The 72089-nt window shown below is 31.3% G+C and overlaps 2 protein-coding genes and 1 pseudogene across 2 annotated transcripts; 2 read left to right on the forward strand and 1 right to left on the reverse strand.

Moving 5' to 3' along the window:
- The first annotated feature begins 5072 nt into the window (after positions 1-5072).
- Positions 5073-10533, forward strand: LOC130936282 (kinesin-like protein KIN-1). The gene is made up of 15 exons (XM_057866329.1): positions 5073-5377; positions 5511-5613; positions 5950-5993; positions 6390-6419; positions 6507-6629; positions 6733-6758; positions 6907-6988; positions 7721-7762; positions 7849-7882; positions 8012-8087; positions 8162-8381; positions 8467-8558; positions 8876-8990; positions 9071-9247; positions 9843-10533. The coding sequence occupies exons 1-15, from the start codon at positions 5261-5263 to the stop codon at positions 9993-9995; spliced, it is 1434 nt and encodes a 477-aa protein (XP_057722312.1). The 5' UTR covers positions 5073-5260; the 3' UTR covers positions 9996-10533.
- Positions 10534-10997: 464 nt separating this feature from the next.
- On the forward strand, positions 10998-23314 carry LOC130935485 (branched-chain-amino-acid aminotransferase-like protein 2). Its single transcript, XM_057865251.1, has 30 exons — positions 10998-11295; positions 11386-11455; positions 11533-11658; positions 11742-11805; positions 11901-11988; positions 12110-12194; positions 12408-12464; positions 12672-12785; positions 13160-13230; positions 13346-13472; positions 13524-13696; positions 18836-18938; positions 19078-19176; positions 19550-19621; positions 19735-19827; positions 19926-20063; positions 20168-20226; positions 20396-20498; positions 20600-20791; positions 20890-20990; positions 21102-21156; positions 21245-21331; positions 21405-21456; positions 21910-21995; positions 22085-22138; positions 22225-22308; positions 22407-22478; positions 22857-22937; positions 23057-23092; positions 23186-23314. The coding sequence occupies exons 1-30, from the start codon at positions 11180-11182 to the stop codon at positions 23312-23314; spliced, it is 2787 nt and encodes a 928-aa protein (XP_057721234.1). The 5' UTR covers positions 10998-11179.
- A 5658-nt stretch (positions 23315-28972) lies between these two features.
- Positions 28973-30289, reverse strand: LOC130935486 (transcription factor bHLH96-like; annotated as a pseudogene).
- Positions 30290-72089: the final 41800 nt, after the last annotated feature.

Consider the following 72089-nt stretch of genomic DNA (forward strand, 5'->3'; position numbering starts at 1 on the left):
GTTTGATTATAAAAAATTTTGTTTCGGTTAACAAGTCAAATTAATTTTAAATAAAAAATCACTTTTAAAAAAGAATCCATTTTTATATGAAAAAAAATAATTTTTGCACATAAAAATCTATTTTTATTTAAAAAACTAATTTTTTTATCTAAAAACTGATTTTTCTTTAAATTATATAAAATTAATTATAACTTATAAATTATTTTTTAACATTTTAAAAGATCACTTTTATCTTTAATAATATTTATTTTTTAAAAATTTTAAGACTAATTATAAAAAAATAAAAAAATAATAATGAAATAATAAAAAATATCTATGGACAAAAAGAAAAACAAAATTTATAAAAAAGTGTCCTTCATAAAAAAATAGACACAAAAATATAAAAAACTGTTTTGGAGACAATGTATTCTGTGTACATATTTCTGTTTCCAAACACATTTTTCTGTCTCCAAAAACAAAAACAAACGCTACCTAAATAAATTTGTGGACAGTGGACTAGACCATCTCTATTGGTCTTTATGCTATTGGGTAAGTGTTAGGAAGTCCAATCTCAAATAAAATATATATATATATATATATATATATATATATATATATATATATATATATATATATATATATATATATATGTGGATAATTTATTTATATAAAATAAATTGAAACTAAAATTACTCAATTGTCTTAATTATAAACAGGTTATATTTTTTATATATTTTATTATAAAACAAAAAAAATTTATTTTTTGAAAAAAACTTATTAAAACTTTAATTTTTATAATATAATTTTTTTTACATTTAGGACAAATTCGTGGAACCTTATTATTTTTAAGAAGTTTGTCTTACTGTACAATAAATTTTTATACTCTTTTATGTATTGTTTATTTGTTGTTTTTCTTTTTTTTAATATTTATAGAAAATTTGACTTAAAGTTCGCTGTGGAATAAGACAAACCTCTTATAAAAAATGAAATTTCGGTGTAGTAAAACGATCTTCTTAAAAATAACGAAGTACTGTTGGAAAACTTATCTAAAATATCAAAAAAATATTCCAAAAATTAAAGTCTATTCTTTTTGAGAAATAATAATTTTTTTAATTTATAATAAAAAATTCTATATTTCTATCTTCTGATTAATTTATATAATTTGCCGGATTTTAAAATGAAGTACGGACTACGAAGAACATGTAGTTCACTAGAGTAAAAAACAAATTAGAATGACACTTGTTTAAGCGGACTAGTGAGCTAACCACTAGACCAACCTAACCTGGGTAACTAAGATATAATGTTACCAATTAAGAAAGTCACCTTGGTTAAACACAAAATAAATAGCCCAACCCAAAAATGGAAACCAGAAAAAGAGGGATTACCAAGAAACACCAATTAATTGAAAAAAAAAATAAAAATAAAGAGGAGAATCCCTCCCTTCCCGTTTTGGGTTTTGTTTTTGTTCTCGGCCTCCTTTTTGGGTGGATAGCATCTTTCACCTTTATTATTTTTTTTTAATTTTTTGATGGGTCTAAAGTCTAAACTCTAGACATACAGCATCTTTGTTTTTGTGAGTTGGCATTTATCGATTGCTGTCCCACAAAGGCCACAATTGGAATCAAGTCCGTGGGTCTAATATCCTATTTTCTCACTTTTTAAATTCAAATTTCATAAAAAAAAAATGGAGCTGTTTTTTGTTTGGTGATTGCTATGGTGTCTAAAAATATTTGCCTAACTGAATAAAAAAGGTTAAAAATTAATATTTAATTTTAAAAGTATAAAAGTAAATAATTATTAAATATTCAAAAGTTGCCATAAAAAGTAAATTAGGCAAAAGTTAGGCATCAAGTTATAGACACCATAAAATTCATCTTTTTGTTTTTAAAACATAAACATCGTATTTCATGTCTGGTAAACAAAAAAAGCTTAGTAAATATTTTTTTCTATACCTAACCACCAATTAGAAAGACAAAGTATCATTCTATAATTTAAATTTTTTTTAACTAATCTCTAATTACTTTAAATCATATGTATTTTAATATTATGTATTTGAATTTGAAAATTGGTGTCAAGTATTGAATAAGAACTTTTTACAGTTGTGTGGGTGAATATATATAATATAGGTGTATTGTAAATTTGTAGTGTTATAATAACTTAAAATTAGAAGATGTCCAATTTATATGACAAAAAAAAAAAAGGCGAGTTGAGCATATGAATGGCCTTAAAAAATTAAAAACAAAAGAATCTTCCCTCCAGCAATGGAATTCGCAATTGAACCAGAAGCAGTTATTGACAAGATCAAACAGAGACATATGAGGGGAAGTGGCTAAAGAGAAAATTTTTTTTTCTTTTGAAAATGATCAGAACACTAAAGAAGTTATTTATAAAAAAATTTATTATGCTTGAAAAAAATATCCAAACGCTAAAATTTAGTTAATGTTGTTAAAAAATTATCCAAAAGGGGGAAAAGATAAATAAATAGCCAACCTTCACTGAATCCCCATATGAAAGCAATAATAAGTGATTACATCTGTATTGCTATAATTGAATTAACATGTTACAAACGGAATTACCAACTTGAACACAATTTATCATTGAAATTATCATTACTACCAACTTTCAGAACTGATCGCAGAGGCTTGCGGTGGTCTTCTTATTCTTCGTTTATAATAACCATTTTCTTTGGCGCTTGAGGCAAACTTGCAATCCTGTTATTATTCTCGTGCACCACCCCATCAATAATGTTCCTTTTGAATGGCTTATTCTTCTCCACAGCATGTTCTCTTGTTGAGGTTGCACCGTAGTGTAAATTAGGCCTCCCTAACGTTACTGTCTTTAAGGCTTGTGATGCCAGAGTCTTGATGATGAAGTTATAGAGCTTATAGCATATGCCAAGAGGTTGAAGATGGAGTTCTCTTTGGTCCATCAATCTCTTGCTAATAAGCTTTTTGGTTTTAGGAGTGGTTTAATTTGGTGCGTCAATTAATGGGTATACTTATGGAGATGATATTATGTCACCGCATGCTAGGAATGCACAAGTTCAAACTTGGAAGTAAGTGTAACATTTAAAGCGTTATTGCAAAGAGAGATATATACTTTGCTTTTCTTAGAAGGGATGTCACTTGAAATAATTCAAGCCTCTAATGAATAAAGTTGGGTGTGTTGTGAAATAAATAAAGAAGATGTAATAAATAAAGTATAAATAAAAAAATACTATTATTAGTATTTATTAATATTATTATACTACTAATATAAAGATAATATATTAATATTATATTAGTAGTATGTGAAGAGAGAAAGTAAAAGTATTTTATATTGTAGTACATATAAAAAAGAAAAAAAGAGAAAGTATTTGTTTTTATTATTATCGTGTGTAAGTTATGTGAGGATTTACCTTTTATTTATACATACAAAATCCAAACATTCAACTTTTATTAATTTTCAATTTGTATTGAGAAGTTAAGCTTTGAAAAGTTCAGCCACCCAATTAATAAATGGGTATTCATTTCATTCTTATCACAACATGGTAATAATTTTAGAATTGAGCTTAGATGAGTTCTTAGCATATAGTAAAAGTTTTATTTTTTTAAAAATTTTAATAAATATATATAGTAATGTATTAAAAATTTAAATATTATATATTTATAAAAATTTTATTAATTAGTAACTTTAGCATGTATTTTTAAGATGTGTTAATTAAGATAAATACTAATACACTCTAAGAAAAATAAGGATAAAGTATATTTTTTGTCTTTGAAGTTTGCTAAAAGTTTTAAAAATATCCATAAATTTTATTTTATTTCAATTTTATTCTTGAAATTTTCGATTTTCATAAAATTTACTCTTAACAACTAATTTTTCAAAAAAAAATTATGACCTATTTAAGAATAACTCCACAAGAACAACCTTTAACATAAGCAAATCAAACATATTGTCATGCATTACTGTTAGATTAGTCTTAAATTTTTTTAAAATTTAGTTGTTAAGAAAATATTTGATACAAATAACTTTTTTGGGACAAAATTAAAACAAATAAAATTTAGGACCTTAAGTGTATTTTTAAAATTTTTAGCAAATTTCAGAGATAAAAAATATATTTTACCCAAAAAATAAAGAATACATTTCTTCTTAAAAATTAACTTGTTAATAATTAAAACATAAAAAAATAAAATATTCTAAAAATTAAAATTTTAAATTCTAAATCATTAACTCTTAGATTTAAATCATTAATATAAAATATAATAAATAAAAAAATTTAATATTTATTTAATTAATAAAAGTATAATATTTTTTACTTAATAAAAAATATTTAAATATAAGTTTAACTAAATCTATTATTTTATTTTATTATATAAAACTTCATCACAACAAAGCTTGTTGAGAATTGAGAATAACTCGAAATTGATAACATTATTTATTTAAGAGACATTCTTATGATTTATGGCAGCCGAGGTTTTAATTCAAGTGGTAAACCATATACCTTCTAGTATGCTGCATCTTGATCTGAAAAAAAAAAAAAAGACAGTCTTACCAATTATTTTTATTTAATTTAAACCGTTACAAAGTATTTTTTTATTTAATTTTTTATGTAAACAACACTCAACCAAGTATTGGGCTTTCATAACCTTAATGTTGGCCTATACATCGGCCCACTGATTGCTAATCACTCGCGGATTTATAGTCTATCATTCTCAACCCGCCAAAGCCCAACCAATTACCTCGTTATAAATAACTGCAACTTTTATTTTGGTTCCCGCGATCTAAGAAGCTTCATTTCACTGTGAGCTTTCGGTACGTCCTTTCTTGAATGGACTGTTCATTTTTTTCTTTTTATGGTTTGGTTGCTGAGAAAATGTAGAATCATCTGAAAATAACTGTATCTGTTAATGCATCTTCAAGTAAATTTTTGAATCATCTGAAAAATCCACGTAGAAACGAGGAAACTTCGAGATAATCTACTGTTATATCTTGATGCAGTAAAAATGAATCGAAAATATGAGAGTGGATACTCTTGTTATTGAATAACCTCATAGAGTCATAGTTCCGATTTCCGAACTTGTATTTTTTTTTTCTCTCTCGGATTTTCTGTTTTTCTTTTTCCATAGCTTTCCGAGAAACCTAAATTTGGATTCCTATCGAGGAAAACAACGTAGATCTGTTTCAAAATTTCCAGCTAGCTTCGAAATCTTTCTCTCCTCCTTGATTTCCTGTAAATTTCTTCTGCTGCCAGGTTTTGTAAACAGCAGTTGCTGGAAAGTACTATTTGCGGTGAAGCATCATGTCAAGTATTACTGTTTGTGCTCGCTTCAGGCCTTTAACTTCAAAAGAGAAGCTAAATGGCGATGCTGATTCTGTCTGCATTCGGTGCATAGACTCCGAAACTTTCGTTTTCAAGGTTTTGATATGTTATATTAAACACCTTATTTTTTATCATTCACTTTTATAGCTCTGAAATTAATCACTAAGAAACATGGAGAGTATTACAAATTACGATGGATTGCTCATTAATTTGAATCAATTTTGATCAGGATGATAAGGATGAAGAATTAACGTTTAGCTTTGATAGAGTGTTCTACGAGGAATCCAAGCAAGATGATGTCTATCAATTCCTAGCTCTTCCCATAGTTAGAGGTACAAGTTCAGAAATCTCATTACAAATTTATGTCAGCGCAATGGTAAATTCAAATCTTCAGTAGTTTCAATGTTTGCTTCCTTATAATCGAAACTACAACTTTATCTGATCAAATATCATCAACATTAACTTCGACTGGTGAAATTTGTTAGCCTCTTGTCTTGTTTAATGGAAATATATATATCTATATCTATATGATCGTACATTTTTCAATAAAAATTTCTGAAACGTTTCTTAATCAGAGTTTGGGAAAATGACACTTGCGCTAATTATAGATCTAGTCTTTACTTGATATCGTGCTTTGAATTTTATATGTATTCCCATCAACAAAACAGATTCTGTCAACGCAATTAATGGGACAATTATCACTTATGGCCAGGTGAGATATCATATCGCATCTCTATATACATGATGCCACCATATGTTGGTTTTTCTCCCAAGAAATTCATCTTTTGATGAACTACTACATGATCCCTAGCTGGCACGACACAGTGAACTGTTATAATGGTGTATTCATGTAGAATTTCATGCTGCCTAATCTGGAACTAAACAGAGGACACACTACGCAAAAACTAAGCATTCTCCTTTCTAAATGCTCATTGATTTATTCCGATGTTGTTGAACTTACAGTTCTAGATATGTTTTTCCCATTGAGAGGGGCAGCCACTATTTATTAGTTACATTCAAAAGAACGCATAAGGAGTCAAGGAAAGTTCATGAGTTTTTTCTTCCTGTGGTTCTAATGGAGATTTTGTTTTTTGGTCAATACTTGCAGACTGGAGCTGGGAAGACATATAGTATGGAGGTGGTGGTTATCGCGGTTTAGGTGTCTTAAAATGAACTTATAGAACCTAAAATGCAGCAATTATAAAATGATGATTTTCTGAAGCAGGGACCTGGTATACTTGAATGTGACGAACAGAAGAAAGGACTTCTTCCAAGGGTTGTAAAAGGACTATTTGATTCCTTGAGTCCTTCAGATGAAGAATTGACATTTTCAATCAAGTTGTCAATGGTATATCATGACATTTACAAATTAGCTACCCATTGTGATTGATAATTGGTAATTAAGCGGTTATGATGAGTTGTTTTTCTAATTTTGACTGTAACTTGTTCAGGTTGAAATTTACATGGAAAAAATAAGGTAAGCACAGCTTTTTTTGGTCAACTCTACAAGTACTTAGGTGTATTCTTTTTAAGTCGGCAAATTTTTTTCTCAGATTTGATCATAAAATTAGTTCTGACGTGAAACGGGATCTAATTTAACAGTCAAACTATGTCTTCTTGTGTAGGGACCTTTTCGATTTATCAAAAGACAATATACAAATTAAGGAAAGTAAATCTCGAGGAATAATTTTACACGGCGTAACAGAGGTTAGATGTTTTTTCTGGGAAACTTTATAAGTTTATATCTCGTTTCTCTCTAAGTCATTCATTTCGTTCTAAAGTTACATTGTTCTCCAAAATTTATGAAACTTAAATTCTAATAAGCTATTTGTGTCCAAATAAGATATATGTTCTGATATATAATTTGCTAAATTAGTCCTGTCTTCTACGAAGGCTCTGGTAAGAAAACAGGATATACTCCTCGACTTATAGAGAAAAGGAGACCTAGGAAAACCACACAACAAGCTATTAAAGAGATTTAAATATTGATGATTTAAATGCAGATATCATTTACGTTGGAACACTATGAAATTAGCTGATCCATTATCCATACAACCAACCCTACTAAGCGAGACAAGACTAGTTGGATATAATTTGCAAAATTCCGTTTGGAAACCTGAATCCTACATGTCCTCAGTAAAAGATTTGTCTACATAAGTTTTGAACAAGCATCAAGCAGTTGTGTACGTCAGTAGGTGTGCATACATGGTTTATTTTTTCTTCATGTAGTAGCATTTAAGCATAAGGCGACACCATGTACGAGTTGATTCATCAGATAGAATAGTTTGAAATTATTTTGTATTCTTCTATGCAATATAAATATTTTCTTCCTAGTTTATACAAGATAATTAGTTTGAGAACAAATAAAAGCTTATTCTTACTCAATATTTCTGTTGATGTTGTATAGAACTTACAGACCCTTTTAATTTCTTCCTTCAGATCACTGTACTGGACCCAGCTGAAGCTTTGCAAAGCCTCTCCGTAAGAAACCAACAACATGTGCATCATTTTTTCTTTTCTAAATGCAGTTTATGTTTGCTTTTCTAATTCTGATCTGAAATATGTAGAGGGGGATAGCTAACCGAGCAGTAGGAGAGACCCGTATCCTGCTTTGACTCCTTTGGTCTTTATGCATTTTTTCTAATACATGATAGATTAGATGTAAGATATCTCTGTTAAGGGAAAATAGAGGTGGAGTCAGAAAAGGCACCCTAAACATATAACTTGCAGAAATGAACTTGGCCAGCAGCAGAAGTCATTGTGTTTATATATTCACAATCCAGCAAGAATTTTCGAGAGAGAAAAGGTATTGATTCTGCAGATATCATTGTGTTTTAGTTTTACTTACAAATCATTCTTAAACACTTAGACTGTGAACAGGATGAGGTCTGGAAAATTAATTCTTGTGGACTTGGCGGGGTCTGAGAAAGTGGAGAAAACTGGTGCTGAAGGAAGAGTTCTAGAAGAAGCTAAAACCATAAACAAATCGTTGTCTGCTCTTGGGAATGTAATAAATTCTCTTACATGTGGCTTGCAAGGAAAAACAAGCCATATCCCGTATCGTGATTCCAAGCTCACCCGAATGCTTCAGGATGCACTTGTTAGTTTCTTCACCACTCTAATCTGTCAAAATCATACCAATTATTCAGCAAATCAGTGTTCCTCATAAGGTATTTCTTACAAAGGGAGGAACCGCTAGGACTGCATTACTCTGTTGTTGCTCCCCCAGTGCTTCTAATGTATCAGAGTCTCTGTCCACTCTCCGTTTCGGTGCAAGGTATGTAATTCATGCATGCATAATTTGAAGGCTGGTGTCCTGGCTATTTTTCTTTGATGATTTCTTAACTAAAATACAGAGTAAATTCATTAGATTAACTTAGGTGGTAAAAAGAATTAAAAAATTGCCCATGAGGCCATGAATGAATAGACTCTCGATTTTACTGAGATTAAATACAGTAAATGGTATAACATTTTGAGTTTATTTTTTTTCTAGTGAATTACAATTAAAGGTTAATTTTCAAGTAAGGGAGAATACGGATCCGTTCTAACGATGACCCTTGATCCATTTTGGGATGTGGTGCTGGGTGGGAGCAGGGCGAAACACATAAAGTCCTCACCTCGAGTTCATTGCATTGAAGAAAAGAGCAACACAGGCTCCACTGCTTCTTCTCCACCGGGTGATGAGTTTTCTTCAAGAATTATGAACGAGGTTAGAATATTTTCATGCAGTTTTATTTTGTTTATACGTCTTTGTTATTAGGATTGATAATAAGAATTCTGTTGATACAGTTGGGGAAACGATTGAACGTGGAAGATGTGAAGTTATTGGAGGAATTGTTCATTCAAGAGGGCATTCTTTATGATCTACAATCAGTTGAAGAAGATCAAGAAATAGAAAATCTTAATTTTCAGACTATATCCTTACTACAAGAAGCCTTGGAGAAGCTCACATCTGCCATTGATGAGGTAAGAGTACGATAAAAATGTGCTACAATCTTTCTCCTTCTCACGTTTTGAAGTCTTAATTGGACAAGTGTTTATTCAGTTATTCAACAGATCTTTTGTGATAGACAGTGGATGTGATAATAAGATAACAGGTAGTAGAGCACCTTCAATCTCTAGTCTCAATTTGAATCCCATGCTGTCTGGTGGAGGTCGATGGTGATGATCCGAATAACAATAATAACACAATAGTAAGAAATGATTGGCCTAAAGATACATATAGAACTCAATGATATATGTAATATGCGGGTTCCAATAATAAATATAGAAAAGGGCATTTTTAGCGAAAGTCGAGCCCTTTTAAGTAATGAGAGATAATTACTTCTATGATACTAATATTTGGATAATATTAGTTCTACATCTAGAATTTAAGAAACATCAATAACTCTTGTGAAAAGGTTAAAAGTGTTATCGTCTATTCCTTCATATTCTTGGAAGTGAAGTCATTTTCAACATTTTCACAAAAGTTATCGGTTATTTAATTCCTCGTAACATTTATCCAGTTAAGAATAAATGATCGAAAATTCTTATGTTATTGTTTGCACATACAATTTTGCAGCTTAAAAGGGAGAACAGCATTCTCAAGGCAAAAGTTGATGCCTCTGTGGAGTTTTCCTTCTGCAAGGAAGATAAGAAAAGATTGATTCATAATATGATTTTTGGTGGGGTTATCTTTGTTTCTCTTTGGGGTCTTTTGGTGTGGGTTATTTGAGTGTTCTGTATATTTGGTTAGGATAGTCTGTAGTCGGTGATCTTTAGGTGCTGGCTGTGCGAGCTCTTGCCATATTCCATGGTGTGTTGCCTTTTGTTTTCTCTCCTTAAGCATCCTTCTCTGTTGTTTCTAGTACTCATTAAAGAAACAAAAGTGATGGTGGGAATCCTGAGTTTCTTCTCAGGTCTTAGCTGACTGGGTCGCAGTTCTTCAATACCATGGAATAGCTCTTCATCCAACATGCCTTGCCTGCTTCTTTTTTTAACTAGTAGCTAGCAGCAAAATTATTATCGTGGTCTATGACTATAAGGATGGCTTCATTTTAGCACAATCAATTTTGTAGTTCAGCTTTTGTATAGCGCTGTTGCAGTATGATATGACTATGATCTACCATACTGATACACCCTATCCAAAAGGTGGGTAGGATTGGCATAATTTTAGGGCGATATATACACATTGAGATGCAGGAGTTTATAATTATTGTTGGACTGCTGCGTTCTAATGGTAGTAATACAACGGGACGGGTCTGTTATATCACAAGAAAAATATTTCACACTCGCAATCTGCACATATGTTATAAGTAAACTTATTAGAAATGTCAATCATAATATCCAAGTTGAGTTGGTTTAGTGGTTAGTTCACTAGTCCGCTTAAACAAATGTCGAGAGGTTCGAATTTCGCTTTGTACATGCAGCAACCTATTGGCTAACGACAAATTCTTAAATAGTGCTTGATAAATTTAAAGAGGATAACAATATATATACCACAGATTCTAATCTAATCTTGTATAAAAACTAACGATATCAACACTATCACAATCATTCTACAACTAATCAGTACATAACCTACTTTTAATCATTCTAAAACAATAATAAACGCTGAATGGTACGTGGTAATATTAAGCACCCTAAAATGCTGGAGCAAGTACAATAGTAGAGTTTCTTTTGGGCTGGTATAATAGTAAGGTTTGTTTTGTTTTTGAGTCACAATAGTAAGCTATGTTTGATGCTCCTATACGGCGCCCAATTCTAATTCTCAGAGCCCAAATCCCAATATATTAATAGTCTATGTCCAATAAGCTCAGAAGGCCCAAACAATTGCTGTTGGGCTTTGTGTTTCACTGATAATTGCAGTTCTCAGAGACGGTGGTCGGTAGAGGAGGCCGGAAGGTGAAGGGGGAAAGCATGGCGACGGCGGCGGTGGAGGAGCAAGAGCTGGATCCATCGCTGCCGGCTTGCGTGAACCTGATTTCAGCGATTCTGGCGATGGAGCCTTCCGATTTGGTGATCTCACATGCCAGGTCCCTTCTTCCTTCCTTCAATACTATCATTCACTGTGTTACGTTACGTGAATTAAATGTTGAAGTTGAAATTGAAAATTTTCATTTCAGGGCGTGTGGTGGAGGCTCAATTACAGAGTCAGTTCAGAAGTTCATCTGGGACCATTGCCTTTCCACTCCTGTAATTTCTCCACTCTCGTTCATATTCGTATCATATCATGTTATTGCTTTGAAACGTGAATTTTTAGCCAAATACAGGGTGATTTTTATGCTCCTTACTTGAAGATTTTTCTCAAGAAACTTATAAGTGAAGTTGAGTTTGATCATGGCTATGTTTTGGACTACTTGTACGAGCTTTATGCTCAGTACATGACATCTTTCAAGGTTTATTACACTCACAGAACCTTTTTAGTTGGATATGATTTGTTATAGGTTTGAGAATTTCCTTTCATTATCTTTTTTGATAGGATGACAGTTTTGGCAAAAGAGATACAAGAGTCTGCAAAAGAATTTCGTATATTTTTCCTGATGGTAAGTCATAATTAAGGTCATGTTTCTCCATTGATTCTTATATGATGTTATTTAATTCAGCTTATATTTGTTTGGCTACTGGTATCTATCTATAGGTTGTTCTGAACTACAAAGCAAGCAGCACTCAAGAGCGTTGGTGTTTACCTTACAGTGTTCTCTTAATATGCTTGAAGGTGATACAGGGTAAGCTCATACTTGTGGTAAAAGACCTTTGATATCAATTGCAACATTTCATGGATGATCATGGTCTGTTTATATAACTGCCATTAACTCTGTAAAGTTTGGTGCTGGTTTGGTTGTGCAGGTGTTCCATATGGCCATCAAGTCTGTTTCTATCCGAGTTAATACTTTCTCATCCAAAGTTGTTTTCTAATAAATCTTGCTTTGAGGTCAGTTATATTATATATATATACTACGATTTTGTTGAATTTAGAAACAATTTTGATGTTTTCTGATCATGTATAGTCCTTTGCATTGTTGGAATTTTCACCTTCTGTTTATAAATTTTGATAATTTCATTTCTTTCCTTAAGATAGCTATATAGGCTTTCAAATGTTATCATTGTCTTGCACCGAGTCTTACTTCCTCAAAATTTGAAACAGATTGGCTCAGGAGTTGGCTTAGTTGGATTATGTCTTGCACATGTGAAAGCTTCCAAGGTATACCAAAAACCAATCTTTAATTGATGACTCATCCATGAATACTGAATACAAATGCTTGCGTTTTTGCTTCGAACAATGTTTTCTTTCATTCTTAACAGAGTTTAATTTTAACAAGCAATATGTGATAGATTTTTACATTGGTAATCTTAGGTTGTGATTTACCAGTCAAATTTAGTCAACATAAGACATGTTTTTGGTCAACAGGTGATATTAAGTGACGGGGACTTATCAACTCTAGCTAACATGAAGTTTAATTTGGAGTTGAACCACCTCAATATCGAAACTGACATGCCACAAGGAAGTGAAGATCCAAGCATGGTAAGTCTGAATCTGCATGGACTCTTTCAGATTCTGATTTTATACATATATATGCAATCCTGACACCATTCATCTCTCAGTATTCTATAGACCATTAATATGTGCTTCAACTTATTACCTTATCTCCTTATTCATGTTTTTAGTGGCTTCAAGTGTGTAGTTCCAAATTAAGACCATGAATATGAGATTAGTCTTTAAATCATATCTTTCAAAATTTTGTTGTCCTTTTGTCACAGTCTAGTGTGCTTTAATAAAAGTTAGTTCACACTCTTTAATGGGGTGTGCGTTTACTTCTATAGATAAGGTAAATGATAATCTTTATTATGTGTCAAGCTTCAGTGGTTGAATGATCTTCATCGATTCATGAATCTCAGGTAAAATGTATGCATCTGCCATGGGAATCTACATCAGAGAGTCAACTCCAGGATATTGTGCCAGATGTTGTGTGAGAGTTGAACTTTAAATTTTTATTTATCCTCATGAAATGAAGTTTATTTCCTATACTACACCTTATAGTTTCGTTATACTCATAAGCAATTCTTATTATGATATTATTTCAGCTTGGGTGCAGATGTGATATATGATCCTGTTTGCCTTCCACATCTTGTTCGAGTACTAGCCATTCTTCTGAATAGAACGAAATCAGATTCTTGCAAACCTGAAAATGGAGATGCTTGTGATGAATCCGTTGGTAGATGCAAAGTAGTCTATAATGGGGTTGCTGATGGCAAGTCAAAGGAAGCACCAGTGGCCTACATTGCATATGTTATCCGGAATATTGAGACATTCGATTATTTTCTTTCGCTGGCGAAGCAGGCTAACCTTGATATTATGGACCTATCAGATTCGCTGAAACCTCTAAATCTCCTCCGGTACATGCAGCCATACAATCAAACTCATGTAAAACTGTTGTCTATCACTTGCAGCAACAGAATCATGGGCGCATAAGGTGATCTTCACGTGTAATTTTTTCCCCCCTGGTGCTTGGAAGATCATAATACAAGCTGAAGAGATGGGGGCATATAAATATAAGCTTAGGCGTAATATTTAGTCAGATGATTTCTAAGGAAATGAATTAATGGTTTTTTATTTTTGTTTTCTCTTGGTGTTTTTGTATGTGTGAGATAGATATGAATCTAGACTCTATATTGTAGGCTGGTCCCTTCGCTCTTATTATTTTTATTGTAAATGATGTTTTTATTTTTCACAATATTCACGACAGGCCAATGACTTCATTTAAAGGTCTGTTATCGTTGGCAAATGATTGTTGCAAACACAAGATAAGTTTTGAATCCTCTAATACTTGCCTTAGTATACAAAAAAGCTAACAACTTGAATAACCCAAATTTGTTATCATGCTATGTATTTATAAAACGAGTAATTTAGATATAATATAATTTGAAAGGTCAATAGAGGCAAAATTTGTATTTATTTTCTTTTTTTTTTACTCCTGTAGTTGTCTAGTGGCTTTTAATAAATAAGTATTATTTAAATTTTTTTATTTTAAAATTATTTTTTTAAAATAAAAAGCTCAACACATTAAGATGGAGTATCAATAAAAAAATACTAGACATATAAAATAAACTAATTTCTAATTATTTTTAGTAATGTCAACAACAACCCAAAAAGTAAAATATCACTCTACTCTTTGTAACATTCCTAATCGACTTGTTGACTACTTATTATTCTTGAAGATTTCGTCATTCCTTTCCAACCAAGTGATCCAAAAGATAACAATAAAACAAAACTCACTAACATCGTGAACCACGTAAATTTACGGTCATTCAATTCTATATCCACCAGTTCTATATCCTGTATCCATGTTTTAAAGTTTTCTGCTGTTGTTGTTAACACACTAGCGCCTTTCCTTTCTTTTATCCAACTACACAACCTCATTGAAGTCACCCGTGTAGCAAAGAAGAACTTGACATATTTCAGATTAAAAACTCAACTCTTTCCGCACAGCAAGCTTCTCCTCCTTTGTATGCGCACCATACACCAAGCAAACCGCACAATGAAAATTATTGTTTGTCAATTCCCTTTCTATACAGAACTATCTCTCCCATTTGTAACAATTACTCAACCTAAATATCATATCATCCCACATTATTAATAAACCTCTGAAAACACCTTCCGATCCCACAAATTCTCAACCCACCACATCGTTATCCCAAAATTGCACTACACCAAACTTAGTAAATACCTCCTTCTTTATCTTTATCAATTCTAACATATTCACATTATTTTTACGCTTAAATTTTTTACCATTCTCCACTTTCCAACACCCCATAAACCCCTCACATTCCACAAACTAAAATCATTTAAAAACTTTATTACACACCTTATTCCGGTTTTTGGGGCGGCTCCTTCTTGCTTTCTCTTTCTATTTTGCTTGCCTTCTTTTTTGTGTCAATACTTCATTCTGAGCTTGGAGAATAGCCATAATGTCCTCAGCCTCGTTATATAAAACAACTACTGATTCAACCGCTAGATCCCAAGCAGTCCTGTTTTCAGCCATATCTTTATCTCTTCCGTGCAAATCTTGATTAGTTTCACCATATGCCTGCTCTGAGTCCCCCGAATCTTCCAAGTTCCTTATTGTCTCTTCATCCTCCAATCCAGTTTCTTCCACCACTGTATTCTCATACTCTAAATCTGAATCTGAATCATGCACTGCATCACCCCTCATCAGATATATGTCAACATTCTGCCTACCAGCCACTCCCATCCAAACTAGCGTGGCTAGCATGGATCTCATTAACTGCACTTGGTGAAATATTTTTTTTCATTGTGCTGTTCGGACAATTCTCCGCACCTCCGTCAATCACCTTCCCAACTTGATTCTGCTCGTCGGGTGCATCAAGGGCTTCACGCTCGTCCCTGCCCTCCATACCATCAAGCTCAATACGCGGACATTATCACCTCCGCCACCAGCAACTAACTTCACCGCTGCTCTCAGATCCGCCTTGACAGCGCTATTTACCGTGGCATTCGCCCCTTCGCGAACTCCATGACCAATCACGCCCTTCTTTTCACCGTCACCCACAGCAGCCTTCAAGGAGGCTCTTTTAAAACGCACAATGACGTACTCTTTGTCGCATTACACAATCACTTCACCACCCCACTAACATATTGGTCCTTATATGCTTCAACCTACTTAGCCCCAACTGAACTTTTATTCAACACCAACCCAACCCATTCTTTTCCTTTATCCCTATATTCCCAAGTCTCCGTTCATTTAGAGATTGCTTTTTTATTGATTGTTTGAGATTTCATAGATTCCGCACTCACCATAACTGTTGGATACACCAAAGAATTATCAGTTCGCATTTTCAAAAAATCTTCATGCCACTTGTCTAAATCCTCAACGGCAATTACCTTTCTATCATTGTCATACTCTATCTCTCGTAGCCCCTGTGGCATTATTACCGCTGTATCTCATCTTAACTCCAACGGTTCTCTCTGAGCTTCTAGTTCTTCACTTTCGTGGTGTTCTACGACAACTCTCACTTTCTCATTCACCTCAATATCATGGTGTTTTTCACTAATAGACTCCCTAGCATCTTTGTCGTGCGTAGTGATTTTTTCAGACATTAATCCTCCTCCTATACTTAACCTCACTCACAAAGACCTCTTTACTCTTTAATCGTATTCCATTCATCTCTTTGATGGTCTTTAATGCCCCTCATTCTGTAGTATACCTAATGAAAGCAACCAGATGGATACAGTTAGGACTAGAAGTGAGCCAAGCTTAGTCGAGTTAGACTAAGCTCAAGCTCGGCTCACGAAAATTAAGCTTGACTCACGACTCGACTCATTAACAATCGAGCCTATTTCGTAAGCTCAAACTTGGCTCAACAAAAGCTCACGAGCTGGCTCGAGCTCAAGAGTTAGCTCAAATAATAGGAACAAAATTTATAATTCTATATCAATAAATAATAACTTATATATATTAAAAAATACTAAAAGAATAAATTTAATATATGGTCTATCTATCAACTATAAATTTTTTATTTATGTCCTATATCAAAATTTTATATAAAAAATGACTATAAAATTTTGAACAATTAAGAACATTAATATATATATATATATATATATATGTATGTATGTGTGTGTGAAAGTATTAATATGCATATTCTATATGCATTTAATCTATACTTTTAATATTATATATAATCGAGCCCGCTTACAAACTAATGAGCCGAACTTATCCAAGTTCAAGCTCGGCTTACTAGCTCACAAGTTCAGCTTATCGAGCTATTAATGAATCGAGCTCGACCTGGCTCATGAGCTGGTTTGACTCGCTTTAGATCTGATCATACCTCTTCTTACTACGAAATAAATGTCATTTATTCTTCTTGTCCATTTAAACATATGAAACAATTTATTCTTATTTATAAAAATTGTGAATGATTCACTCTCCTATCAGAGACACACTTTTCAATTTCAAATCCGTAAATCTTTTTTAATATGGGTTACTTAACTTTATCCTACTTTGCATTAGACATATATGAATAATAGAGTACAAGGAGTACGTGCTCTCATACTATGAAATAAGAGTCTTAAAAAAAAGTTAGATAATCTCGCAAAATAAAAAAATAAGAATACTATCTCCCAGTTAAAAGATTCTTAGAAAAACACATAGTAATTAATGAACATTTGAGACTGTTGTAACACTAGAACAACAATTGCTACCATGATCTTGTAGAGTAGTATAATTTTGTCAAACCATTGGCATTTTGAAAATTACCTTTATTTCAAAGAAAAAAAGAAGATGTATATTATATGATATCATTTATATGGTATCAATTTGGATTTATTTTTTAATTAAATTGAAGAAAATCTCATGTCTTAAATTGTTCAAGTTGTGATATTGATGGTTTGATGAACCAGAAGGGATTAAAAAAAAGAGAGAAAAATGAGTTTTTCTTATTGTTAAAGAGAATGAAAAATCTTCTAAAAAATATTTGTTGAATTATTATACGTACTTTTTATGTACTCTTGCTAAAAAATAATTATAATAGTAAATCTATTATTGATAAAAAAATAATCTAAATAACATAAATATTATTGTGATTTGATTAAATTGGTTTATATTCTATCTATATTTTAAATTTTACAAAGTTTCTTTTGATTTAAAATTCGAATACTATATAATTCAGTTTAAAAAATATTAATTACAATTTTTAAATTATAAAATTTAAAATTTGAATAAAATAAATAAATTTAAACTAATCAAATTACATTAGTTTGAATCTGGATTAGATTAAAAAATAAATTCAAATCGATAGGACACAAATTAGAATAAAATTGGATTAGATTAAAAAATTAAAAATCAAATTAATACAATTCGAATTGAAAAAAAATATATCAATTTTACTTTTTAAAATAATTCAAATTGTATTACAAATACCTTTTCTTTATTTTTGACTTTATCTCATTGACAATAAAAGAATCATGTTTATACATATTTAATATTTCTTCCCTTATCTCATCTAAGATAGGTGTAAATATATCATAAATGATATGAAAAAATGTAAATAATTTTAAAAATACATGTATTAATAAATAATAAATTTTTTTTATTTATTTATACAAAATTTCAGAAAGAACTCTAACATAGAATAAAAGAGTGCATAGAAGAAGAGAAAGAAAATAAATAATAATGTCAGTTCTTTATTTTTCTAATGGGTGTCACAATAATATGTCTGTATCAAACATATTGTATAAATCTCTGTGTGAATATAACTATATTTATAGCAATTAAAGAAGTCAGGTAACAAAACTTTGGCTGTTATACTAAAAAAATAACAAAAGCAGTGCCCGTAACGCACACAAAGGACACTTTACATTTGCATGCAACAATGCAACAAATTCCACCGCCACGGTTTCCAGTACGATAATATTGGCAGGGTTGTTATTTGTTACGCTACCCCAACACCTAAGCCAATTGGAGTACGTCGTCATATCTTCTTCACTCGTGCTTATAGACTCAAATTTATGTCAAAGTGTTCTTATAGAAGATAAATAACTTCGAAATTCGGAAGAAGCATCAGATCAGAGATGGTGGGAAGTGAAATAGTGGAGGTGATTCACTCATGGTCTGCACCAAGATCCTTAAGTACTAGTACCATGTATTCTTTTGCTCAGGTACCTTCTTCATTGTTGCATGCAAACTCATTGTTATTATTAGTTAGTAATAATGGTTCATTTTAGTGATCATTTTTGGTGTTGAAGATTATCCTAACTACATACTATTCTGAGTTTTGGTTTATAAAATGGTGTGTAGAGGGATGACATAGAAGTTCTTGATGAGCCTCTCTATGCAAATTTCCTTCGAGTTACTGGTCTTGATAGACCTTACAGGAAAGAACTACTCTCCAAAATGGTATCTATGTCTCTCTTATTTAAATTCCTGCATCATCATAATCATCATTATTAGGTCTGTTAGTTCCTATAATTTTACCAAAGTTTTACCAAAGATCTAATTGGGTTTTTAATAATGAATACTTTCGATTCAGTTAATTCTAATATTTTTTATACTAGAAAGGACCTAATTATAAAATTAAAAACAGGGTAGGAACTTAATTGAAATAAAAAAAAGTATAGAAATCTAATTACAAATTTGATAAAACTATAAAAACCAATAAAATAATTAAACCTACTTATTATTATTATTATTATTATTATTATTATTATTATTATTATTATTATCTCTCTCTGCATGTTCCATGTTGAAATTTGTGTTTCAATTGTAACAGGAATCTGATGGAAATAAGGTGGTTAATGATATAATTTTTGGTCCAGGAAGGAAGAAGTATAGATATTGTAAGGTAAGTACTATACTACTATTATCTTATCTGTAATGATATGTGAAATTCCTCTTTTGTTCTTCAATTGAATCATAAAAGAACTTGTTTACTTCACTTAATTTCACTGTTTTCAGCACATAGCAAAGCAAAGGGTACCAGGTTTGACAAATGATCTAATGAAGAAAGGGAAACACTTCATTCTGATCAGAAATCCTCTTGACATTTTGGTAACAACACTTCATTATTCAATATCACAACATTATTATGAATAAACAAAATAGTGAAAATACTCTTGATTTTTGTAATGTGTCACATGTGAATGCAGCCATCATTTGACAAGGTAGTGCCTCCATCTTTCTTTGAGCTGGGATTGGCAGAGCTTCTCTGTATATACAACGAGCTTCGCGAGCTAGGCAAGTCGCCGCCGGTTATTGATGCTGCAGACCTTCAACAACATCCTGAGGTATCTCTCTAGCTATGACTCTATCTATACTTCAACAATACTAAACCATTGATTTTATAATATTAAGAGCAGAATCAATGGTCATGGCCTTGTTTAATTTGTAGGCTACTCTGCGAGGTCTTTGTGATGATTTGGAGATCCCTTTTCAACCTACCATGCTCAGGTATATATGCATGATTGCATGCTAGGATTTGTCATTTTTTCAGACATGTTGTTAGTGTATTCATTAATTTATCTTCTGCTGTATTATATATATTCAAATACAAGAATTTTTATTTGCAACAATCATTTTTGCATGCATGAAAAGTTGAAAAATTTACAAAATTTTGCAGTTGGGAAGCAGGTCCAAAATCAATAGATGGCTTATGGGCACCTTGGTGGTATGAATCTATTCATAAATCTACTGGTTTTAACCAAGCAAAAAGGTATCCTCAGGTAATGTTAGGTTTCTGTTTTTTATGTTCAATTTCATGTTCTGTTGAGTCTAGACTATTGATTGATTGTGTTCAAATTCAATTTTATTGTTCTCTTTTCAGACATTTCCATTTTCTCTGTATGATTTGTTGGAGCAAAGTCTACCGTTGTACAATATGCTTCGACGCCATGTGAAGAAGAAGCAATCATCACTTCTAAGCCCTCCTTTACCACTTCCTGACCTTCCTGTTCCTACAAATGAGAAAATTCTTGTTTGGGTTGGTGATGAGATTGTGCCGCGTGATAGCGCAAAGGTACTTAATAATTTTGTGAATGGAATTAACATTTGTATTCATGTGATTGATTCACACATTGGCAGGGTGATAGAAATTTTTACCTTATGATCTATCAGGTATCTGTGTTTGATTCGGTTGTCCAAGGCGGCGACTCGGTTTGGGAGGGTCTTAGAGTGTATAATGGCAAAATATTCAAGCTTGAAGAACATTTAGACAGGTATTAATGTAACAAAATTTTTAAATCATGTATTATATACTTTCAATTTACTGTTTTATCTTATATAAAACACTTAGAAGTTAATGTTGATTATTTGTTGCTTCAAATTAGGATGTTTGATTCAGCAAAAGCTTTGGCTTTTGAAAATGTTCCAACTAGAGATGAGGTGTGTTTGATTTCAATTTAGCACCCCTGGCTAGCATACATAACTGGAAATACATGGTGACTAATGAGCATGGTTCCAAAATTTACAGATTAAGGATGCAATTTTCAGAACCTTGATTAGGAATGGCATGTTTGACAATTCACACATCAGACTATCTCTAACAAGAGGGAAGAAGGTTTGTTTTACTCTCTAATCTCTATTTAAAGTGACATGACAGTGAAAGAATATTGATTTGTTTTTCTGTGTAGGTCACTTCTGGGATGAGTCCAGCTTTCAATCTATATGGATGCACATTAATTGGTAATTTCATCCTATAACTAAAAATGATTAGGGAATTATGCACACTGTTGATGTATTAAATAATCATACAGTTAACCAATCCAAAACATAGTTGAAGCTTTCATAGAAATAAGCTTTTGAAACATGCATTAAATATATTCTAGGATTACATGATTTTTTTACAAACTTTATACTTTATAGTCCGATGAGAATGAAAATGACATAATAAGTTAAGGTAGAAACTCACGTGCAGTTAACTTTATGTGAAGTTGATAGTTGAGAGTTATTAGATGATTTGACAGATTTGACTAAATTGTCATTTACGGCTCTCAACTATCAACTTCAAGACAACTGCACGTGAGTTTTCATTTAATTCAAACATGATACTTTATATTCAAATAAAATATGTCAAAAGAGTTATTTCATGTGTTAAATACGTGTATAATTAGATTTATTATGGGAGAATATATGCAGTGCTGGCTGAATGGAAGCCCCCAGTATATGATAATACACGTGGTATCGTTCTTGTAACTGCTACAACCCGGCGTAATTCACCTAATGTATGTTCCTTGATTTGCATACTCCTTTATTATATAAAAGACTCTGTTCTCTTAATCATTATTCTTTTCTCTGTTTTCCTAACCACCAGAGTTTGGACTCAAAGATTCATCACAATAACCTCCTCAATAATATACTTGCAAAGGTAATGTATTATATTGTATTGTATTTTAATTTTCTGTTTGTTCTGGTGGATTCAAATTATATTATTATGATGATATATTGGCGCAGATTGAAGGCAATAACGCAAAAGTAGATGATGCAATTATGCTAGACAAAGATGGTTATGTATCTGAAACCAATGCAACTAACATTGTATGTCATCGTCCTCCTATATATCCTATGTGCACCTTTTCAATGATTTGGAACACTTGAACTCGTTTGTGTTGATTTTTTTTTTTTCTATGGTGCAGTTCATAGTAAAGAAGGGACGCGTTAGCACTCCTCATGCCGATTATTGTCTTCCTGGGATTACTCGCGCAACGGTATAACATTTTGGTAAAAACTGACGTGTAGTTGTATTCATGTGAAGTTGGTAGCTAAGTGTCGTTAGATTATTTGACAGGTTTGATTAAATTGTCATCTAATGACTCTGAATTATCAACTTCACATGAACTGTACATGAGTTTTCACCATAACATAATATCTTTGCATGGTGAGGATTTACATGTAGTTGTCTTTATGTAAAGTTGATAATTGAGAATTGTTGGATTGTAGTCTAGTCAAACCTGTTAAATCATCTAATGGTCATGCATGCGAGTCTTCATCATGGAAAGATATTAAGCACTTTAGTCAAATATGTCTTCATCTTTACACTAATATCTTCATCTGAATAGTCAGTTACTATTTGGTTATATATGTAGATAATGGATTTGGTGGTGAAGGAGGACTTAATCTTAGAGGAGCGAAGAATTAGCTTATCAGAAGTGCACACCGCAGACGAGGTTCAGTTTCGATTTGACTCGATTCGATTCAGTTCGGTTCGGTTCACGTATCAAGAATCTTTTTCTCTAATTAATATGAGACGTTACTAACAAATATTGATGTTCAAATAACCCTGCAGATGTGGACATCAGGAACCATGGGAGAACTAAGCCCAGTAAGTGTCTTATTATGAATGTGATATTCATTCAAAATTTAACTAAGTTGGATTTGATTCTAAGTGCGCATAATTATTGAATAAATGATGTAGGTGGTGAAAGTTGATGGACGCAGAATTGGTGATGGAGAAATAGGACCTGTCACTAAAAGATTGCAAGATGCTTATAAAAATTTGACACAACAATCAGGTGTTCCTATACCAACTTACCTTGCAAACTGAACCAAGGTATGAATATTAATAGTATATAGTAACTTGTTTTATTTGTGATGTTGTTAACAAGAGTCTTATTTATTATCCACCGTGTATTGCAGCTGCAACAAATTGGTGGGAATTCAAACTTCTAAGTAAGATACTACTTAGGTTCGGTTTTTTGTTAGTTTCATTTGAAGGCTCATTTTTGTTTTTTTTTTTTTTTGTGGATGTGAAATATATGATATACTTTACAGTGCAGATAATAATATACTTTAACATTGTGATTTTGAGTTTTTTTTAACCTGTGGAAGATACAGAGATTATTGAATCCGATTTTTATACCTCAAAATTTTTAATTCTTTTTTAAGTAGAAATAAAAAAGTCTGATTTCAAAAATCGGAATGTCTGATTTTTATATTCTAGAACTCTCAAAAATTGGAAAATTCAATTTTTGTATCCCAAAAAAAAATAGTACCACATTTGACATTAGCAATTTGGAAAGGTGTTTTTCCTCCTTTGAAATACTCAATCCCGTGGCCCAATAAATGGGTCTCAAAAATTGTTTTTTCATGGGCTTCTTGTTTCCATTTAAGTGGTTGTCTTAACAGTTACCATGCAAAAATTAAGACGTCAGTTTAAAATTTTAAATGAACTTCCAAGTCCCAAAAACATAAAATGAGCTTCTCATTCGTTTAGCATTAAAATAAATTTATTATAATCAATTTGGAATCATTTAATAGTCTGTTTAAATAAATATAAAAATTTGAATCACGTCTTATATCTACAATAATTTATTAACTAATAATAAATATTTAAATAGAACTTAAATTCGTGATAATACTGTTAGAAATAAAAAATATAAAAAAATAAATTTATTATCCTGATAAATACAAATATATATATATATAATATAATTTTAATGTATTAACAATGTAAATATTTTTATAAGGTCATATATTTAGATAATTTTTTAAATAATAATAAATTTAAAAATTAATTATTTTTATTGATATAACAATATCCAAATTAATTGTATGTACAAAATTTGTTATATTGAAAGTGCATAAGAATTTATATATAAATTCTGTCTACAACAATAAGAAGAAATTTGAAAAATAATAAATGTATACCATAGTTGTAAAAATCAAACTAAATTGATCGGTTTGATCGGAAAATTGATGAACTGGAACTTAGTTCGGTTCGATTTATTCTTTGAATCGTTTAAAGAAGAAAACCGATGTGAACCGGTAAGAATCAGATCAAACCGACGAGAATCGGTGCAAATCGATGTCTCCACCAGATTTCGAACCAATAATCTTGGAGCAAAAGCAGCCTTCACTTGCCACTGAGTCATTACACTTTTAAATATTTTATTTGACAAATACTAATTATATAGTATACATAAATATCTAATTTAATTTAATTTTTATTTTTTCTATTTTTAAAATTAATTATATTTTAATTATATACCATTATTAATATAAATATAAATTTCACTAAAAAATTATTAATTTACTTGATCTATTTTATTGCTAGTATTGTTATTGAGGTTATTTATTTTGATATTAGTATTAAAATCTACTGATATTATAGTTAGATGATAGGCTTTGTGAATTAATTATTTTTTTATTATGTCAAATTAAGATATTATTGTAGCATTAAAATTTTATGATTTTTTTATATTAGTTATTTTTAGAAGTTGAGACTTGATTCTTCGTAGAATGTTAATGAAGATATGTATTTCAAATTTTAATTTTAAGTTTTTAATTATTTTATATTTTATATTTATGTGAGATCGGTTTTATTAATTCAACCAATAATTTATCAGTTAAACCAATAAATCAGTAAACCAATAATTTAATTGGATTCATCACCAGTTCGGTTCTGACAACTATGACGTACACTATTTCCGTTGTATATATCGATATCAAATAATTAAGAGAAGGACGTGTCTTTTTATTGAAGAAACAAGTATATCATCATTATTATTGAATATAGAGCATGATGAATTGAATTGAAGGACATTAATATGAATATGAAAAAGCTAGTGGACAGTGTCTCATGTGGACCAACATAGAGTATATTCACATTCACTTTGTTTCCTTCAATTATTAGTGTCCCTTTTAATGCTTTTGCATATCATTTTCCTCTTTTGGTCTGATTTCCATTGATTTTATAAACCCACTTTATCTTTCTGCTTTTATTCTATTTGATCAACCTCTCCAGTCTCCATGCATCATATACTTCTATCTTCTTTATCACTTTTTTTGCCTTTCAACTATAAATTGTGTGTGATTCGAGTGACTCTTGTTTTAGATTTGTAGCTCCTCTTTTTGTATGCTTTCTAATCAATCGATCTTTATAACAACTCCAATCCAACCCCATATCTTTATATCTCTGTCTTGCCATACATAGTCTTCAACTATTCATGACCAAACTTTTAATTATTTCATTTGATTTTAAATTTTAGAATAAAGTACTCCTTATATCTTTTATTTTTTTTTTAAATATTTTTAACATTCAACATAATGTTTTTAAAACCACATACGTTAAATTTAGTCCCTAACTATATAAGAAATTTTCATTTTACCATAACTCAAAGATAATACAATCTATGTGATTAAGAGATCTGGTATCACAAATATAATATAAATTTGAACAATCTCACCCATCTCATTTCATTTTAACAACACTGCTATTGTATCTTTATAATTTATTATTTTTAATCAATAATTAATGTCAAAAGAAAGTCCAAAAGTACTAAAAAAATGCTAATATACATACAATATTGACTAAAAATATTCATCAGTATAAATTAAAATTATTGATGCGTGAACTCCTCTATTATTTTAGTTTACCAACGCAAATGTTATTGAAAAACAACATTTGACGACATTTATGCTGCATTCTCCTTATTTCTCGCAAATCCAACTTCAAAATAATAAGAGAGAGAGAGAGAGAGAGAGAGATTATTAAGGGTAGTATACTGCTGGTGGAATCTATGAAAGCCATGTTCTTCAGATGATTACAAGAAGATAAAAACAAACTTGTGTAAGAGTTGGAATCTTCTAAGAGTTACAACATTGCACCTTCATCACCTACCTACCTACCTATACCAATCAATTATTATTATTATTATTATTATTATTATTATTATTTGCTACCTTCACGAACAAAATATTAAGGATGCCTTTATTTTTTGGGACTAAAACTAAGACCGAGAAATTAGGATTGATAAGTACTGCATGTGTTGGATAATTAAAGATTAAAATATAAAATTTTAGTCTTTTTATTATTTTTAAAAAGGAAGAATATAAAGAACTAAAATTTTTAAAAATAAAAATAAAAATTTTAATATTTTAAATATATCATTTAATATTTTAATATTTATATTTATCTTAAAATAAACATAATATTAAAACATAACTCATTAATCTAATATATTTTATATTAAACATATAAACACAATATAAAAACTTATTTTAGTGTGGCTCTCAATTCCAATCTCCTTTTGTTTTCTAAGAGCCTTCCCTATCTATAGCTAGTTGCTACTATACGATGATTCATGTAGAATCTGACATTATAAAATGGAATTGGAAGACACGACCACCTACCATAACCTAACATAAAAATATTGCAACCAAAGACAGTAAAATCTGCACTGCACATACAACATGTTTTAAACCACACAATCTTAGCTTCATCTTATCTTTTACCGTGTTATATATATATATATATATAAATAAGTTTCAAAATTGTGAATCATATGCTAACTCAAAATCTCCATTTAATAATGCATACAAAAAGTTTTGAGCACAGAATCAATGGATTAATTAACGAATGGGAGCCTTTTACACTATACAAATTAAATTTCTTATTGCTCTCTCAAAAGGAAAATTTAACCATCATAAAAGTAGGTCTTCTCACTTTTGTGAATAGTTTAAAATTGCAACATTACTTAGTGTTTGATGGAGAGACAGAAACTGAAAGATCGAAATTAAGAGACAGAGATTAAAAGACAAAAGTTAAAATAAATAATATCAGTATTCTGTTTGGTATAAAGTGAGAGACAGAAATTGAAACAAAAATGAAATTCTAATTTAATTTGCACAAAGAATAAAATTGAAATTTATTAATTGAAATGAAAGTATTTTAAGTATAAAATGTTATTAAAGTTTCGGTCTTCGTCTTTACAAATTTTAGTCTCCTGTAACAGAAACAGAAATTTTAATAATAATTTCTGAACTAACAAACATAATATTGAGTCTCACTCTCTCGATCTCTATTTCAATATCTCAAAACAAACGCTACCTAATAACTTTTATCGTTTATTTTCATTCTGCTCTTGAATTAGATAATGTTGACCCCACCACAATCCAATTTTTTTTTGTATGGATGAGGTGGATAATAGCTAGTATTTCAATTTAATTTTAAAATTTTTTTAATATTACAACTTTAAATGAATTAATTGATTTCATAATTTTTTTATTAAATCTGATAATTTTATAATTTAATTATTTACATACTTAATTTACTTTTTACATTTTACTTAAAATCTCAATTTTTCTTGTCGTGTTTTCACATTAATATTCTGAAAAAGTGACATTAATACTCAGCATTATTATTCTGTTTCTTTTACCAAGGTATTAAGCTTTGAATTGAACGCCGTACAATTTGATGAGAGGACCATTATTTTCACTTTTTTCAATGGCTCTAATCATTTGCCCTTTTCAATTACTTTTAATTACTATTACTATTATTGACAGTATATTAGTAGGTGTAGATTTCTGGATTCTAACACTGCTTAGTCCTCTTTGATAATGATGATAAAGAAGGAGCATGATATTTTCTCTTGGTTCTAAAACTGTGTGCTTTCCTCCTTCAACATCTATACATATTAGGTCTCCTTTTCTTTGACCTTTCACTGCAAGTCTACCACCTTTCAATTCCTTCTCTTCAGAATCTAACAACAGTGCAAAACTATACTCATTCATTCATTAATTTATTGTTAATAATTGATTTGCATTATATAGATATTTACAAGTGTGAATGCATGAGAAATTAAAAGTAGTGAATAAACAAGAAAAGGACAAGAGATGAGAGAAATAAAAGAAAAGGACTAAAGGGTACATGAAAATAATGTTATTATTGCAAAACAAATATTAAGTTAAGGCATCATTTTCATGGAGAGTTACATGACGAGATTATGCTCAATTGGGGCATGTGGTGGACATTCACACCATGGCCTACCACTCACAAAGCAAGCAACCCACAATTGACTCACCACTTATTATTATAATAATAATAATAATTATTATTATTATTATTATTATTATTATTATACACTAAAATAGTACAATCCTAGCTTCTCTTCCCATTCCCCAAGAAAAAGAGAAGGCACAGATTGTAATGTTATACGTATTATTTTTGTGTATGATCCCTTATACATCTTTTATTTTAACATAAAAAAATTATTTTTTATATTAAAAAAATATACCAAAAAATCATTTTTATACCTATATATATACTTAAGAAGAAGGACTAAACCAAAAAACTTGTCCAAGGTTCCCACATAGCTAGGCACTAATCAGTGTATTAACAGACATATAGGTAGGTAATAATAATTTGGTACAACTTGAAACCTAGAATAAATTAAAGTAGCCACATAGCCAAAGAAAAATCAAATATCATAATCACCATCACTAATAATTAAGGTCTTGATTGAAAAAAAATAAGCAATGCTGATTAGTAGTTCAAATTAAATAAATATCCCTAATTATTCAACAGACTCATGTTGAATGTTTTCCATCATTTGGCACACAGCCGTGGCTATCTCATCCACTGATCCCAACTTGCAATCGTCTTCCACCTTCACCAAAAATATCAAACAATTAATTTAAAGTAGTTAGTAAATGAAATTAAATTAGTGAAGTAATTAAAGAAAGAAGAAATGAAACCTTAACGCTGAGAGAATAGAGGACAATATCATTGTTAGTGGTGGTGACATTAAGATGCAAGATTGTGAGACGCATGGCTTGCAAATTAGACACCATCTTCAAGAGCTGCTTGGGCTTTTTCTTTGACCTTATTTTCAGATTTGCATGGCTTTCCACCATTGTTACTTCAATATCAGCATTCCCTGTCACTTGTGGGAAGCCGAAGAACTCGGAAAAAGGCATGGTTCCAATTTTGTTATTTGTATGATCAGATCCTCCATCTTCATCGCTAGTAGTAGCAGCAAGAAACTGCAGTTTCTGCTCAAGCACCTTCACATAGTTAATAGCACCCCTATTATGGACGCTTGATCGCCCTGCACAGATCGGATCGGATCAGATCGGATCAATAAAAGTAACTGTTAATTCAAAAATATTATGTACATACGAAAAATCAACTACTGAATCAGTCATTGTGTATTTGTATATAAATATACGTATTGTTTAAGTGGTATTTAATTTATACCTATACATACCCTTTGAACGTAAGAATCTGGCATGAGATTGCGAAGGAGAGAGAGGTAATCATTCATTTGCTTCCGTCGGTTACGTTCGACGGCAATGTGAGTCATTCTTTGGTTCTCGATCTCTTCCTTGTTCTTTCTTGTCTTTCCTCTCCTTCTCTTGGGACGCTCAGAACAAGTTGATGTGGTATCCATGGTTGTTTCTGTTTCTTCCGGCGGCGGTGGTGGCGGTGACAGTAAATAGTGTAGGCCAGTATCATTGTTGAAGTTGAAAAAGTCCAAGTCCTTGTTGTTGGTGTCGTTGATTGCATAAGAAGAAGAAGGGAGTGGTTGTTGAATGTTATTATTAGTATACAACACAGCTTCCAGAGCCATGTCTCTCTCTGACTCAGGCAAGCACATGTGTATGTTATTCTTCTTCTTCTTCTTTCTTCTTATTATTATTATATATAATAATTAGAAGAAGAAGAAGAAGATTGATTGGGTACTAATACTATTCTCTTCTCTTCTCTTGGATTCGACTGCCTTTTTCATGTTATAAAGGGATTTCAAATATATGGACAGTGCCTCTGCACGTGAAATATTACCATTTTATTTATATATATCTATACAATCAATCTCGTTTTTATACACAAATGGTTAGTTTCAACTTTCAATAAGAAATTATCTAATTATTTTTAATTATTAATTTAATGTAAAGATAATTATATCTAAGTCTTTATTTATATTTATTTATTAGAGATATAATTTATTAATATCATCTTTTTTATTAGTTTAAATTTTTTAAAATAAATAGTCTAATGACATAATATCATAGTCCTATATTTAAAAGATTTAAAATTTAATTTTTAATAAATTCAAAAGCATAAAATAAATAAATAATAAAAAGATATCTATACAAAAAATTAAATAAATCTAAAAACACTTAATAATTCATATTGTTTTTTTTATTAATTTAAATTTTTGAAATGAATGAATTTATATTTATACATACAACATAAACATAATATTTTAATTTCACACTTTAAATTTATCAGTGTGTGAAAATTTAGTGAGAGTAGTAGATTATATATTGTAGGCAAGGCAACTTAACTGTACGTACGTATGTACATACGTACATATATAAATACATGCATAGTGAATATTTATTATTATTATTATGGTGGTCAAACGGGTCAATTTTTTGTGTAAAGTGGATTAGATAATCTCTAATCTTAGATATTTCAGATGAATTGAACAACTTTTAATTTTAAATAAAATATACATTTACACACTTTTTACATATTTACTAATTTTTTTTCTTCGATTATAGTTAGTAGGATTAACTCGTCTTATTTAGATCTAATCTATTTAAGTTTGTGGGTTAAATGGTCTAGTTTATTTAAATTTACTTTATTTTTGGACTATAATTTTTTAATTTAGATCAATTATGGTTAATTCGATGGATTAAACAAGTCGGTTCATTTATTCTTTTATTTTATATTTTGACAAAAGAAATATCATTTTTAGGTAAAAAATTTTAAACAAATAATATTTTCTTTAGTTAATAGGTCGAATTTTTGAGTCAAATAAAAAAAATATCGACTAAAAGTGATTTTTTTTAAAAAATATAAAAAAATAGTTGTTTAGTCTGCCGTTTAACCCATCATCTTTTGGATTAATCAGATTCAACTCATTTAGCCCAAAATTTAAACGAATTTAATTTTAAAGGCAAAATCTATCTATTTAAATAAATAAACGAATTAATCCAATACATTTAATTTATTTTAATGATCCTATTTATTATATTATTAATGTAAAAATATTTTGTTCCTTGACTCTGGTTATCTGGTATTCTGGTGCAACACCCAATTGCTATAAAAAAGATGAAGAGGTAATTGTTCTGGTTTTTTTATGAAATTAGGAGATAAATTATTTCCACCCATATATTATTGTATTTTGTATAATGAGTTTGTTTTGCACATTTTTAATATATTAAATAATCATATATTTAACATTAAAGATACGCTAAAATTACACAAGTATTCTTTAAGTTTTATAGTCTCATAAAAATGAAAATTGTGCAATAAACTAATTATAAAATAAATGAAAATCTATACAGGTACGAAGCTGATGATCTGGTTGCTAGGACCCTACAAGAGTGCAGTCGTCACGCTTCTCAAGTTCTCATCGTGGGAAGTGTTTGTTTCCAATTACTGTAACTGTCTTTAATCAATTCCTAAGTAGGAAAACCCCTTCATTAACGCTTTGTTTGGGGGGTGAAAAGAAATAGAGGCTAATTTGTTTTATATTGATTAAATATATGTGTAATATATTGTTATCGTTATTAAAAGATTAGGTGTTTTTTTTAATATGGTGTTTTATTTAAATTGGACAGTTTAATTTGTTTGAAGAAAAAAATAAACTACAAATCGAAGTGTCTGATTTGTTTTATTTAAAGAAAAAAATAAATTACAAATTGGAGAGTTCGATTTGTATTTTTTATTTTTTAATTTTTTAAAATAAAAATTGGATGGTCCGATTTTAACATTAAAATTTTTTTATTTTCGAAATCATAAATCAGATCGTCAGATTTATGATTGTTTGTTTAAAAAAAATAATACAAATAAATCAGTGCCTCCGATTTGTACATCCCATACCAGTGTGAAACACACCTCTCTTCACAGGTTATTGTTATACATCTCTCTCTCACACACACGAAAAATAATAAGCGAGAAATAGAAATGAGAGAAATTGAGTGAAAAGAAATAAAAAGAAAAAAAATTAAAATAAAATATAATTTTTATGGGTGTGTTTGGAAAAAAAAATAAAATAGAAAGATATTAAAAGATAAATAATTTATGTTGTTTGTTTAGAAAGAAAAATAGAAAGAAAAAACGAATTAAGTTATATAATGACAATATTACTCTTCATATTATATAGTAATGTTATTATTGTATATAATTATGTAAATATTTATAAATGTCATTAAATAATAACTAACAAAATTTAATTATATTTATAATATAACAAGTTAGGAATATAATAATAATAATAATAATAATAATAATAATAATAATAATAAAATTAGAGTGATTTATTTAGATATAAATTTTATTTTTGTTTATTAATAATCCCAATACATAAACCGGAGATAATTTTTTAAAAAAAAGAAATATCTAAATCAATAATTACATGTACATCGTTTTAAAGAGGTTAATCGATCACATTATATCATTTGATTAATCTATTATGTCTTATATTACACTTACAAATACATGTCAAAGAAGTCTTACATGATAACACGCTAAGGTCAGTTAAAAACAAAATTTACATATGAAACTAACAAATTTAATACCTTTGATTAAGTCATTACTAATAGCATAGACTTTTTTTATTAACTCATTACTAATAGCATAGTTAACAATACTTATAGTTATGAAAGTCACAAAATACAAAGACACAAGGTATTATCATTGCCTTAATTAAGTCATAGATATGTTATCCACAAAATATAAAGATATTAGTACCTTTGTTGATCTTAAAGTTATATTTGTGCTGAGTCTCAAAATATTAGCCACATTACTAGGACTATTGTTCCTAGAGTGCACCTACTTCTTTCATCAATTCATATAATGTGGCAAAATGTACGTTAGCTGGAACACCAAAAAATTTTCTCTTAGCTCTATTTTCTCTGCATCAAAAGTGGTAACACCTCATGCGCAATTCTGGTATCACACCTAAATTCTCTAACTCAGTCCACACGTCATTTTTAGAGTAAATTCGATGCCTACTTTTCTCAAGAATCACAAGACCCCTTTCAGCTATTCGCACTTGTTGTTTAGCAATTTGAACTTGCTCCTTAGCTACCTGCACTTGTTAGTTCTTCAGCTGTTAACACTTACTTTTCAGCAATATTAATTGATCTCTCATAAAAATAATTTTCATCTTTCATCACCTCAGTCAATGCTTGAATGACTTGACTCATTCTTTTTATTTCTGATTCTAATTTATCACTCATGGTTGTTTTGCGTTTAGTATCTCTTGATGATGTTTCTTGAAAGCCAGTTGATTAGTTAGATAAACTAATTTCAGGATTATGACCCATTGTAAAACTAGTAGTATGAGGAGTAACTGGCTCATCATTCCATTCCTCTTCCATATTTAAGAAACTATCATCATCATTCAAGTTAATTGTTTCTTTATGCTTCTCGCCCACCTTTTCACTTTTTTTTTACACTTTTAGCATGTTTTTCTGTTGCCCTGTCTGTACTATATATCTCAAATAGTTTATCATAGTGTTTGATTGGAGTACGCATCCACTTTTTCACTTCTGATTTTGCTTAAATCAAATAGAAGAATATTTACTATGAGTGTGTCTATATGTAAATATATATTATTGAAATAATTCTTCAATATTTACTAGTGAAATTTAAAACCAAAAAAGAGAGTAAATGCATAAGTTTACCCTAATCAATTCTTTTCAAATTTTAGCTTCAGCTTCAGCCTCAAACATCTTTGTAATTGGATTCCAAGAAAATCTACTAAGCCCATGAAAATGACCATAACAAACTCTAAAATGATCCTTTAAAGTTTTGAGTCTATTTTTAAGATTCTCTTTGCGAAGGTGGTTACCTTAGATAGATCTCAAAAATGAAAGTATATTGTCATATGCCATTGTAGTAAATATACCATCTACACTATTTTCTTTGCGACATTCTTCAATTAAAGCATCAATAAAGGTTGTATCCATTTCGTCGGTCCATCTTAGGGTATTTCGACTAGTGGCCTCACCTTGGCATGATGCTCTCTTTGCCATTAACACTTGTCAATCTATAAAACAAGTGGATAGAAATAACATCCATAATCTTAAATCAAACTATTTGTAAACTATCTTATCAGTTATTCAACAAATAAAAATTCAATACACTACATATATAAATACAACATGTGACAAGTTGATTCAATAATTGCACACCAAAATCATTGAACAGAATACAATAACACATCAAGAGGTAACATGAATTCAATAATAACAAACCAAAGTTATAATATCAGCTCAATGCACACATAATACAACTAATAATTTTATTTGCAAAATTTTTTAAATGAGTGATCAGAGCCTTAGTTGATAATCAGCCCACATTTGAGCAGCTATTTCATCCCTTAACATAGCACCCCGCCTATAGTTTTCATCTTGTTCATGTCGAACTATTTCATCCTCTTCTGAATTTTTTTCTTGTAGTTTTCGGTCAACTTGAGCTATGAAATGTGGATCAGGATCTACACCCATTAAAAAGTTATGTAATATGCAATAAACTAGTACAATTTTAGTCATAATTTCAAAATCATGTGGTTCATTGTCACTTGTGATTATTACAAATCTTTTCTTCAAAACTCCAAATGACATTTCGATAACATTTCTCAATGAAGCATGACGAAGATTAAATATTTTTTTTATTTTCTGGATCACGTCTTGCATACTCTTTTAAGTAATACCTTACACCTCGATATGGGATACTTAATCCATGCTTCAGCATAAATCCAGCATTTCCAAGGTAAAATTTTTCTACAGAATCCATCATTTAAAATGGTTAATTTAGTATAAACACACAAACTACTAATCCTTATCTACTAATGAGACAACATAGTTTTATCTACATGCTAACCTCATGAAAGTTTAAGATTATCATCCTTCGATAATGCATTCTTAAGAATTTTTGAGTCAGATGCTGTTCCTTCCCAACCGGTTAATACATAAGTGAATTTCATATCAAAATCACATGTAACTAATACATTTTGTGTCGGTCAGTCTTTTTTTTTTTCGAAATTTGGGTTGATCTGCTATGGGTACTTTGACACAAAAATATGTTTCATCTATAATTCCAATACAATCCTAAATAATAGTCCATTATTTAATAAAGTAACATGAAATTGTATATATATATATATATATATATATATATATATATATATATATATATATATATATATATATATATATATATATCAATCAAAATTATTTATTCATGTAATTGTACATGTCCATACCTTAAAATAAGGATAAAATCTATGATTGTGAAGGATCACCAGAGAAATAATGGATGCAGATGGTTGTCGAAGAAATTCATCTTCTAGTAAAATAATTGCCCGTAACACAACATAGAAGTAGCGGCTAACAGTTTCTCTAGACCGGTGGTAGAAAAAAAAAACAGTTCTAATTTTCACATTATGAGTTATTATATAAATGAACCTAGCAACTTGCTCCTCTACCGTAATATGTTTTGTATCTCTCACTTGACATGTTGCTCTTAATTTCTCACACAATTGAAGAAATACACCAAGGTCCATGCGTAGGATGTCACGACACCTATGAGTTTCTCTTAACTGTTGCATTAAAGTAGCTCAAATTTATTCTCGCACCAACTAATTTATGGGAGATGAATTTGTCAACCGCATAGACACAAATCTTAATAAATATAACATGTACACGATGTAACATATTAGTGTTATTGTGCATAATTTATGTCGTCTTTTTCAATCCTCCCTCAAAACTGTTAATATATGTTCTTGGTTTTCAATGGTTAACATATTTTTTTGATTATCGACCCAAACTTAAAGGAAAGGTTTAGTGGAAAATCACAATTAAAGATGTCTTTTATATTGGCGACCAAAAAATTTTCTTCATGATCAGCCTTATCCATTTAATAAGCATTTTGTACTTTCAAATGTACATATCATAGATTTACAGTATCAACAAAAATAAAAAAAAATATAGCATCATATGTTAAGCATAAGCAATGCAGTTAAATAACTAGTATTTATATATATGACCTCCTAATCAAAGAATATAATTAATTGTAAAAGAATCTCAACTAATTGAAAGATAACAATTTTTTATACCTTTCGAAAAAACTTAAACATAAACTACATATGAAAGGAAAAAATAAAAACATAGAAAACGAAAGCAATTAATAGGAGTTAATGTGGTTTTGGATTTAAATTTACATCAAAATAAAAAAATTATAAATATATAAAAAAGAGTATTTTAGAAGAAAATTATTAAACACTATAAAAGAGATTTTTTTTTATAAATAAAGACTATTCACATAAAGATAGTAATTAATTTGTTATATGTTATATCATAAATTAATTTAATCAAATATTTAAAATTGCTTAACGTTTTTTTAGCTGTTCTTTTTATATAAAAAAATTATTTTAATCATCTTCATCATCTATTCATGTGAGAATTACTTATGAATTTTGTGTACAAATAAATAAAATAGCTGAATATTTATAAAAGTGTAGATTATAGAGCAAGTTTGCGAACAAGTGTAGTGGACCAAGTTTACTTTGTCGTGAAAGGTAAGTTGTTAATTTCTATGGTTTAATAACTTAGCTCCCTAATTCATATAATTTGTGTATGTCCTGCGAAATCAATTAATTTACCTAAACCAAGTTTACTTTACTAGTTATATTTTTTATTGGAGCATTTTATCAAATATTTTATAGACATAAAAGTTAACAAACTATGAATCAGCATTTTTTTATTGGAGTATTTGATCAAACAGTTTACATACATAAAAATTAACAAAATAATAAATCAAATCAAAATATAATCTCTGTCTATATACTTTAAAATTGAATCACAAACACAGATCCATCAATATATATCGTTAAATGTGAAATAAGAGCAACATCAAAAACTTATCTATAGTCTATACACATCAATTCTTTAAACTATGATTAACTTATGAATCAGTAGGTTTGCATTTTTTACTGGAGCATTTTATCAAACAATTTACATACATAAAAATTAACAAACTAATAAATTAAACCAAAATGTAATCTCTATTCTTATACTGCAAAATTAAATCTCAAACACACAAATTCATGAATCTAATAAAGAATGAAAGGTGAAATAAGAGCAACATAAAAAATTTACCAGATTTTACCAGTAGATGCAAGACATTGGAACCAAAATGGTTGAACAGTGGTGGAGAAATGGACCGTTGGTAACAATTGTAGTGGTTGATAGTATTGAAAGTGGGTAGGATGCACGGCTGAATCCCAGGTTGAAGAAGAGCCTTCGAGAAAAAAAAGAAGAATAGGGTTTGGAATGATGGAGTGGTTTGCGTTTTTCTTCCGTTTTCTCGTTTTAGTTGAGGAGAAAAATTTTTGGTGAGTCCCATTCACTTTTTGCTACTGTTGTATTTTTTCCTTTATATTTTCTTTCAAAACCAAACAAATAAAATTTTACATTTTTCTTCTATTTCTTTCTGTCCATGTTAAATTTCCCTAATTTTCCATCTAAACAAACAAAGCGTAAAGAAATCAAAAAGAGAAGTGATAATTAGGTCTATAAAAATTTTGATTTTAGATTTATTAATTCTTAAAAAAATTATCAATTTAGTCTTTTCAAATAACAATGGGTGGAGATATAATATTTTTTATTAATTTATCGATTAAAATTTAACGGTGATATTTATATATATTGTTAATTATTTTGACATTTTTATTTATAAAAAATAGTTATATAAATAATAATTTTTAGAACGAAATTTTATTTATTTTGATAGAATTTGTAATAAATAGAGAGCAGTTAATAAAAAGTATATGAAAATTCAAAAGATAATAAATATTTTACTGTTCAAAACTAAATCATTTTTATGCTCATATGACAGTAATGAGACATGCATCACTGTAAATAACAAAATACATGAACAAATTCGTTTTATTTTACACTATTTATTGACAGGAGGACATATAAGACCTAATTGATATTTTTTTAAGACTAATTAGTCCAAGATCAACATCTTTAAAAATCTAATTGTCACTTTATTCAAAATCAAATTATTAAAAACCAAATAATACACCCTTATTATTTTTCAAGCATTTTGGCAATATAATAGTATTTTAGGTAATGTTTGGAAGAGAGACAGAGATAGAAAGACTGAGATTGAGAAGCAGAGATTGAAATAAATTTTAGTATTATGTTTGGTGTAAAGTGAGATAGAGACTGAAATAAGAATGAAATTCTAATTTAATTTGCACAAAAAGTAAAGTTGGAATTAATTAATTAAAATAATGGTATTTTAGGTATAAAATATTATTAAAGTTTCAGTCTCTGTTTTTAAAAATTTCAGTCTCGTGTCTCTCTATTTTTTAGAAATACTAAAATTTTAGAGATAGAAATTGAAATTTTAATATCAATCTCTGAATTAATAAATATAATATTAAATCTCAATTTCGATTTCAGTACCTTAAAACAAACGCTACCTTAATATAAGCGATACGGATGGAAGTTGTTGTTAGAATTTTTTGCGTAGACTTCTATATATTGATTGTTGGCTTTTATCTTTGTCAAAATGAGTTAAATGTTTAAATATGATATTTTTGTAAATTTATGAAGTGATTGAATAATTCACTTTAAATTTTGGATGTCACTATGTTTTATTAGACTTTGGAACTTAATAACTAATGTAAATGATAAAATAAAATAAAAAGTATAAAATTCTTGTGATTTAATTTAAATCTTTAATAGTTAAAATTAAAGGTATTTATTGATAGAGGATCAGGCCGAATCAAATTTAAATAAATTCAGATTGATCAAATTTATTTTAATCTGACTAAAAAATAAATTAGAGATTTTCTGATATAAAATTAATATATACCAATTTATAAATTTTATATATTAAAATAATAAAATTTTATTTTTAAAAATTAAATATAACAAATGTTATGTCATATTTATATTAAAATATATTATTTTAAAATAAAAATAATATTGTATAATATAAAAATATTAACTAAAATAGTTACACGTGAGTGTCCATGCACCGTATATATAGTAATCGTTCCCTTTTTAATACGCCAAATTCAGCACAATAATCTAAAATAGCTAGGTCGACCAGCTGCCAAGTTTGAATAAATTAAAATATATGTGCAGCATACACATAACAAGCACAGGATTAAAATAAAGCTTTTCTGGAATTTGTATATTGATTTTACAAAGAACCAAAAATTTATACTCAATAAATAAGGACATGATATATTTTGATATAACTAACGTCGCATGTGTCGCCTCTCTAATTTATTGGTAACAGACACAGACATATATTTAATTAGTCAAGGCAGGAATATTCTCGTTACAATATAACGACAACTAAACTCTTCAAGGAACAAATCGAATATATTTCACCTAACAAATTTAAAATTAAACTGAAGTGGTAACTTGAATGAATATATATAACAAGACCCTTAAAAAAACACTAGTGTATGTTTGGTAAGGCGTGTAAATATACGTATGTATAATGATAAGAAAAAACGAAGTAATGATACACAAAAAATAAGAATTAAAATAAAAAATAAAAATAAAAAATAAAAAAATAAGAAATTAAAATTAAATACAAAAATATTTATTCTATTTTTTATTTAATTTTTGATATAATAAAAAAAATTCTTAACTTAATTTATTTAGACCATAATTTAAAAATTAAATTGAAGAGACTCACTCAATTTTTTATCTAATTTTTTATATAATAAAAAAAATTTATTTAATCTTATTTGTCTGCATCATAGTTTTATTATGAAATTAATAAATATTTGGACACTCCTCTATTTTTTTTATATCAACTACAATAATTTAAAAGATATTTATAATTTTTTATTATGTTAAATAAAAAAAACTCTAAGCCACTAATATAAAATCTAATATAATAACTAAATAAATAAAATTAAAATATAAATTAATAACTATTAAATAATATTTAAATTTTTTTATATCATAAATATTTAAAGTACGTATTATTAATTTTTTTATTTTCACGGTTGGTAAAATCCAATGAGTAATAATTTCATGGTATCGTTGAATAATAATTTACATAGTTGCAATAGTAGGTCACAGTGAAAACCATCTAGGGGAAATTATTCATCAATTATTGGAAAGGAAAAGAAAAGAAAAGAAATGCAAATTAAAGTGGTAGCATGCATGTGAATGAGCAATGCAAGTAGCTAGGGTTCAGCTTTTTGTGTGATGGGTGTAAGTAAGAGTGAGAGTAGCCTAATACACCCATGAAAAAGTTCACAATAATTGGGATTAAATTAAGAAAAATTGTTATAAAAATAGATTAGAAGGCGCGCGTGTAGGGCAAAGGAAGTTGTGGGCCTCAAGTTTATGGCGCGTGAAGGGAAATGGCAGTGGAAGAGCGTGAAAGTGAAGTAAGGAAAAGTCAGAAATTGTTGTTGTTCTGGGAAGAGAAGAGAAGAGAAAAGGCATTGGACTTTGTCGACAACAGTTATTAACTTGGAAATCAAGAAGATCCACATCCAAAATCCAAATCCAAACAAACATACCCAACAAAAATTGCTTCAGAAAATAAAATAATACTGCTCTGTACCTTCATGCAGTACGCCTATCTTGGTTGTTGGCTTTAAGCTTTTCAGCAGGAGCACTCTGTATTATATAGTGAAAACTCAGGTGAAGTCAGGAACGAAGTTAAAATTTTTTTGAGAGGGACAAACATAAAAAATATAAATTAAAAAAATAGGTTTGAGAGGGAACATTGTCTAAATTTTGTTAAATCAATCAAATTATTTAATAACAAAAATAATAAATTCTATTCTAATGATTCTTATTATTTTTCTCACCATATATACATATAAAAGCCATTCATGCATACAGATGTACTTTAGTAGAACATTGTTGTTCCCATCGCCTCAACCAATAAGATTTATAATAAAATATATTGAAGGATGAGATGAAAGTCAAAATTTTGTATGTGAAATTAATCAAATTATTTGTCAAATTAATCAAATTGTTGTTATCGATATTCGACCTTTTTAAAAAAATAAAAAATATCGTAAAAACCATTTTTTTTATGAACCTTTTATTTTTATTAAGTCTGGCTTTTATAAAAAAAATCATAAAAACCATTTTTTTATAGACCTTTTATCTTTATTAAGTCTGACTTTTATATATTAATTAGAGTAAGTATAATTATTATATATTATTTTAAAAATATAATAATAAACTAATAAAATTTTACCATCGAAAATTAAATTTAATAAATATTATATTATATTTATATCATAATAAATTATTATATGAAATATAATATAAAAATTATTAATTGAAACGAAAATATAATATTTTATTTAAAAATATACATATTTTAATTATAAAACATAAATTCAAACCCACTCGACTCTAATATAAAGTATGGCCCAAACTCAACTTGAAACGACACTGAATAAATACACAAACCCAAATCTGTTAAAAACTTGAAATATAATTTTGATCCGGGTTAATTAAATTTAGGATTGGACTAAATCTTGTGCACCCGCAAATATGTGTATATAGGCACTAGGCAGTGACTGGTATGAAAAGAAGCACGTATGTATCTTCAATAAATCCATGTGTTCCGCACATATATATAATAGCATAATGGTTATTATAATTTTTAGGGCAATTTATTTAAATAAAATGAATGAAAAAAATCTTTATTCAAATGCAATAATTGAGATTCTTTTATTTGTGTGTTCTGTTATTGTTTTATGTAATCCGTGGTAACATACCGCGTTTTAGATGATTACACATAAACTGTAGTAAGTTACTACAGTTTATGAGAGTTGTTTGATCATAAACTATTGTAATTTAAAGCGGTTTATGAAAAAAAGTTTTTGAACATAAATCATTATAACTAAGTATAGTTTATGAAGAGATATTTGTATGCATAAACTTTTGTTATTTGCTATGGCTTATGAGAAAGAAAACTCTATATACACACAGTGAAATTTATGCAATATTTTTACAATATTTTTTTTATTTTCAATCAATAAACATTTAAAAAATTACCTTTAAATCCTAAGTTATGTAATTCAAAAATCATTATATTCATATTTTTTAAAAATTTCAAAAAAATAATTTTTTTTGTATTATTATAATTAGTTAAACGGAGAAATAATAATAATGACATCGTAATTTTAATTAATAAACTAAAATAATTTATTAATTTATATTAAATTATTAATTTTAGTTAAATTTAAAAGTGAATAACACGTTAAAAATAAGTAAAAAAATTTAAAAATAATTATAAATTCTAAGAGTTGAAATAGTAAAAAGAATGAGGAATACAAAATTAGATATATATCAATTAAATAATATTATAAATTAAAATTTTAATTTATTATTTTATAATATCATTTTTTGTTCTTTTTTATTCTTCGGTAATTATTTATTGACTATCCTGATGTTTATACTTATCTTCATAAAATATTTTATGTACATGTTAATTCACATAAGATTTTTTAAATTTTTTTAGTTATTTTTAAAGTGTTATCCACTTTTAAGTTTAACTAAAATTAATAATTTAATATAAATTAATAAATTATTTTATTTTATTAATTAAAATTATGATGTCATTGTTATCATTTCTCCGTTTAACTAATTATAATAATACAAAAAAAATTAATTTTTTAAAATTTTAAAAAATATGAATGCAATGATCTTTGAATTACATTGCTTATGATTCAAAGATGATTTTTTAAATGCTTATTGATTGGATCTAAAAAAAATATTGTACAAATATTACATAAATTTTTACCTGTGTATATAGAGTTTTCTTCTTCATAAACTGTGACAAGTAACAAAGGTTTATGTATACAGATATCTCTTTATAAACAGTGCTTAATTACAATGGTTTATGATCAAACAACTCTCTTCATAAACGTGGTAACTTGTCACGGTTTATGTGTAATCCTCTAAAACGTGGTATGTTATCACAGATTACTTCAAACAATAACAAGACCCACATGTAAAGAAATCTCAATTGTTACATTTGAGTAAAAATTTCTCTCATCCATTTTATTTAAGTAAATTGTCCTAATTTTTATATCAAAATTAACTACTAAATCAGTTATCAATATATTATATATAAATATATATCTAACTTAATTTATTTTTAATATATATTTATATTTTAATATATATTTTTATATTAATAACAAATTTTAATAATTAATTTTAGTATACATATAATATAATTTAATATTTACATATTTTATTTAATTTATATTTTTAATAATTATATATTTATTATCATTATTATATATTATAATAATTATATATTTTTTACGTTTATTAAAAATGTTTTCATCAATAATTATATATTTATCACAAATTTTAGCAATAAAATCTAAAATGACTAATGTCTAATAATTATCAATAAATATAATAATGATTATTTTTATGATTATTAAAATAAAATAAATAACTATTAAAATTGGTTTTTCTAGTAGTACGATGTCCGTTAACAAATCAGCATATGATTACTCTGCGGTTTTTATTGATTTATATAAATACTATACATTATTCAAACATATACGCATATTATACAGGGTAGTTATGCAATCACTTTTTCAAAAACTTAAATTGAAAAGAGGATGGATATAAACAGTTATATTTTTAACATATTTTTGTAAATAATTTTTTTTAAATTTTTTTAAATTTTGCATAATTTTTTTATTTATCTTATATTAATTATTTTTTGGAGTTTAACAATAATTAATATTTTGACTTTTTAGTCATAAAAACTTTATATATTATGAAATTACTTTTTAAAAAAAATTAAATTAATAAAAAGTGATACATTAATAATAATTATGAGTTTAATTTTGATGTATTTACAATATAAAATATATTTTACATAATCATAAAATCACATTTATTTTTTTAAATAATTATTTACATAATTAATATAAAAAATAATTATTTTTACTATATAATGTTACGTATAAAATTATTTTATACTAATAATATATCAAAATTAGATTCTAGTTATTATATTTATGTTTTTTTCATTCTCTCTCGATATTCTTGCATTAATTAAGGCAACAAAGAAATATATATTACGTTAAATTACTTGATGGTCGAAGAATTGACTACTGCTATGCGTGCGCTTTTAGATTAAGTTAGGTACACGCATGTTAATAATATGGTTTTATTATGTTATATATTTACATGAGAAACATAAAAGAAAAATCGATTTGTATATTAATGCAGTAACCAAGAGAGAGAAGGCCTATCCTTTAGAAATTATTGTATCGTATTGGTAGGTAAATCCACACAAAACCGAAATCATAATAATCAACTAAAGTTAATTAGTGGACCTATTATTACCGTTAAAATATTATTTTTTAGGTTTTAGGTCGGTTTATCTCAACTCTAAAGAATTAGAGTTGATTAATTACATTTATTACACAAGTCATTACGGTCTATGATTCTACAAAATGAAACTATCTATATGAAGACAAGGTCACTAACGTTAGGTTTTATTTTGAGAATAACAAGACAAGATATTAAATATAATATAAGAACATTTTATTAAGTTATAAACTAAATATAAGATAGAATAAATAAATAAAATTTAAATTGACCTTTATTTTTTTCATACAACATTTAATTTAAAAAATTTAATAATAATTAAAAAATTATGTTTTGTTCAATAATTTTGTGTCTTTTTCATTAGAAAAAACATAAAATATATTATTAATTAAGTATTTTAGAACATAATATTTTTATTTATATTTTATTTATTAAATATAATTTTATATTTATATATTTATATTTCAGTGTTTTGTCTTTATATACAAACGTAATCTAATAATTATGTGTGTGTGTTTTCAAAATTAGCAAAGTGATTATTATTTTGTTAGCGTTATTTGTCCACACTTAGCTAGGTTGAAAACTTGAAACTATAGCTATGGATGGGAAAGGATGGGTGTAGATAAGGCTAGAGAATTAATTAAAGATTAGATTCATTGGTGTTATATGTATCTTGCTAAAGATACCGGGAAATTTGTCTGTATTACAGAACCTTAATATGATAATTGATATATATCTAACGTCTAATAAGTAATAACAGAAAAATAAGAAAGCAGGTGATGGATTATTATGAAAATGGTTATTATTTATTTTCAAGGATTCGGATTTATTGTTGCCCACAGAAAGACGAAACATCTATTTGTCCCTTATGCATGAATAATCACATCCTATCCTATATGCATATAAATTTTATGCATCCATATATATATATAATTAAATATTAAATTATTTTTAATAAATAAATTTATTAATTTATATATATAAATTTTAAAAATATAAATATAAATTGTATTAATTTATATATACAAATTATATATTTTTTGTATACAAATTTTTATTAATAAAAATATAAATTATTATTAATAAATATTAATTAAAAAATAATATTTATTTACTATGTGATATTGTTCAAATAAATATTAATGACATGCTTAATTAATCCTCATCAGTCCTTAATGACTAATGTATAACAGCTCATTACCCTCATGTGATGAGCGAGTCATCATGTCTCGTGAGAAATTAATTAACTCTTTTCATATTGACTATTTACCTACATATACAATTTATTGGTACGATTTTTAGGTTTAATGATTCGTAGAGCAATGCTGTAAATTAAAAAAGTCTTTAAAACTGAAAATATAAAGTATGTGTGTGGTTTTAGTGTTGTATATTTTGATAAGTCTAAACGTATTATTTTTTTATTTGTATTCGATAAAGTCTCCAACAATATATCTCATATCTTAGGAACATATAATAAATTTAGAGAAGTAAGTTAAAACTTTAGAAAAAAATTCCATGAATATGAAGAAATTAAATAACAGTTCTTTACAAATTTTTGTTATTAAAATATGATGATAAAATATCTAGTCTATCCAGTGATACGTCGGACATTTAATTAGTGTATTTAATAAATAATAGTTAAAATTTTAAATATGTTTACTTTAGACGATGTTAGAATTTTTGTTATTTATATTAATTTTTTTATTTTTTATTATATACAAATTTAGATTTGTCTTATTATTATTATTATTATTAAAAAATATTAAATATTATATATTTAAAAAATTTGACTTTTGTTATTCATGTTATATATATAAATATAATTTAATTTAACAAAATTGTTCAATTAGCCACGGTCAAACTAAAACAAAGGCTACAAATTAAAAAAAAAGTTAGCTATGAAAAAACATAGCAAATTAGGACAAATTAGCCACAAATTGTATGTAAAAAACAGTGCGAGTTAGCCACAAAAATAGTGTGATTAGATAATCCGACGTTAGCCACGAAAAAAATTGTGGCTGAAAAATTCGACCTGCACAAATTAGCTAGGGATGAAGTGTGGTAGAATTATACTTTTTGATTTGATTATTCTTATTTAGCCACAATATTACACGTGGGCAATGATATACAAATTGTGACTCTTTGAAGGTCTCTACAATGTTTAAAATTGTGGCTAATAACCCTAAAATTGTGGCAAATTGAAAATGCAACCCCCGATTAACGACAAATATTTCTTCGTGGCCAATGTATGGTTGCTATCGTTATTTTGGAGTCACTACAAGAAAAAAGGTCTATGGTCACGCTTTTTTCTTGCCACGCTTTTATGAGGGTGGCGATAGATTAGAGATTTGGCCACTTTTTTTCTTGCTACGCTTGAAAAGTGTGGCAAAAAGGATCTACGGCCACACTTTGATAAGGGTGACAATTAATTCGAGATTTGGCCATGCTTTTTTTGCCGCCCTTAAAAAGCGTAACCATAGAGAGAAACGGACACGCTTTTAAAAAGTGGCGATAGAATTTTATTATAGTGACATTTTAAAAGCGTGGCTGTTTCCTACAACTATTTTGGCACGCTTCCAAAGTGTGGCCAAAAAGGTTAAAAAAATTTGAAAAGGTTTTTTTTGTCCTTCAACCCTAAAACTCTTCCAACCCTTTGTATTCACCCTAAAAATGAAAGCCTTCCAAAGAACCCTAAACTCTTCAACAGAACTTAGTACTCCGAGAATCCAGCAATCTGGAGAACATTGCCGGCACTCCCTATTCTAGCACACTAGCCTTATCCCTTTTTAATTCACAAACCCTAACCCAACACCCACCCCACTCCCACCTTTCCCCTCACAACAACGCCGCAGTCCCACTCCCTATTTTCCCCTCTCCAGTGCACACAACACAATACACACACACACCACCTCACCCACGCGGAAGAGGAGAGCTCAAGGAAGGAGACGCTGCCTTGTTGCCAGCTCAGTCGAAGACTAGCCTGCCGCCGCTATCAAGTCAAACCCGAGAGAGAGTGTGTGTGTGTGACGATGAGAGAGGAGGAGCCATCGCCGAGGAGGGGAAAGAGGAGCTGCTCCCGTCGCGCCAGTCACCGTCGTGCTTGCTGGCTGCCGATGAGGGATTCGTGAGAACCGTTGCCGTCGCAGAGTAGGGGGATGCGCGAGCGGGAGTTGTCAGTGTGGTCGCCGTCACCGCGTTGAGTGAATCTTCGTGCTTTTTCAGTAAATCTTCGATCATCATTTAATAATTTATTTTGAATATTACAATAAATCTGTACTTTTAATTGTTATTACTCTTTTCCAATTGATTTTAGGAAATCAAAGTTTTACGGATTCAACAAGGAAGGGAACCGGTGGAAGGAGAGAACCGCATGTATCATCAAGTTCCCGAAGAACAAGGTTACTAGCAAGGTTTGGCTTCTCATCCGAACAAAATTCATTTGTGCTTATTTGTTTATGTTGATTATTCTCTGATTCTTCAGTTCGTAAGTAGTTAGAGAAGTTTAAATGATAATTGTTTGAGCCTTATATAATAATGTTGAACGTGGTTCTTTTGCTGTCATTATAGTAGTTAAATCTAAGAAGGTTAATTAGTTCATTTGTGCAGCTCAGTTTTGTTCTTTTTTTTTTGTGTTTATACAAAACAAAATCATTGCTGAGTGTGGTTCTTTAGCTGTAAGCACTCCAAATTATTGAAAAAGGTAATTCATAGATTCCATATTTTTTTCATTTGAAAATCATACTAGAATAGTATAATCTAATATGAGAAGCTGTTAATGCTCTAGCTTGATTTATATTTATAAGAAATTATGAATTGATTGAATGAATAGCTTATCTGCTTTTGCTTTGCTGCTGCTACCTGATTCTGTGTTCCAATATTAGCCTCAGGTGCTTTCTTTCCGTATTTACAGAACTTCTCTCAAGAGCTTCAAAAGCTTGAGGAGTATGCATGAACCAGAAATCCATTGATTCAATGGTACCTATATATATAACTCTCTTATTAATGCTTTTACTTTGTTTAATTTTCTTCAGCTTGTAATCTTTCTTGGCCTGCTGACCGTCTCGAGATCCAAGTCCTAGATGATTCTACGGATCCCATGGTTAAGGTGCATATATTTTTAATTATGCAGTGAGGGATTAAGAAGTGGAATTAATTAATTTGTTTTGTTTGTGTTGATTTGTAGTAAATGGTGGAAATGGAATGTCAGAGATGGGCGAGCAAAGGGATAAACATAACGCACCTAATAGGAGAGAACAGAATGGGGTACAAAGTACGTGGCACTCAAATGATCAGTTGTTGTCATGTGCTTTAAATATTCTCTTGCAGGATGGTGGGGTATGGACTTTCAGTGTAAGATCCTTTAATTCAACTCTCCGGAACACACCACCAATGTGAACTACGATGGTTTTGCTGAAGGTTAATATTTCTGAATAAACTCTATATATTTACTTTCTTTTGAGGAATTGTGTTTCTGCTTTTATTTGTCAACTACTACTGAAGTTGTTAGTTCATTCCTTCTAAAATATAATCTACCAAATGTTAGAGTGGGTGATGAACTTGTCGTTGATGGAGGAATGGTTAGGTTTGAGGTGATTGAAAAGATAGGCCCAGATGTCAAGTGCCTTTGTACAGATCCTGGGCTGTTGCTGCCAAGAGCCAATTTGACATTCTGGAGGAATGGCAGTCTAGTACGTGAAAGGAATGCCATGCTACCGACAATTTGGGTTTCATTTTTCACCTTTGGTCTTTGGGTGACAAAATGATTTTATTGTTGTTTGTGCTTTATTTCTCTTTGTCTTAAGAATAGCTAAAGAACTTGGAGGAGATCATTCAAGCAACATTTCGTCTTAATGCAAACTATGAAAGAGTCGTACAAAAGGTATAATGTACTTCATAATAACTTGAGCCCATGATCTTGAGGTCGCACCTAAATGGTTAATTATTTATTTTAGTTAAATAATTAAATAAATTTACAGTGGCATTAGAGTATTAGATAGCATTGTGTTTTGGAAATGCAATATTTGTAGAGTTGTTTCACTATTTTTAAAGTATAACACATTTTTTTTGGGATGGGAGAATTACATTTCAAAATTAATGAGAAATATATGCATGATTTCTTTAGTGATTTATTTATAAGTTAAATTATGTGCTTGATTTATGCTTGCTGATTTTAGATTATGTTTGTTGTCTTAATCTTTATGATTTGCCGCATTGATTTTTGGCCGCCACATGTGATAATGGTGTTTTAGATTGAAGTATTACTTGGGAGTTGGGAAGACTGCAAACTTTGATGAGCTAATGGCTGTTGCGCGAAGGTGGCGAAAATGGAGACATCGAAGAAAACAATGCATGAGGGTTATGGAAATTACTCGTGAATTGGGTGACGACATTTTGTACTATTTAAAGAGTTTTATTTTTGTTGTTAGTTGGTAGAGGACAAGCATAGAATTCATTATATATAATGTGACTTGCAATTTTAAACTCTTAAATTCCTTCTGTTCTTTTATCCATATAAAGAGTGTCCTAGTGTTTCTTTTTCGGTGGGACTAATATATGGAAATGATGCATTGGTCATTTCTTTATTTATATGCTTTTATGCTCAGGTTGAGAAGCTTGTTGAGAAATCAAAGTTTTGAACTAGAAATTTATTTTGTATTTGAGTATTAATGTATGGAATAATTAGGGCAAAAATTATGTCACTAATTATTATTTGATTTGTCTTGTAATAAAAATTGCATATTATATTTATAGGTTTGGTAATAAAAAATTACTGAAAATTTATATTGTGCAGCGATGAAGGTCAAATCAGAAAATGGGATTTTTTTTTTTAAATTTGATAAGGCTATTGCTACGCTTTTAAAGCGTACCCATATCTCTTTCTATCGCCTCTCTATCGCCTCTCTATCGCCACGCTTTAAAACATGACCATATCTCTCTATTGCCACGCTTTTAAAGCGTGACCATATCTCGCCATCGCCACACTTTTAAAGTGTAGCCATATTTCACTCTATCGGCATGCTTTAAAAGCGTGGCCATAGCTCACATATGGCAAAAGAGTGGCAAAAAAAGCGTGGCGATAGATAACCAAAAGCGTGGCGATAGAGAAACCGCCACGCTAACAGTTGTGACCCTTTTAAAAGCATGGCGGTATCTCAAAAAGCGTGAGAAAAAACTATCGTCACGCTTTTTCAACTTTTCGCCACGCTTTAAAAACGTGGTAATAGAGGTATTTTCTTATAGTGAGTTTAGCCACAATTTTTTTCTTGGCTAAACCCCTTGTTTATTGTGGTGGATCTTGTACTATTTACTAGAAATATATAACATAAGGAGTCCTTATTAGGTATTTTAAGAATAAAATAAAAAAATATTTTTTTCAATTAATTTATAACATATATGCTAAAATAATTTTATTTTGATATTTATGAATAATTTATTATTTTATGAATACATCAATATAAGAGTTATAATTTATACTAAACATATTTAATAATTTATAAAAATACTATTTGTATACTAAAATCGGTCATTATGTATTTATATATAAATACATATGTAACTTAATTTATTTTTAGTGTACATTTTATCTTGCTGATTTTAGTTATTGATTTTTATGTATATCTATAGGAAAATATAAGAAAAATATTTGGGACTAATTTTTTTTTTTAATAGGGTTAGAGGAGAACCTGGTGAGGCGGTGAGCGGGCTGTAGTGTCAAGCGTTTTGCAGCAACGATAATGACGGTTGTAAGAGAGATCGACACCGATGATAGGTACTAGAATGCAAAACGTACAATATGTGAATATGTAATCGTACGTAGTAGTTTATATGTTAATTCTAATTTTTGTAAATTTTAAAATATGATAATAATTATTTATTTAATTAAAAATCTAAATTTTAATTTTAAATTTATATTTTTTTAAACCATTATTCATGTTGTTCGTTAATACATTGTTTCTCTATACTTTTTCTTTCTCAAGTTATATTATAATTTTTTTTATATTTTCTTTCATCCTCTCTTTACATAAATATTATACTACAACTTTTTTATGTTATATTGTAATTCGAGTTGAGATTCAAATTTTAATATTTTTCTTATTTTTTCTTCTGAACCATTTATATCACTTTTATGTTTTCTCACTTAAGTCATTTCTTTTTTGTGATTTCCTTCTTTATTTGGATATTTTTTTGTTTTTTTTTTTAAATTATGATTTTTCTTTTTATAAGAAGTATGCCCGCTATCCCCCGGTTTGGTTAATGCATATATAGATAGGATAAGCAATTTTAATTAGTAACTCTTAATTAATCCTTAATTTCACCATGTCCATGTGAAAGCACACCTCAATGTGGGTCTTCTTAGAATTGATGTTTTATTCTCTCAAACTATGCAAACAACAGTAGTTTCATCCCATCAAAAATTCATGAGTTCTCTAATCATCCAATGAACCATAACGATGGATCCACGTGGCGTTCATTTTTCGAAACCAGCTATGAAGAAAGACACTAGCTAGAATCAATAGCAAAAGGTAATATAAATTTTTTATTTCTTCGATATTGTGTTAGTGTATGAACAGAACGTAATCAATTTCAGTTTTGTCGTTTGATAAAATTCTTGGACCCCCTAAGGTCCATGTATATAGTACCTACCTACCTTCTTTAAGTCACCATCCAAATTAGCTTTGAATATTTATTATTATTCTCATCATCACAGTGAAAGTTCTTCATCTCAATGCCAATCAAATAATTCTTGTCGAGAACTTTTATGATGCCCAGGTGATAGGAAGTTTAGTTTCTTTAATTTTTCTATAACATAATTATATATAAGATCGCTTTAATTTGTCAAGCTATGTTAGCACAATAATAATGAACACCATGTCTCATTATATCACGTTGCCACAATGCAAAAACTTATTGGTTGGTATACCTCTAATTATTTGTTTTCTCTTGCTTCACCTAACATTATTTGTTTATGTAGTAGTAACTATGGGAGTTTTGAAAGGTAATCAAAATTATTGAACTTTAATTTCCCAAGTAATATGAGTCGATAGCAACTTATTATAAGTTATTTATATGTAGAAAGTAGTGCATTATTAATTATTTGATATGCTGTAAGACTCAATTGAGTTTAACTTTTATACACTATATAGGTAAAAGAATTTCATTGATATTTAGTTAAATATGATTATTAATATAGTAGATAAATATAGTTAACTTTAATATTCATTATCTTAGGAGTACTCTATAGGAAGGAAAAGCGCCAAAAATAATTGATGAGTTTTTTTTTGTAATTTTTTTAACATTTTTATTTATTTGTGGTTATTCTTATTCCACTTATTATGTTGAGCTCTCTTATTAAAAAAAAATATAAATGTAAAAATATTTTACATTAAGAAAAAGTATAGAGAGACAATGAGTTTAGTGTATAATGTGTACAATAGGAGTAAAAAAAAAATTAAAATTAGATGATAATTAATTTAATTAATTTCAAATAATTTTGCAGTTTGAATTTCAAAAAAATAAAGATTTATAAATGGTGCAGTTACGTATACAATAACCTCCCCTCTCCGTATGTGATTTCCGTTTTGCAGAGCCTTCCTTTCGCCCATTCTCTTTCCATCACTCCGGTCCGCCACCGACAGAAACATCAGTTGCCGCTCCCCAGAACACCAGCCGATGCCACCCTGCTCCCTGCCAATGATGCCCAGTCTCTCCACGTTCCACTTGTGCGCCGTAGCAACGAGAGATCGCGCCGCAACAGCCCTGTGCGTCCTCGTTACCGCTATCCACCCGCCGCCTCCTGTCGCGCCGTTCTAAACGCATGTTATCCCCGTACTATAAATCCACATATCCACGGTCAATGAATATATATAGAATCAATGGCCTACAAATGTGCTGGATGTTTAATTTCACTAAGTATGTAGATGGTTATTTTAATTCTTAATTGGATGGTTATTTTGTTCGATTCAATTTAATTAAGTATATACAATTAACAAATATAGTAGATGGTCATTTCACTGGGTAGCCTGATGATTATTTTAATAATTACATGGATGGTTGTTTGATGACGATCCTGCGACAGTGATGGGGGAGGGACTACAAAGGTGGCTGCCGGCTAGGGAAAAAGAGTAATTTGGGGGTAAAGACGGTTTGTAATTTAGGATTTGGATAGTTATTTCTGAAATAATTGAAGGGAAATTTTTGGATTTAGGATATTATGTGGAATGGTTTTTATTTTTTATTTTTATTGGATTAAATAACCAGTTCATTGTGCACATTTTCAAGATTTTTTATTATCAATATTATTTACAAAATGTGTCTAAATAAGAGTACGTATACACAAAAATATTTGATAATAAAAAATATTAATTGAAAATTACTAAAATTTATTATTTTTTATTTTATTTAATATATTTTATAATAAATAAATATTAAATAAAATAAATTTAAACTATTTGGTTAGATTATGTTTTGTCTTTAACATTACGGGATATAAAATTTGAGGAATGTTAGGGCCAACAATTTTGGTGTTTTGTAACTATTAATTGACCATCAATAATGTTTTTAATAATGTGAGATTATATCTAATGGTGAGAGATCACTCACTTTTATTTTAATAATTAAGTGTTGGTTAGAAAACACAAAAATGGCTGCCTCCCTATACTTTTCCATAAAATTCACATGAATAAATGTGACATACACTACATACTACAAGTAGCAATGGTAGAGTAGTTTTGGCCTTTTGGAAACTATATGATATATATTATTGAGAAGGGGGGAAATGAGAATTGAAGAAACATATATATCTTTCTTAACCCGATATGCGATTGTGTATGGTGATGCTAGATTAGACATAAAGGAATTTTGTCATGATGCATTTTGTAACAACAGATAAGTGTCTTTATCCAATCTTGGCCACACATTCAACGTTGCAAGCGGCAGCCATCAAAATAAAACAACGGCTCGCACGCAAACAAACCAGTTACTGTTCCCTAAACTTGTGTCTGCTCCATCACTGTATAGTAAGGAAGCATTCTAATCATTTTAGTTATTAATTTCAATCTATAATTTATACATAGTAAAATCAATAACTAAAACTACTTAAATATTTAAAATAAGGTGAAAATTCAGGTGAAGTCGACTTTACGTGAAGTTGATATTTGAAAATCGTTAGATGAAAATTTAGTCAAATCATCTAACAACTCTCAAGTATCAACTTCACATGAAATCAGCTCAGCTGCATCTGAATTTTCACCTTAAAATAAACATTAGAACGCTTGAAAGGTTTCCTGAAATATATATGCGTTGCCTCAATTTAGGAGAAACAGTTTTCTTTATTTCTCTCCAAGCTATGTACATAGGATTTCTACTATAAATTTTATACCTAGCTAGCTACAGCCACGTACAAGTGAAAATTTTCATAATAGACAAAGAAATTTCTGTCTAAAATGTTTTCTAATGGTACTCATCGCTATTGATGTGCACCGCCCTACTTACGTATTAAATTTATATATATATGATTGAAAGATTAAATATAGTAAGTATTCTTGGATTTTTGTGGTGTCCTAAATAAAGATAAAGCCACGTAAAAATTTTAAGAAAAAGTTTTAAAAGCCAACTATAATAAAAAATTAAAAACTAACTAAGTTAACTCTTTTTTATTTTTTATTTTAAAATGTAAAAAAATTAGAATAGTGAAGGATTATTTTTTGTTTTGTTTTATTTTATAATAGACTTATTTTTTAATTAGTTGACTGGAGTTAATTTTATCTCTAGTTGATTCCTTAACAGAATTGAAATTTTATGTTATGTATACATACAAAACTAATTATTAATTATTATAAAAATAAGTATGTGATATTTATAAGAAAATTTTATTACAATATTATAAATAAGTTAGTTATTAGTATATTATAAATTTAATTATTCTAATAGTTAATCATTTAATTAAAAATATGTAAACAATATATATACTCATTTAATTTGATGTCTTATATTCAGAGAAAATGATTAAATTAAAGATGATATTCTAAGTTACTTGATATATATGAGATATTTTTTGTGAGTTGGATTGAAACAAAAAATAAAATATTGCCTATGATGATGATGATGATGATGATGATATTATATAAAGGAAAACCCTAGAAACATGTAGAGTAGAATAGAATATTATAGCAGAGAAGTGCTGAACCCACTTAAGAAGAGTCATACGCAAAACAGTTTCAATTTTTAGAGCCCACACATTTTTCATATAATTAATGTGATGGATTTTTCCATATTCATCACCTCTGATCTGATCTTTTTCCAGCGCTTCCTCCTCATTATTATTTTTCAATATTTAATCGGCATTTATATATAGTTTTTTATTGGGCTGCAATGGATAATATAGAATAACAAATTTTTTTTTTTTACGTAAATTAAGAATTTCGAAAATGGAGTGAGATTTAAGTAAGACGGTCGGGAAAATTTACAAAAGGAGAGACAAACATTACCATGGCACAAGTCAAGATACATATAATAAATAAACCTAGTTAAAAATTTGTAGCGTATCTCTTTCTCTTAGGTTAAATTTTTAAAAATAATTTTATTACATAGTATTAATAATTTCTATGATTTAATACGTATTTATTTATAGATACGAGATATTAAGACAGAAATATAAAAATACAAAATCGTATTTAATAGATAAAAAATAGACATAAATATTATGTCTACTGTCTAAAAACACTGAATTAATATATTTTGTGTTCATATTAACAAAAAGAATATATAAATAGACACTAACAAGAGACATAATTTATTTTTTTTATTATTCTTATTAATTTTTTATAATTATATTTTTTATTTTTTATAATTTTTTTTCCAAATTTTTAAACCAAAAAAATAAAATAAATTAAACTTTCATAATTTATTTTAGTTTATTATTAAACAAAATACAAAAATATTAATTTTGTGTCTCTATTTTTATGTCTTGTTATCGATATTTTATCTTATCCTATTTTTAAAATCAAACCCAACATAAAAATCTAAAATCTATACAATTTTTTAAATAAGTTTATGATAGAAAAAATTAATAGATAAAAAAATAATGTTCATTTAATGTACATCAAGAAGATACAACAAAATCCAACCCGTAACAAAAGGACAACAAACCCAACAACTAAAAACATCACCATACAATCAACACTAGAATTACTAAGAACACAACCAAGAATAAGTAACACCCTTCCCATTGTTTTCAAGTCATATATCTACCCTTCTCATTGCCCAGTCTCGCTCTTTGTAGTTCCAAAATACAATATGATAATATTTGGACCTACCGCTCTATCTCTCTCATCACTCTCGCCAATTAGTCCCTCCACTCCAGTTCATGGATACTAATAAGAGAGTGGTTTGTGTAGTAACTTGAGATACAAGGCAACATTCAAAAAGAGTTTGACAGTAAGAAATAGAAGAATGTAAAACTGAATTTTTATTATGTGATAAACTAACACTTATTTATTTTCAGGAATATGAACTACATGCAATAGTTACTCTCTAATTTTGTCTCTGATAAATTGAATATCAATCTAAAAATATTTTGTTTTATCATGCAAGACTGAATTTTGTATTAATAGAATCGTGCTCAAATTATCACAGAAGATAGTTAGTTGGTGATATTGCTAAAGAAACTCATAGTCCTGCCAACAAATTTCTAAACCATAAAATTTCAATCTCACAATCAGCTAAGTTTCAAAATTTAGCTTTAGTAGACGATCTATTAATAGTGCTTTGCTTTCTACAAGACTAAGAGAAAATATTAGTATCTAAGAACAGACAGAACTCTGACATATAGACCTCCTATCTTCAAGGTCTGAGGCCCAGACTGCATCAGAGAAACTATAGAGACGAAAATCTTGGCATTTATGAAAAATCAAACCCAGGTCCTTGGTTTCTTATAGATATCTAAGGATCCTATAACTGCCTTTCAATGGTCCAACATATGACAAATTGGGTCTAGTAATTAATAATTACAAAATGCAAACAACTAACAACAGATCTATATAATTTTGGAACTTTAAAATCTTCATATCCATTTCATATTAATTGCAAAGATGAAGCAACAAGGTATAAATTAATATAAGAAGTTATATAAACAACTCATGGTCCGATCCAAAATGAAGGTTTAGGCTCATAAAACGAAATGTAAAAGTAACTTAAAAAAGTACTGATTACACGAGGTCAGAACTCACAACGGAAAAAAATATATAGAAGCCCCAAAAGGGCTGACTTATCGCTCCGACATCTTTCCAAAAAAGTTATCAAAATAACTTAATAGAAGCATTTAAAATTATAACAAAACAACAAAGCTACATTTTCATATAAACTACCACCTACCAAAGATGAAAGCAAAGCTTTTAAGTAAGAAGTTCAAACTACAAAGCTATTACAAAAAAAATATTCACAAAGGACCCACAAGTTGGGCCATACACAGAAAAATTACAAAGGATGGAGCTCCTTGCCAGTAATAATGTTCTCAGGCTGAGTAGAAGAGGACGGGATCGAATCAGAGGGAGGAAGTTGTTCTTTAGGCGGGGTTGTGGTAGCCTCATAATCCGTTTGGACAAATCTCTGAGAAGCTCCCTCGGACTGAAGACCCGACGCCTTAAGGTCGGGCATAAGAGTACCCTCGTCCTCCTCGGGGGCAGGAACTATCTTACCATCTACCACAATATTATCAGTTGACATGGGAGAGAAGTCAATCTCGGGAGCAAGAACTCAAAATTGAGCCTTTAGATTTTTCACTAGCTCGTCCATCCCCTTAGTAACACTATCCTCTAAATCCTTGTAATTGTCCCTTGCCTTAGAAAACTCGTCCACCAGGTCATGCATTTCCCCAAAAATCCTAGTGTAACTTTCCTCAACTTTCTCTTTTAAGTCCATAGCCATGGCCAAAGCTACCTTAGACTATTTAACATTTTCCCGAACTTTGGACAGATCGGACACCAGAGTCTCTTTCTTAACCTCAACCTCTTTCTTTATCTCCCTCAAAGACACCACCTCAGCTTGCAAATTGGCGAGGGTGCTCTGAGTGGCACCTAAAGAGGTCTTCTTCAACTCTTTCAACAAGGCCACACAGATCCCAGCCGTCCGAACACCTCCTCGGGCCATGACCTGCAGATGAGACTCTATAGTAACGTCATCTATACTTATAAGGCTCTGGGGAAGGATGTGCTTCTCACTCCAGGCTAAGGGATCAAAACCCTATTCGTAGATGTCCAAGCTCAATATCTTGCCTTTTTTGGAGGCTAGCTCAGGGTTTGAAGGGGGCGGATGGGTTGCTTTGGGAGGATGAGGCACTTGTTTTTCCGACATGGGGCAGAAGAGATTAGTTGAGGACCCGATTCATGCGTGTTCTTCAGGGAAGCAGAGACACCTGAGTCCGGCGCTGAAGGCAAGGCCACTCCACCGATCTCTTGCAGTTGAAGATTATGAGTGACAGCACTCTTCCTCGCGGTCTTAGTATTTTTATCGCAGCCGATTTAGGACCATCTTTTCTAAACGACATTAAAAGCCAAAACCAAAGTCAGACATAAAATATAAGGGAAACAACACTTTAAATGAAAATAGAAAGAAGACTACCTAGCTCGGATTGGAATTGTTTGGAATTTCCTAAAAGTTTTTTGGTATCCAAATAAGGAGCACGACCCCAACACTCTTGGAACAGGCCAACTGTGCCCTCTTCGAGCTCGTCCAAATCATTCAAATTATATTTAACTATCATCGGTTTCTCTTCTCAGAATAAAGGAAAAAAGGGGTTCATTGTTCTCGTCAAAGAAGAAAGGTCGGACATTCTCAACAGTTCAGATTTTGAAAAAATAATTCTTAAAATCGTGGAAAGACTCGTCAAAGATAGTAAAAACTTTTCTCCCCTGGACAGCCCAAAAAGAGACCCAGCCTTGTGTTTTGAAATTAGAACTAAAAGATTTAATAAGAACAAAGAGATAGAAGAAGACATTCAGAGAAGGTCGGACATCAAGCTCTCGATACAAAAATTGGTATATTTTCAGAAAATCCTAAGAATTAGGGTGCAGTTGGGCAGGATCGATATTTTCAAATCCAAAGAACATCAATTTTAAAATAAAAAAAAAGAAAGGCTGGCATCTAACTTAGTAAAAAAGCAATCATAGACATAGAATAAGTGGCGTTCCGACCTATCAAGTCGAAAAAAACATACACTCTCCTAAGGATCAGCAACAATTATCTCATAATTTCTCTCATTCTCTCGATTCAAACACAGCTTATGATGTTTACGGAATTTTTTAGCATATTCTCTATCAATTACAAGGATGGGAGTAAGCACAGTTATATCTACCTAAGTCAGGTTGAACGAAACTTTGGTAAACATGTTGTGAATTACAGATCGAGACATAAAAATTATGCTTACAAATACAACAAGCAAATAAATTGTCACAAAAGAAGTAAGACACCAATCAAAGGAAATCGGGTTATCATCAACAATTTAAAAAGGTACAAATTCGAAAATTTTCCGCACACAAAATACCAAAACATACTTCCAAATACATAAATGGTATCACTTCCAAACATGTTAAAGTGACACCATTTTGTGGCAAACACAGCTACATCAAAATTCACAGCAGCAATTTCAAAGAAAACATAAATCCTTCATCTCCAACAACATTTCAAACCATAAAAGCAAATATAGATACTACCCAGAGCAATTGAAATAAAACAGAAAAAATGGGGTAAAGAACCAACCTTGAAGGAACAAATACAAGGGGCACGCCGATACTGCAAAAACACAAACAATCCTCTTCGAAATGCAAACAAAATCCTATAAAGTTTCGAGGTGAAAAAATCTTACACTCGAAATGGATGCACGAAAGAAGTTCAAAGAGAGAAAAGAGAAGGGCGCGAAACGTATGAAAATGAAAAAAATGAGAAAGAAAGGAAAATGAGGTATTTATGATACCCTAGGGGCAAAAGTACCATTTCATACCCCTAATGTGCACGGATCCCAAGGAAACTACAAACGTGACGCGTGCCAAAGGATGTAACATTTCAAATGTTTTGAAGGTTTTTGATGGCCTAGAGAAGGGGATTGAATTTATGTCATTCTTTAAAACTTGATTAATAAAGCCTCAAACAAGAACTTATCACTTAGCTTCTGTTTGGTCTGCGTATTAGATTATATAAGAGACAATTTCATTTTGTCCCATGAATCGTGAAAAACAAAATTAGAGCATAGAAGAAGAAGATGACACAGTCATGTATCCTAGTTCAGTTGCCTTGTGCAATGCAACCTACATCCAGTCTCCACCACAACATTGGTGGAATTTTCACTATCTTTTCAAGTATTACATACACCAATCCCAAGAACTCAATATAATCCCATCAGAGACACATAAAGTTTCAACATAAACTTGACTTGGCTATGTAACTACCTAGACTCCACACACTAAGTTCTTACCTAATTTAGCACGGGATACCTCTTAGGTACATGACAAAAAACAAAAATACAATCAAAAGAAATCTGAAATCACTTTTAGCTTTTCTCTCCAAATTTTTTTCTCAGCCTTTTCTTTCAATGGTTTTTTCTCAATGCCTCTCTTCTTGCCTTTTACCACTAAATGAATACAAAAAAAGATACAACATTGAAACAAAAATATAACAGTAAACTATGAAGGAGAAGATGATTCACAGCCTTGACTCTATGTGCTGAACCCAACTTCTAAACTCATAACGTTGTTCTTCATCTTGACAGAGTGTTCCCTTTAGTATAGGTGTAATACTTCCAAGACTTCAAACTCTATTGTGAGGTTTTCACTCTTTTCTCCAATTCGGGTTCTTTCTCCTTTGTTTCCAAATGAATTAAATTTTTCTTTTGTATTGAGTTCTATTTCAACACTTAGTGTTTACTTCACAAAGTTAGCTTCTTGAATCTAAAGCTAACTGAGATCTTTCTTCTTCTTTCTTCCATCAGCCCCAAAAATCAGGGATTTAAAATTAGAGACAAATAACACAGATTCCTTGAAAATAAATCCTCAATAGATTTGATAAATCTAAACTCTTAATCTTGTGTTTTGGCACCAAGAAGCAATATTATCCATTGATTTACAGCAGAGAAAAGCTGCTTCTATTTTTTTTTATATTTTTCGAAATAGTAGTGAAAAAGGGAAGAAGATATCATCAAACAATTTTTTTACATGTAAATAGAAACAAATTATCTTTTTCTTCTGATTGTGTTTTGATTAGACAACTGCTTTTCTTTCTTCTGATTTGGTGCCTAGTGAGAGATAAAGCAACATTTTCTTCTTAGAGGTATGGTGATAGAATGAGAAAGTGAGTTCCCCTTTCTTTTACGGGTATTACCCGAAGCAACATAGCAAGAAAGTGAACCCGCTTTTCTTTTCTAAATTATGCCCTAATGAGCAACACTCGACCAGCAGCAAGCTTTGTTTCCTTCAATTAAGGCCATGGGCTTCACAATGATCTTGGCTTTGTTTTGCTATCCAATGTGCAAGTTTAATGGACTTATTCAAATTTGGGCCTGTATCACTAATAAACACATCAAACCCAATTGGGCTATTAACCCAACTTCAACATGTTTGTCATTATCAGCTATTTTTCAAATTTTTTGAAAATATGTCGAGTGTCCGATCTCCTGAAAATGGTACACCCGACGTAGGCAACTGGAAGTACAAATGCTCGAGCCTGACTTCCTAAAAGTTTGGACTCAAGTAGGACACTGTTCATATCATGACCCAAAATGAGGTCAGGCCCAAAAAAAGAGTTAAAGCCCACCCAGAAAGATGGTCTCCTCTACTTCTATCCAACCTCCTGGAGGTCGAGTACGACAGGGTAGTCCAATCCTGCTTATTTAAAATAAGTAACTACCTCCTCTAAATATATTCTACTATCTCTACCTCGTCTAGAAGGTAGATCTCAACAAACTTCCAAGATAAAGAGAACAGTTATCTACCAACAAAGGTGGAGCTACTCTAAAAGGTGGTTACTTCTCTACTATAAATACACTGATACCCCTCAGGTATATTCAAATCCTAATATACTAAAAATCTGTTTAAAATCTTTGCTAATTTAAGCATATGAGTCTTTTGCAGGTACCACCCTCACCTCCTCACGTAAAACTCGAACGGCGACATCTCAGCACCAGAACAAGTTGGATACTGCTTCGAAAGGAATTTAGACCTCACGTCCAAACCCAAATCACCGTTTCAAGTAATCCCAGAACAGCGGACATATAAGATTAACATGTAATTAAAATGCATTTAAGCGAGGACATCTTAATATCTTATCCCTTAATTAAATTAAAAACAAATGAATGTACAACTTGTAGGCTTTATATTTCTAGCTACGTTACCGTACGAAATAACAATACTATATCATGAGCTAGCTAGAATGAGTTGATTAAGAAATTAAACCTTGAATTTAGATTTGCTACATACGTACTTTTTGCTTGCTTTGAATTTTAAACAAAGATTGTCTCTTTACCGCTTCTAGGTCCTTTCCTAAGGGCAAGTAGTTAGTTTTGTTTGTGATTCTTCTATGGATGAGAATTTCAAAGATAGATAGGGTTCATTTAATTACGATTTACTGGTCTCTCATCATGATTATTTTTATGATAATAATTGTTTCTTTGAATCTAAACAAAATTCCAAATTGCATAGGGGCTAAATAAAGAGAGACCTAGAGGTAGCTTTTCTGATACTCCTGTGCATTTTGTTTATCCTTGCATGTTTTTGGGTCCCATTATGAAGTTGACATTGAAAATACAATTTTTTTTTCACTCGGAGTGAAGCTCCAACCCAATACTTTCGGATAAGAATAAAAAAATTATACTATTTAAATTATAATTCGTTAACAAACTACAATTTTACTTGTTTATTCATTAGTAAATAAAATAATTAAGATTGGAATATTCAACACACTTTGGTTTTTCTATGCGATTGTAAGAACTACTAAGCAGGGTGCGTGCATGCAAAAGGTTCTAAAAGTTTTGTAATTTTTTATTTAAGAAATTTTTTTCCAAAACTTTAATCAAATTTCTTAGAGAATTTTAAAATTATATTCATTTCTTCAACTTACACAAATTTAAAACATAAAATGGAAAACTATAAATCATTTTACCATTAAATCCGCAACTAAATTGTACATAAGCTATTACTCAAATTAAAATATCATTTTTTTCAGTAATTTAAAAATAAAAATTAACGAATTTATTATTTTTCCAAAGCTTAAAGAAGATTTTAAAATTCTTAATATATATTAAAAATTTTAAGAATTTTTTTAAGTTTTGAAGAGTAATGATATTGTCATTCATATTGTTCATACTCTGTCCCAATAATAAAGGCCCAGGTCCAAACGAAAGGCCTAGTCCAGAGGATTGAGCCTTGCTGAGCACTGACCTTCGTACTAAGAAGTCGGTCTTGACTACGATTTGCTCTAAAGAAGTCGGGACAGAGAATAGTTGGCAGATTAACATCAATTCAAATAAGTAACTGCCCCTAAAATCTCTCTAACCACTTCCGGGAGCCATATCTTAACCTCCCTAAGATAAAGGGACGGTTATCACCCTAAAAATATGGCACTACTTCAACCTTGGTTATTGGCTCACCACTATAAATACACTGACACCCCTCAGGTATCTCTAAGCCCAATACATTCTAAACCTGCTCACACCCTTGCTAACTTAGGCATCGGAGTGTCTTTGCAGGTACCACCCCCCATTCACTCACGCACACAAGTCGGAAGGAGGTTCCAGCGTGCAAACCTGCTCGGAAGTTACCATCCGCAGACGATTGGGCCGGCCAAATACAGTCCAGTCCATTAATCTCCGGTTACCCACCGTAACATTGGCGCCGTTGCCGGGGACCCGAGAGATCAACCACTGATGGCGGACAGATCCCACGAAGAAGGTCATGTGGAGACAGATTCTGAGCAAGAGAATCTGGACACTGGCAATAACGATGCGGACTTCACCCTCCACCAGGAAATTGATAATCAACACAGGGAAGGTACCTCCGGAGTAAAAAACCCGAAGGTAAACTCCTCAGAAGGGCGCGAATCAGAAAAAGAGGGACCATCCCATGTAACTGAACTCATAGGATTAGTCCACAGTCGCCTGGAACAGTTAGAACAAGAACGGGAGCGACAAAAGGAAACCGAAAAGAGCCTAAAAGAGGAGATGGAACGACGAAAAGAGTTAGAAAGAAAACTCTTAAAGTTAGAATCCTCCCTTAAAGGTCGCAACTCCCGTGACGAAAAGGAAGAGCCGCCCTTAGGTGGGGAGGATCCTTTCAGCGAAGACATAATGAGGGCAAAAGTTCCGAGGAACTTCAAAAGCCCTGATATGGACCTCTATGACGGAACCACGGATCCAAAGCATCACCTGAACAACTTCAAAAGTCGGATGTACCTAGCTGATGCTTCCGACGCTACGCGATGCAAAGCCTTCCCGACCACTCTATCGAAAGCAGCGATGAAGTGGTTCGATAGCCTCCCCCCGAGGTCGGTTACCAGCTTTGAAGACCTCTCAAGTAAGTTTTTGATGAGGTTCTCTATCTAGAAGGACAAAGTGAAACATGCACCGAGCCTCCTGGGAATAAAACAGGAGGTCGGAGAATCTTTACGAGCCTATATGGAAAGGTTCAATAAAGCGTGTTTAGAGATTCAAGACCTGCCCACAGAGGCAGTCATAATGGGGTTAGTCAATGGACTCAGAGAAGGTCCCTTCTCGCAATCCATATCTAAAAGACACCCCGTTTCTCTAAGTGATGTACAGGAAAGAGCTGAAAAGTACATCAACATGGAGGAAAATGCTAAGCTGAGAGACCTAAGTTGGCGACGTGGGCACCCTCCCTCAATAAAAGAGAGGGAGAGGGAGACCAAGAAGAAGGAAGAACTCGGTCTCGACAGACCAAGGAAGTACCACTCTTATACTCCTCTAAAAGTTTCAATAGTGGATGTGTACAGAGAAATTTGCAACACTGAAAGGCTGCCACCCCCCAGACCCATCAAAAATAAAAAGGGGGGAAGCCGCAGCGACTACTGTGAGTACCATAAAATATATGGTCACTCCACGAACGATTGTTACGACCTTAAAAATGTGATAGAAAAGTTGGCTAGAGAAGGTCAGCTTGACAGATATCTCATAGAAAGGTCGGACGGTCATGGGAAAAGGAAGCGAGATGATATCGACAGAAGAGATCCACCATCGTCGACTCCTGAGAGACATATCCATATGATCTCAGGGGGGTTCGCGGGAGGGGGACTCACAAAATCCTCTCGCAAAAGGCACCTCAATAGAGTCTATCAGGTTGGAGGAGAGTCATCCGATCTCCCCACCATCTCATTCACTAAAGAAGATGGGCAAGGAATAACCCCTGGACATGATGATCCAGTAGTAATAACTATGATCCTAGCCAATGACCATCTTCACAGAACCCTAGTAGACCAAGGAAGCTCAGCGGACATCCTTTTTAAGCCCGCTTTTGACAAGCTAGGGTTGGATGAGAAAGAATTAAGAGCCTACCCCGAAACCCTATACGGATTAGGGGACACGCCAATAAAACCACTGGGATTTTTGCCCCTCCACACCACTTTTGGAAAAGGGGAAAAATCAAAGACTCTGAGTATAGACTTCATAGTCATTGATGTCGGGTCAACATATAATGCTTTAATCGGCAGAGCTACCCTTAATCGACTCGGAGCAGTGGTATCCACTCCCCACCTCTGCATGAAATTCCCGACCTCAGCGGGAATAGCAACGGTAAGGGGAGACCAAAAATCGGCGAGGAAATGCTACAATGAAAGCCTAAATCTGAGAGGAAAGGGCAAAGAAGTTCACACAATAGAGCTCGGTGGTGCAAGGGCAAGAGAAGAGCTGCGACCACAACCGGGAGGAAAAACCGAGGAGATACAGGTCGGCAAAGAGGAAGGGAAAAATACTCACATAGGAGCCAACCTAGGGGAGACCCTAAAACAAGAATTGACCAAGCTCCTAAGAGATAACTCCGACCTCTTCACCTGGAAGGCCTCTGACATGCCCGGGATAGACCCCGAGCTCATGTCCCACAAGCTCTCGGTTTATCCGGGATCCTGACCTGTACAACAAAGAAGACGCAAGCTCGGCCCAGAACGAGCCCTAATAGTAGAAGAACAAGTACAGGCGCTCCTGGAAGCTGGCTTCATCAGAGAAGTCAAGTACCCAACATGGCTAGCCAATGTAGTGCTAGTCAAAAAACAGAATGACAAATGGAGAATGTGTGTCGACTATACCGACTTAAATAAGGCATGTCCCAAGGACCCTTATCCACTGCCAAGTATTGACACCCTAGTGGACTCCAGCTCGGGGTATCAATACTTATCATTTATGGACGCCTACTCGGGATATAATCAAATCCCAATGTATGAGCCGGACCAGGAGAAAACATCATTCATCACACCCAGAGCTAATTTCTGCTACGTGGTCATGCCATTCGGATTGAAGAATGCAGGAGCCACATATCAAAGGTTGATGAATAAAGTGTTTTCCCCTCACCTGGGGAGTCTAATGGAAGTATACGTCGACGACATGCTGGTAAAGACCAAGAAAGAAGTCGACCTCTTGTCAAACCTCTCACAAGTCTTTGACACCATAAGGCTGCACGGGATGAGACTAAATCCCGCAAAGTGCGCCTTCGCGGTGGAGGCAGAGAAATTTCTAAGATTTATGCTAACACAAAGAGGGATCGAAGCCAATCCTGATAAGTGTAGAGCCATCCTAGAAATGAAAAGTCTGACTTGTTTGAGAGAAGTCCAGCAGCTGAATGGCCGACTTGCAGCCCTCTCCAGATTTTTGGCAGGATCGGCACTAAAATCCCTTCCACTATTCTCCTTATTAAGAAAGGGATGCCAGTTCGAATGGACCCCTGAATGCGAGGAGGCGTTCCAGGAGTTCAAAAAGTTTTTAAGCCAACCTCCTATTCTGACCCAACCAGTATCTGGAAAAGACCTCGTCCTGTATTTATCCGTAGCAGACAAGGCTGTCTCATCAGCCCTGATAAGAGAAGATGAGGTCGGATAACATCCAGTTTATTTCATTAGTAAAGTTCTACAAGGCCCTGAGCTAAGATACCACAAACTAGAGAAGTTTGCCTACTCCTTAGTAATAGCCTCACGAAGGCTACGACCTTACTTTCAGGCTCACACAATAAGAGTCCGTACGAACCAACCCATGAAGCAAATCCTCCAAAAGACGGATGTTGTAGGGAGAATGGTTCAATGGGCAATAGAGCTCTCCGAGTTCGACTTAAGATATGAAACTTGGGTGGCGATTAAAGCCCAATGCCTCGCCGACTTTGTTGCAGAATACGCAGGGGATCAGGAGGAAAAACCAACTACATGGGAACTCTATGTAGATGGATCCTCCAACAAAACAGGAAGCGGTGCAGGCATAATATTGGTAGATGAAAGAGGAACCCAGATAGAGGTTTCCCTAAAATTTGAATTCCCAGCTTCAAATAATCAGGCAGAGTATGAATCCTTGATTGCTGGATTGAAGCTGGCAGAAGAAGTCGGTGCTACAAAGGTGATGATATACAGCGACTCACAAGTGGTGACCTCCCAAATAAGCGGAGAGTATCAGGCAAAGGACCCAAATATGAAGAGGTACTTGGAGAAAACTCTGGAGCACCTTGGGCGCTTTGCAGAAACCGAGGTTAAACACATAACTCGGGATCTAAACAGCAGAGCGGACGCCCTATCCAAGTTAGCAAGTACCAAGCCAGGAGGAAACAACAGAAGCCTGATCCAAGAAACCCTCCAGGAACCCTCAGTGGTAAAAATAGAAGACAAACAAGAAGTCCTTGAAGTAGTCGGTTTAAACCTCGGATGGATGAACCCCTTGGTCGAATACATAAAATTTGACATCCTTCCAAAAGAGGAAAAAGAGGCCAGGAAAATCCGGAGGGAAGCACAACACTACACCTTGGTGAGAAATATTCTCTACAGAAGGGGGATATCAACACCACTATTAAAGTGTGTACCGACCTCAAGAACCGCCGAGGTATTAGAGGAAGTACATAGTGGGATCTGCGGAAACCATCTCGGAGCAAGGTCACTAGCCAGGAAAGTAATCCGAGCTGGATTCTACTGGCCGACCTTGCAGAAAGATGCCACAGAATTTGTGAAAAAGTGTCAACCATGTCAGATGCATGCAAATTTCTACGTGGCTCCACCAGAAGAGCTCATCAGTATCACTTCTCCATGGCCCTTTGCAAAATGGGGAATGGATTTGTTAGGTCCTTTTCCCCAAGCGCCAGGACAAGTCAAATACCTGATCGTGGGAATAGATTACTTCACAAAGTAGATAGAAGCAGAACCATTGGCCACCATCACCGCTCAAAGAAGTCGGAAGTTCCTCTACAAAAACATCATCACAAGATATGGGATACCTTATTCCATCACTACAGATAATGGAACCCAATTCACCGACTCTACCTTCAGAGCTTAGTAGCCAGTATGAGAATCAAACACCAGTTCACCTCGGTAGAACACCCGCAAGCCAATGGGCAAGCCAAGGCAGCCAACAAAGTCATACTGGCAGGGCTAAAGAAAAGGTTACAAGAAGCAAAAGGAGCTTGGGCCGAAGAGCTCTCCCATGTGCTATGGGCTTACAGGACAACACCCCAATTCGCCACTGGAGAAACACCCTTCCGACTAGTTTATGGCGTAGAAGCAATGATACCAATAGAAATCAATGAACAAAGCCCAAGGGTAATTCTCCATGACAAGATCGGAAACATACAGGGGCACAAAGAGGAGCTCGATTTGCTCCCCGAAGTCCGAGAAGATGCCCAGATAAGAGAAGCAGCGTTGAAGCAAAGGATGACTACAAGGTACAACAAAAGTCATTCGAAGAACATTTGCCCCGAATGACTTGGTCTTAATCAGAAACGACATTGGAGTCAACAAATCAGGGGAAGGAAAACTTGCTGCTAATTGGAAGGGACCATACAAAGTCAATGAAGTTTTAGGAAAAAGTTATTATAAAGTAACCGACCTGAACGGCACTGAGTTCCCAAGGTCGTGGCATGCTTGTAATCTGAAAAGGTACTACAGTTAAAAGCGAACTCTACTCCCTGATGTACTCTTTTCCCAACTTCATGATTTTTTCCCAAAATCAAAGGGTTTTTTCTGGAGAAGGGTTTTTAACGAGGCATCATAGTAGAGGCTAAGGGAAAATAGGCTATTAAAAACCCTTAGTAGCAAGAAGGTATCTCCCCAATCAATAAAAGATCTTTTTTCATTCACAATATCTCTTATAAACTCCTTTCTATTTTCTAAGTCTTTCTACGAAACGCGCCGACTTAAGCTCGACAAAACGTGAAAATCCCATGAACCGATCTAGATGGTTGTCAGGATAAAACAACGAGGTACAAGTCGGTGTAAAGAGGTTATATGAGCTGATCGTAAAAAACTCGGGAACAATCCGACTCATAAGTCGAAATGAAAATCCGGGTAGAAGAGCTCGGAAATACTTCAACCCGTGAATCGGAGTGAATAACCGAGTAGAAGAAAGATGCATCGCAAAAATAACCTAAGTCATAAGAACTCACTAAAGCAAAGTTGAGTATAAGGAATAATAAAAAAGAGATTGAAAAACCTAGGAAAAAAGTTTAAAGGCTGTCCCAAAGTCCTTAAACAAAAGGCTCAGAAAAACAGACAAGCCAAAGGGAAAGGTTTTCAGAAAAAGATCAAGGGGACTTCGAAAAATCAAAATCAGAAAAGCATACACGCATAAGGTAACCTAAACCCTTATCCAAAAAAGGGTATTTATTTTGTTAATTTAAAACCCTTATTAAAAAGGGTATTTTTTAATATTTTGTTTACGGCCTTGAAAGGCCAAAAGAAATTGTTCAAACACCAACCGACAAACAACATATGAAGAGTTTAAAAAAGGGGGGACTCACAGGCCGAGCCCCCAAATAGCCCACAAATCATTTTTTAGGAAGAGGAGTAGACGGATCACCAACACCGAAGTCAGGAGGAGCGCCACCAGAACCACGAATAGAGGCATCCACAGGAGATGAAGAGGAAATAGGAGGAACTGCTGAAGAACTCGGAGCATCCTTTCCATGAGGAGGAGACTCGATGATCCTCTGCCCTCGAGTCTTCAACTCTAATTCAGAAACGATCACAGGGACAGGAGGATCAACTATGGCCCCGTCAATAACAACTTTGTCAGGATGTAAAGGAGAAAGATCCAAGTCGGGAGCAATAACTCTGACTTGCTCCAGGAAGATCCTCCAAGACTCCTCGGCGCCATCAGCAATAGAATCCTCCAACTCATCGTATGCCTTCCAAGAATTCAGCAGATCATTCTTCACAGACACAAGATCATTGAATAAACTTTGATAGCTGGCCTGCGCTGTTTTCCTCAAATCCATCTCCATGTTGCATTGGGCTTGCAAAACCTTCCCCTTCTCCCGGAGGGCATCTCTCTCCTCCTTCAGCTTGGCGACTTCCTCCTTCAACTCCCTCTCATGCTCTTGGTATGAGCGAAGCCTTCCTTCCAGCTCCTCGACCCTCGAGGTCATCCCTAAAGAGCTGAGAGGAGCCTTTTCAAAAATATCCAAGAGTTTGCTGCAAACCCCCGCCGCCTTGAGACTCTCCTCAACCATAGCGGTAAGGTGGCTCCGAACGGACATATCATCCATGCTTATACGAGCATGGGGGTAGATGTTCTTTCGGACGAACGCAAGAGCATCCGCCTTAACCTCACCAGAAGAGCCAGACTCTAAGGTATGCGCTTCTTCTTCTCTGGCTCAGGGGAGGGTCAGACGACGGGAGGCGGTTGAGAGGAAGCTGAAGAAGAAATCACAATGGGCTTGGAAAGAGTCCCAACGTTCCGAGGAGAAGGAGGAGGAGGAGAGATAACCCTGGCACCACCAGTCCTGGCGCGAGACTTTGCTTTGGCCTCCTGGACTCTCTGGTAAGATTCATGAGCATTCGTCTTCGCCATTTCTGAAAAAGAAAACAATAGCTAAGGAATTAAACATGTCGGAAAGTTCAGTTAACAAGTCAGGAATCTGACAAACAAATGAAAGCTACCTAGCTGTGCTTGGATAAAGGTCGGAGACCCTTGGAGAAACTTTTTAGTGTCCAAATATGGGGCCCTCCCCCACACTTCTCGGAGGAATCCCACA

Source organism: Arachis stenosperma, chromosome 6 (assembly GCF_014773155.1).
Source record: "Arachis stenosperma cultivar V10309 chromosome 6, arast.V10309.gnm1.PFL2, whole genome shotgun sequence".
In the NCBI taxonomy this organism is placed as follows: domain Eukaryota; kingdom Viridiplantae; phylum Streptophyta; class Magnoliopsida; order Fabales; family Fabaceae; genus Arachis; species Arachis stenosperma.

Excerpts from the sequence above, each read along its gene's own strand:
- LOC130935485 (XM_057865251.1), top strand. The coding sequence starts at position 11,180 with ATGGCGACGGCGGCGGTGGAGGAGCAAGAGCTGGATCCATCGCTGCCG. Across the intron at positions 11,989-12,109 it reads ATGCTTGAAGGTGATACAGG|GTGTTCCATATGGCCATCAA; the intron begins GTAAGCTCATAC and ends TTGGTTGTGCAG. Across the intron at positions 21,332-21,404 it reads CTCTAACAAGAGGGAAGAAG|GTCACTTCTGGGATGAGTCC; the intron begins GTTTGTTTTACT and ends TTTTCTGTGTAG.
- LOC130936282 (XM_057866329.1), top strand. The coding sequence starts at position 5,261 with ATGTCAAGTATTACTGTTTGTGCTCGCTTCAGGCCTTTAACTTCAAAA. Across the intron at positions 5,614-5,949 it reads AGCTCTTCCCATAGTTAGAG|ATTCTGTCAACGCAATTAAT; the intron begins GTACAAGTTCAG and ends TCAACAAAACAG. Across the intron at positions 6,759-6,906 it reads ATTTACATGGAAAAAATAAG|GGACCTTTTCGATTTATCAA; the intron begins GTAAGCACAGCT and ends CTTCTTGTGTAG.